The sequence below is a fragment of the Lepisma saccharinum genome, chromosome 13 (assembly GCF_977018435.1).
Source record: "Lepisma saccharinum chromosome 13, izLepSacc3.1, whole genome shotgun sequence".
Lineage (NCBI taxonomy): Eukaryota > Metazoa > Arthropoda > Insecta > Zygentoma > Lepismatidae > Lepisma > Lepisma saccharinum.
The window spans coordinates 19337023-19409111 of record NC_139241.1 but is presented as its reverse complement, the minus strand read 5'-3'; the positions used below and the strand labels follow the sequence as shown (position 1 = coordinate 19409111).

At 39.2% G+C, this 72089-nt stretch overlaps 2 protein-coding genes across 5 annotated transcripts; one reads left to right on the top strand and one right to left on the bottom strand.

The window, feature by feature from the left end:
- The first annotated feature begins 22916 nt into the window (after positions 1–22916).
- Positions 22917–61613, top strand: meso18E (Myb/SANT-like DNA-binding domain-containg protein meso18E). 4 transcript variants are annotated; one of them, XM_083133932.1, is made up of 7 exons: positions 23005–23139; positions 33159–33300; positions 34549–34791; positions 38118–38237; positions 42403–42522; positions 51269–51802; positions 60767–61613. In XM_083133932.1, the coding sequence occupies exons 3-7, from the start codon at positions 34590–34592 to the stop codon at positions 61561–61563; spliced, it is 1773 nt and encodes a 590-aa protein (XP_082990058.1). In that variant the 5' UTR covers positions 23005–23139; positions 33159–33300; positions 34549–34589; the 3' UTR covers positions 61564–61613. The 4 variants fall into 4 exon arrangements, with proteins under 4 accessions (XP_082990057.1, XP_082990058.1, XP_082990059.1 ...); XM_083133933.1 differs by lacking the exon at positions 23005–23139 and adding an exon at positions 23330–23413; XM_083133931.1 differs by lacking the exon at positions 33159–33300 and having other exon boundaries at positions 22917–23139.
- A 1765-nt stretch (positions 61614–63378) lies between these two features.
- On the bottom strand, positions 63379–71219 carry LOC145996715 (uncharacterized). Its single transcript, XM_083133239.1, has 2 exons — positions 69788–71219; positions 63379–63542 (listed from the first exon to the last, which is right to left on the bottom strand). The coding sequence occupies exons 1-2, from the start codon at positions 71217–71219 to the stop codon at positions 63379–63381; spliced, it is 1596 nt and encodes a 531-aa protein (XP_082989365.1).
- Positions 71220–72089: the final 870 nt, after the last annotated feature.

Here is a 72089-nt window from a genome sequence, read left to right as displayed (position 1 = left end):
GTCCAGGCGCAAACGCAATCGCATCATATGCCACTTGAAATCGACGTTCAGTGGGATACTCATAGTAACGTAGACACTCCCAAACTTGCGTTGGAGCCCGAGAAAATATTACGCAAATACGTGTGGACTAAAGAGGGGGAGGAACAATACAAGATAATTATGACCGATGACGTAACAAAAATGTTGCAAGAGCGTTTTAAAACAGCCATCGAGGGAAATAATATACAGGAAGCAGTGGAATTAGGATATCATATTCTCGAAAGGGCCGGAAGTCATATGTTAAAGGGAGAGGGGAAGGGGGGCAAACATGTTAAGGGGGGGTGGTACAACGAGAGATGCAAAATAATGAAGAAAAGGTTGGACCGAGCTTTGAAACTCTACAGAAACACAAATAGCGAAGAGAGCAGAAATAACTACCTCATGGTCAGAAGGGCGTATAACAACATTTTAGAGCAAGAAAAAGAAAAATGGCAAGTTGAAAAATTCGAAGAAATTAGAAAGGCAATCTCGGAGAGGAATATTTCGGCATTATGGGGAGTTCTACGTACATTGAGGGGTCAGAAAAACAACTGGGTGCATATTGAGCCACATATTTGGGAATCTCACTGTCGTTCTTTACTTGGAGGGGAGGGGGAGACATCTCGAACAGAAATTGCACGGGAACGTTACTTCCTAGGGGACTACATACCGATACTTGATGAGGATATACGAGTGGATGAGCTAAGAATGGCGATTGGGAAATTGAAAAAAGGGAAAGCGGCTGGATTGGATAATATTGGAACGGACTTCTTTAAAGCAATTGGGGAAGACATTAATATGTTAGAAAATATCCGTAGACTACTAGATAAGATTTTCAAAGAGGGACATTTCCCGAAGGACTGGGCCACATCAATAATTTGCCCTATATACAAAGGCAAGGGGGATAGGAGCGAAGCGGGCAATTTTAGGGGTATCTCTTTGCTTCCAATATGGAGCAAAATATATACGCATATTTTAAACCGTAGAATACAAAAGTGGTCAGAAATATTTGATAAAATTTCCCCTTTACAAGCAGGATTCAGGAAAGGGCATAGTACCCTAGATAATATATTCATATTGCACACATTACTAGAAAAAAAAAATAGTACTTGAGCGAATTAAAGAGAAACGAAAAAAGTTGTACGCGTGCTTCATTGATTACGAGAAGGCGTTTGACAAAGTTCACAGGGGTATTTTGTGGGGGAAATTGCAAGAAAAAGGAATGTCGGCGCGCATGATAAGGGCGCTACAAGCTATTTATGAAAACGTACAATTTTGTGTGAGATGCGATGGCCACAGAGTATCATCATTACAACCCTCGCATTCCGGGTTAAAACAAGGATGTATCCTGTCGCCAATTTTATTCTCTCTCTTCATTGATTGGGTGGCGAACGAAGTATCATGGGAGCAGGACGCAACCCCATCTATAGGGGAGCAAAAGATACCTGTACTCTTGTATGCGGACGATATAGTCATCATGTCGGAGACAATAGAGGGGCTACAAAGGGGACTAAATAGCATATACGAGGGGTGCCAAAAATACAAAATGACAGTTAACATTAAAAAAACTAAAATCATGGCTTTCAAAAATGGGTATACTTTCAGCAAACAAGAAAAATGGAATTACGGGGGTGAAGTAATTGAGCCTGTCAAGCGTTTCACGTACTTAGGAGTAACATTATCTATGACTGGAAGTTGGACGCAACATATACAGACACGAAAAAGCAAAGCAAAGCTCGCAATAGACCAAGTAATACGTACCATAAGTAAAGTACCGCAAATGCCGTTCTCAGTGATTCAGGGTTTGTACAAGTCAATAATAACAGGAACTTTGTACTATGGAGTTGAACTGTGGGGGGCAAGAGGAGGGAGCACAGTCGCAAGCATTCAAACAGAATACTACAAAAAAGTGTTGTGTGTAAGTAGAAGTACTACCAATTGTGGGGTACTTAAAGAATTAGGTCTAAGCAAAGAGACAGTACAAGCTAGGATGAGAACTTTAAAGTATTGGCTTCAGCTAGCAAGGGAGGGTAACACGACACTTAAGGGTCAATGTCTGATAATGCAAGTAAGAGAAGAAAATACACGGAACTGGGCGAGGGATATAAAAAACATGTTGAACTCTATTGGGATGGGGTGGGTTTGGGAAGCAGGAGGGAGGGTAGATACATCAGGTGAAAATCAAATTAGAGGGAGACTTATGGACATAGACAGGCAAGAAATACTAGCCGACTGTCAGATGAAGACTTCACTAAGAGATCATTTGAAATCAAGGGATTGGGGGAAAGCAAGATACATAAACTTGGTAGGCAAAAAAGAAAGGGGAGGGATAGCATGGTTCAGACTGGGGGGTTGGAAACAAGTAAAAAGTAAGAATGAAGCAGGGGAAACTATATGCTCTTTGTGCGGGGAGGGAGAGACGGGCGAGCATCTGCTCTCTGCATGCCCCTCTACGCGGGATTTACGAGACAAGTGGGTTGAGAACGTAACAGAGAGGGAAATAATGGAAGTGGTAGAAGACAGAAGAGGAATCATAAGTGAGATAGTGCAACGAGTGGGGAGATATTTGTGGGAAGTGAGGGAGCGACGAGGAAAGGCGTTAGCGGTCAGCGACAAGAACGAAGAAACCGCACAAAGTGAACCGAACGTGTAATACGTGTACCGTGGGTCTAGCAGTGTGCAATGTATATGTGTTTTGTTTTGTTCTGTTCTGTTTTGGTTTTTCACATTATTCAACAAAGAAATTCAAATTCAGGAGGCCGAATGAACCGGACACACAACTTTATTTGCATGTGCAATATTTCGATTGTTAAAATACACTAATTATGTTTAATTTTTTTTTTTTCTTTTGTATCTGATCAACGGCTAAGAGCTATTTGTATACTAACGTAAAGAAGGTATAATATTAATACACGACGTTGAGGGAAGAGAAAGTGTGTGTAATGTAAAATTAATGTAGTGCGTACAGCGTACAGCTCGCACAAGGAAAATGTAAATAAATACAAATACAAATACAAAATATACATATATATATATATATAATATACATACACACACATATATATAGTGTGTGTGTGTGCGCGTGCGCGATTTGTAATTAATTAATACACTTACAAGGGAGGTCCAAGTCTCCCCCTCCGATTTCCATGAAACTTGCAGGGCCCAAATGAAGAAAACACGTGTTTTTTTTTGTTTCGGCAAAAAATTTGTTCTAGGGGGCAACCTCCTCTTAAATGTCAAGATGAGGACAAATTGAAGTGGGGATCTGACCCCTGTGTTCCCCTCCGATTTCCATGAAACGTGGCAGGTGTACAGTAGGGATGGCCAGATCCGGATCCTACCGGATCCGAAATCCAGATCCAGAACTTTTTTATTTTAATTTGTAGAACTGTAACTGTAGAACAATTGTATAATTTTTGTATAACATTTCTATCTTGTTATATGTGTTAAAGGTTTCTTTCTGGAATGGAATGTCTCACATTTATGTGTGTTTTCATTTCCCCCCCCCCCCCCTCAAATGTCAAGATGAGGAGAAATTGAAGTGGGGATCTGACCCCGAAACCACGCAAATATGGCATAGGAAGAAACAGGGGACATACGGCCTCTCTATACACCTGTCAAATTTCATGAGAATCGGAGGGGGACACAGGGGTCAGATGATCCTCACGTTAATTTGTCCTCATCGTGACATTTGAGGCGGGTTTTGCCCCCTAAAACAGTTTTTTAGCCGAAACAAAAAAAAAAACACGTATTTCTTCCTTTGGGCCCCTCTATACACCTGCCACGTTTCATGGAAATCGGAGGGGAACACAGGGGTCAGATCCCCACTTCAATTTGTCCTCATCTTGACATTTGAGAGGAGGTTGCCCCCTAGAACAATTTTTTGCCGAAACAAGAAAACACGTATTTCTTCATTTGGGGCCGTTTATACTTACACCTGCCAAGTTTCATGGAAATCGGAGGGGGACACATAAGTCAAATGCCCACTTAAATTTGTCCTCATATTGACATTTGAGCGGGGGGGGGGTTGCCCCCTAAAACAGTTTTTTAGCCGAAACAAAAAAAACACGTATTTCTTCATTTGGGCCCGTTTATACACACACCTGCCAAGTATCATGGAAATCGGAGGGGGACACAGGGGTCAGATCCTCACTTCAATTTGTCCTCATCTTCACATTTGAGGGGGTTTTGCCCCCTAAAACTGTTTTTTAGCTGAAACAAAAAAACACGTATTTCTTCCATTGGGCCCCACTATACACCTGACAAGTTTTATGGAAATCGGAGGGACACAGGGGTCAGATCCTCACTTCAATTTGTCCTCATCTTGACATTTGAGGGGGTTTTGCCCCCTAAAACCGTTTTTTAGCTGAAACAAAAAAAAACACGTATTTCTTCATTTGGGCCCGTTTATACACACACCTGCCAAGTATCATGGAAATCGGAGGGAGACACAGGGGTCAGATCCTCACTTCAATTTGTCCTCATCTTGACATTTGAGGGGGTTTTGCCCCCTAAAACTGTTTTTTAGCTGAAACAAAAACACACGTATTTATTCCATTGGGCCCCACTATACACCTGCCAAGTATCATGGAAATCGGAGGGGAACACAGGGGTCAGATCCTCACTTCAATTTGTCTTCATCTTGACATTTGAGGGGGTTTTGCCCCCTAAAACCGTTTTTTAGCTGAAACAAAAAACACGTAATTCTTCCTTTTCGCCCCACTATACTGCCAAGTTTCATAGAAATCGGAGGGGGATACTTAAATAACCTCCCTTGTTAGTCTTACACTTTGTAATTATTTAACACTGCATATATTATAATGTTTTATTTTAATATGTAGAACTATAACTGTAGAACAATTGTATAATTTTTGTATAACATTTCTAACTTGTTATATGTGTTGAAGGTTTCATCCTGGAATGGAATGTCTCACATTTATGCGTGTTTTCATTTCCAATACATTCGAATGAATACATATTCGTTTCAATGGCATTTACAAAATCACCTCTGACATGTGTGCACGAGTGTGTTAGCCGATGCGTAGCAAAGTATTTTAGGAACAACACTTGAAAAAAATTCTTGTAGGACTAACGAAAATTGCTTTGTAATCGAAGATCATAATACCTTTTAAGGTGTGGTAATATTATAATGGGATTGAGATACGAAACTCTCGGATCCGGATCCGGAAATCTCTGATCCGGATCCGGAAATCTCTGATCCGGATCCAGATCCGAAACTTTCAGACTCGGATCCGGATCCGCGGATCCGAAACTCTCGGATTCGGATCCAGATCCGAAACTTTCAGACCCGGATCCGGAACTCTTGGATCCGGATCCAGATCCGGAACTTTCGGATCCGGATCCAGATCCGGAACTTTCGGATCCGGATCCAGATCCGAAACTTTCAGACCCGGATCCGCGGATCCGGAACTCTCGGATCCGGATCCAGATCCGGAACTTTCGGATCCGGATCCGTTTGGCCATCCCTAGTTTGCATAAGATAAATAATTCATAAGATATGAAATTGATACAAAGGGTACTAGGAAAGTTTTCCAATATGGCGCAACGTCGCACGTTGTGACAAGTTGAAGCGTTTTCAGGAAAATGGAACACCTCGCTACGTCAACAGCATCTTAACAGATTATGAAACCTGACTTTACTATATGACATGCCAGGCCCGTAGCCAGGCAGGGGGGGCTGAGCCCCCCTGGAACTACTGTAAGCCCCCCCTGGCACTGAGGTCAGCCCCCTTGACATTAGGTAAAACTATTTTGTGTAATTTGTTTGCAGTGAAAAATGAAAATGTAGACAGCAGATATTATTTTGCTCACAACTTTGGTGAAGGATAAATTCAGGGAGCATGAACAGCAGCTATTACATTCGTTCATCTTATTTATAAGAAGTCTTAATTAGCGGCAATTATTTAGGAGATTTTTCTTCTCTAGACTTCAGAAAGTTTCCTCACAGGGAGCTTCTTTATCTGTACCTTCGTTGCCCCTTTTGCGACCTCCCATTTAGACAGAAATCTATGACTTTGATGTCATTATGCAAATTCCCTCCGCATCTGCGTCATAGGTTAACAGCTCCCAGGTTTTGGGAACGAAGGGGAGTTTTATTGTATCGGCCGGGGAGTGGAATGTACGGTAGACACTATGATGGAATATTGTCCATCTTTTCCTGTGTAATATACAAGTAAATATCTGTATTATCAAACGTAGTATGGAGAGTGTAGTAAGGGATGATTTCAGTAGCAGCCAATTAACACTTCCAGTGATATTTTAAAAGATACAGAAAAATGTAGTATTTGTGTGACATTTCTTAACTTTATGTAACTTAATGACCCTCCACACATAAAATTTACCTTCATTTAACACTGTTAAACTTTTGAAAAATGGACTTGATTTACAAAGCCCCCCTGATAACCCGTGAGCCCCCCTGGAGATCAATTCTGGCTACGGGCCTGTGACATGCCCACGAAAGCCCAGAAAAAGTCTGGGTGATGAAAACACGCCCGTGTCTGTGCCAAAATCCCGATCGGCTTCTTTACTGTGAGGCGAGTTGTGGAGCGCGTGCTGCTGGAAACACAGAAGACAGTCACCTCGAAGTGGTACACTGAGGAGTGCCTGCCCAGATTAGTTCTAGCTCTTAATGCTTAAGGGTAGACACTTAGTTTTTCCATTATTACAACGCTTCTGCCCACCGCTAGAAAGTTTGCACCAAGGATTTGGCACATACTGGGCTGAAAGTGTTGCAACATCCTTCCTACAGTCCAGACCTCGGTCTATGCAACTTTGCACTGTTCCCTCATGTCAAGAACAGGCTAAAATGTATATGTTTTACAACGAAGAGGCTCTTTTAAGGGCGTGGGATGACGAGTGTGCCCAGCTCCTTGAGGAAATATGGAAGAGTAGATTCGATGACTGGTTTACAAGGATGAAGAAGCGTATCGTGTGTGGAGGAAAGTATTTTCAAAAACAGTGAAAATGATATGTGTTTTGCAAAACTTTCCTAGTGCATTTTCTATTTGCACTCCAAAAGATGCCTAGTGTAACCCGTATCACACCACAATTTTTGTCGCTTTCTAAGAGAAATAATAAATGTCAAGCACTATCACATTTTCGTCATGTTTGATAATTGACTCAGTAATCTGTCATACGTCTTTCACTAGTCGACCTCCATGATGGGATGGTTACACAACACACTGAGACGACAGGGGTCGCTGTGAAGTGTCGCAACCACAGGGGGGCAACCTTCCACGGAAGTCAATTCTAGGGGGGCCAATGGGGAGCAAACATTGACGCCAAATGGCACCTGCAAGGGGGCACAGAGGAGCAATTACCCCCTCGATTTCTAATTTTATGCAAATAAAAATAAATTTCGTAAAATTTTCTTGCTCGCTTCCCTCGCAATACCTGCTTTTGTCAGTTTCGTCAAGTTCAGAGCCGTAGCTAGAGGGTGGCGAGAGTCGGCCATGGATGCCGAATAATCTAAATGGAAAAAAGTTATGAAAGAGTGAATACCTTGGCTCCTCGTGATATTATTTGCGCCCTATTAGAGGCAAATAGGGAGGGCAAACATTGACGGTCAAGGACACCTACAAGGGGTCACAGAGGAGCAATTAAACCCCTCGATTTCTAATTCTATGCATATAAAAATAAATTTCGTAAAATTTTCTTTCTCGCTTCCCTCGCAATACATGCTTCTCTCAATTTCGTCAAGTTCAGAGGGCGGCGGGAGTAGACCATGGATGCCGAGCAATATAAATGAAAAAAGTTTTAAAAGAGAGGATGCCATGGTGTCCAGTGAAATTATTTGCGCCCTATAAAATCAATATTGTTATCAATTGCAAAAATCGGATACAAAAATGTCCATGCTCGCTTCGCTCGAAGTATGGTTGTTTTCTGTGATGTACTGCATTAAAAAATATATCTGTTGTATGTATGTATTCAATAAAACTTGAATACGTATACAATTAAGTGTTAGCCGGACCCCGTGGCTGAGTGGTTAGCACATCGCGCTGCGACGCCAAGGGTCCCGGGTTCGAATCCCGCTCGGGCTTGGTTGTTTGTGAAAGTCCATTTATCAATTTCATCATTTCATCACTCATCCCCATCTTCGCAAATTAGCCAAGAGGCACAAAACGCGAAGTAAAATAAACTAAATCAATAAACAATTAAGTGTCAGCATGTTGCATATGTATTATTCTTATTTTATGTCGCTCCATGTTGCATATGTGTAACACATATCTTGTACACAAGTTATATGTACAAAAATAATTATCTTGGGAATGCATTTATCATTCATTTGCTGCTTTAGCACCGACTTCTACCCCATTTTTGCGTAATTTATGAGGATAATAACGTCTTTGATAATACTACTAATTCTACCACTAGTAATAATAATAGTCATTATTATTGTTATTATTATTATTATTATTATTATTGTTATTGGTACGTTTATCCTGGTACTTGCCCCCCCCCGACAAAAAATTGTGGTTTGGCCTCTGTTGCTGTGCAAACTCCAGCCTGGGCATGGGTGTTGCTTGTGAGTGTCCCTAAATCAATTTCATATCCTCACTCGTTCTCATCGTCGCGATTAACTAGAAGTGGCAGAAAAGCGACGCTAAGTAACAAAAATCAAATATCCATTCTCACTCTCTCTCCCTCTCTCTACTACATGCATCACTGTTACCAAAAGGTAGATGTGAGAAACAAAAATTGAGCATTTCAAAGTTCATAGAAATCCAAGAAAACACATACAAGCACATTACACACCTTTAATAATACAAGACCATTCAGAATTTCCCAACTGTTCTAGATACTGAAAATCTGGAAATCAATTTCAGAAATCTGGATCTGGAGAAGAATGTTTTTCCCAATTCTGGTATTACAGGACAGAATCCAGCATACCTTCCTTAATAAATCACCAAATCAATAAGTATTTGTTGTTATAAGAATAGTGAGAATTACAGATAAGAATGTGTTCTATATTTTCACAGGTTGGCATAGCAGGGTCTCAGGGTGGACAGTTGCCCTCCCTGCCCTCCTCTAGCTACGGGCCTGTGTTGAACGGAATTTCGTGACCGTGGTTTTTCGTTGGTGCAAAAACCAAGTTCATTTAGGCTAGATTTAAAATTGATCTCGTCCATCTGAACTTCGAAATAATCGGCATTGGTGCACGCGGCCATGAGTGCTACAATTAGGGTGATCAGACGTTCTCTTTTATCCGGACATGTCCTCCTTTTTAGGTGTCTGTCCGGCGTCCGGGCAGATTTTTTAGAAATCCGTAAATGTCCTCCTTTTTTGGAAAGAGTATACTGCATCGGAATGTGCTGCACAGAGAATGTATCCATGGATAAGGATCATCATTTGCTATTTTACATCAGAAGCTTGGATGTTTTACATCGCTTAGAGCGCGCTAAATATTCGAGCAATGCTCGCTGAGCATCTGAGAGCTCATCTACCATCACTTTATCCAAACATGTTATCAGTATCATAAGAGGGCATACTGTTAGGCCCGCTTTAGACGAAAGCATTTTCTTTAACATTTTTGCTATCATAAATGCTACGTAAATGCTTCCAAAAATCTTATAGACGGTGTTAAAGGCGGAGCTACTGCGGAGCATGCGCACTCGTCCGGTTCCCCTCGAACATCCGGTTAAGCTGACGGTGCTATGGGCGTTAATATGAAACGGCGTAATGGAGATTCTTTTACAAGGGAAAGGGGTGTCCACTGTGTAGCATATGGTTACACAGTTCGATCGGAAACAAATTTATTGAGCCAAGTATGACTTCGTAGGTTTCCGAAGCACATAGCTAGAATAAACATGTGGATACAAGCGGAACAAGAGAGGGTTGGCCCCCAGGTCAAGACAGTAGTTTGTACGACTTGCATTTTGTTACAAGCATGTGGATCGTGGATCTGTCTGTGGCATTGTTCTGAAAAACACGTCTCTTCTAGAGGTTTCACGCACACTGGGGCTTCACACCGAAGTGACAAGCAGCACATGAGTGGCAGGACCCTTTAGTCTATAAGCAAGCATTCTCCGCGCATGGGTGACCAATAGGCTGACTGAGGCAACACGATGCACGCCATTCCGAGTCTGAGCGACAAATGCATTTTGTTGTGTCGCTTCGGTTCGAAAAAAAATGCATTGATTACTGAGGGTTCGCTTTCAAGCGACACGGAGATTTCACACCGTGAAATTATTCTAAAGCAAACCATTCACCGCACATGCGAGAACAGCAGACCAAAGTTGCACTACAAGTTGCACGTCTCGCTTGTCGCTCGCGTGTCGCTCGGTGGGCCGTTTTATCGGTATCGTGCATCTTCTCCTCTTGATCTGTTGTTTGCGCATGCGTGGTGAATGGTTTGCTTTATATAGAATACTTCTGTGTCGCTTGTCTCTTCGTTGTGAAATCCCCATGTTGCTTGTCGCTTCAGTATGAAAGCTTCCTTAGGGAGAATTCACACCGATTAAGTGACAGGTAGAACGTACCACTTGAGGATTTCACCAATTGAACGCATACTTCTGCGACATCATGACGCTGTGGTGTGAAACGTTGCTGCTGATTGGCTCGTTCGTAAGCGATATGTGTCGGCTGTCGCTTGTCCCATCTGTGTGAATTCTCCCTTACTGTTTGAATTAAATTCGTGCAAGTAAAAGTGGCATGTCTTATCATAGGTTTTCCCTGTTAAATCCCCCCAGGTGCCAAGGCGAAATTGATGGCACATATACGATATAATTACTAGTATTTGAATTACTCATTACTTCTGCATATTTGTTGGTAAAGATTCACTTAGCATAGCCTACATCACAACAATATCACCAGTTTTATACAGTATATATGTAACATTCTTATTCGTACACACGGATTTTCAAAGAAAATGCTTTAATATCTGAAAGGAAATACACTCTTTTGAAATTGTTTCTTTACAATTCAATAACTAATATCATTAGCAGTAGCGTAGCGTTATAGTACGCCCATACGCCCGGCGTTCCCTGATTTAAAATTTCGAAAATGCGTAAATGCTGTAAATATAAAGTAAAACTTGACTAATTTCATATAGCTATGTTTGACCTACATGGCATTATAATAGCTATTTTTCGCGATTCACTTGCTTTGGTGTTTTAAGTCCACTTTATGCACATTAAGGCTAACCGGGACTGGGTCTACAGTTTAAAGTGCGATCCGAACAGCTATGTGTCTCCACCGGGTGTCGAACCCGGGACCCCTTGATTAAAAGGCGACAACGCTACCACTGCGCCATCGGGGAGGCCTGCGATTTGCTTGCAACGGTCCACTAACAACATTCGTTCTAGCATATTTTTTTCAATGCCTTTCCTGACCGGTCGCCGGGCAGGTTTGGCGTAAATTACTTCTATTCCTTGCTGCCTATCTGGAGGGGAAAGATTGGATCTTTACAGCACGCGCGCAATGCTCTCTTGGACGCTGGCGTACGGAGCAGAGATGCGTGATTGGTTCTAGGGCTCACGTGACCCTTCTTTCCTTCAATCGCAGACGACAGAAGCAGAATTCGTACTTGTTTCTTCGGGCTCGTGCTGTGTGCTGCTACAATACGCAATATTGACTGACGTAACTTTACCAAACTCAGCATACCACTTCCTAATGACTACTCAAGGGCGCCGACTTTCCAAAATTTCTGTGGGTGCATATCAATGGCGGTTAGATCTGTAATTATCAAGTATTGTATACTTTAAACAACTTACATGCACAATGATTGCAAGAGGCAATGATATCAACACGTTACTAAAAGAAAATACCACATTCATACAAATTAAAATGAAAAAATCTGCATAAATGCAAATAATTTTAATTATATTGCAGAAATAACGATGCAAGGATTATGTTGTGAACAGAAACTACAAAATGACTAACTTTAATAATCATGACATGTTAACTTTCAATATAAAGTCATTTTTTTTACGTCATTTGCACTTATGAATTTGTTTGCAATTTTGGTAATGTCAATATTTTTAGTCATTTCTTTATGAACATGCAAAATTGCCAAATCATTCAATATTTTTTGGGTCATTGCTGACCGCAATTTGGGTCATTGTTGACCGCAAAATCGTTTTCAATCGTCTAAGTGCTGAAAATGACCGCTCAGAGGTACAAGAAGTAACAGGTATAGTTAAAATCACCCGTACAAACTTCACAAATTCTGTGAGCATTTCACGCATGGAACCACTGTTTTCTCTACTTAAAATATTTGTAATGTCTTACAAGTTGGCCACTTTTTCTTTGTTCGTTCTGCACACATCTAGAAACATGTCCCTGTGCAATGTTAGCTTGTCTTTATCAAAGTCTGTCCCATCTCAATGTTTTAATTGCTTATTATTTTTTGATAATGGCAAGTCAGAAATATTTATTTTATTTTGTTTTTATGAAACTAAAAATCTTGTGGGTGCGCCGCACCCACAAGTTTATTTATGTGGGTGCTCGAGCCCCGGAGCACCCACGTAGTCGGCGCGCATGTGACCACTGCATTGTATAATTTGGACGGGTTAAAGTTACAGTGGTGTAAGTCACTTTGTAAAAAAAAATACTTCAGAAATTCATTCAACTGGTTACAGATGACATTTGACGTTCTAGTGATAAAGGAAACAGCTGTTGTGTTGATCAGCAAAGTGCTGTGAGTCAGACTCTTTGCTTTTTTTACAAAAGTGACTTACACCACTGTAACTTTAACCCGTCAGTTTATCGCACAAACAGCGAAGTTGACACAGTTTTTGTCAAATAAGTTGGTGAAGTCCTCGTGGTAGAAGTTCAGCCTATGGCTGCTATACCACTTAACCCGCAAATCTATTATTTTTTCAATATTATTATTTTTTTCTATATATAACTGCTTAATATTGTGTCAATGGAAATGTTTAGCATTCATTTGAAAACTCTTAAAATCGAATGGTCTCTGGACAAAATTATTTTAAAATGCTTATCAGCATTCTCAAGATGCAATAAACAGTGGTCTGAATTACTAATCGGCACTGTTACGTCAGTAGAGTGTACGATAGTTAGATCATCCACCCACCTCCGTGTCAGAGTGTTTTGCACAGCGCGCCAAGACGACAGAGGTCCCTGGTTCGAATCCCGGCGTGAGCACAAGTGTTCTTTGTGAGTGTCCCTTCATCAATATCATCACTCATATTCATATTCGCAATTAACCGAAAGTGGTAGAAAAGAGAAGTAAAATAAACCAAATGAATCAATAGTTGGATCACCCACAACAATGATGTCTACTGTTGTTCAGAGGCGCTTGTGATTCAGACAGGTTTTTAATGACTTGCGTCATGCAGAAAGGTATAAGGAAAGGTATAAAACACCAGAGTTCAAAACATTTGTGGCATAGTGAGGCATCTAATTTTCTACCTAAAACATGCATGGATGATGTTTTATTGAAAACCCAGCTGACTTCAGGCAAATAAAATACCTGTGGCGACTAATTCCATAAGTAAATTATTAAGCAAAACAGGGCAGACACTTCCTTCGGACTTGACGTTCCCACCCGAAATGCCCATGCTACGCCACTGATCTTTAGGAACATAAAATCTTACCTAAATTCTGTATAACCAATGACAGACAGCACGATGCAAGGATAGCGAGAGCTCCCATATCTTTCCTTCCACTAGGCTGGTACATTTAACGATCAAAGTCCATCTTCCATATAATCAAGTACCAGCATTGTCAGTGTTCACGACAAGCCTCTTAGTGGTGACGTAAACATCATATGAATATACTTTTTACGGCATTTTTACCATGACAAAGCCGAAGCCCTCGTTGAATGTGGTGTCTAACCGTGTGGAAAGCGTGGAGGAGCGACTTCGGGAGTTTGAGAACCGCCTGCGGGACATCGCCGGACAGCAGACACCCCTTGGTAGCGCCGACACCGGAGTCCAGCCGGCGTTGCAAGATCTGAGCGCGGCCTTCCTGGATTTCAAAAATGAGGCCGCAGAAACGCTGAAATCCGTAAAGTTGGACATCGAGGCTCTCAAGAGATCTTCGAACGAGAACGCCCGGAAGATCGACGATCTGGAGATGTACTCCAGGAGAAACTGTCTCCTGCTGCACGGCATTCCGGAAACGACCGGCGAGAACACGGACGAGCTCGTTCTTCAAGTGATCCGGAAGAACCTGAATATGCAGGACATCAGCATCGATGACATTGAACGTTCCCACCGCATCGGTCCCCAGAGGAGAACAGTGGCGGACGCAGTGAAGTCCGGGAAGAGGCCCATCATCTTCCGCCTCTGCAGTTACCGTACGAGAGATTCTATATGGAAGAGAAAGAAAGCTCTGAAGGGATCAAGATTCCTTCTGACAGAATCCCTGACGGCCGCTCGACATCAGGTGCTGCAGAGGGCTAAGGACCAACACGGCCCCAGGAACGTCTGGACCCAGGATGGAAGGATCATTATACTTCGTAGTAACGGGCATAAGATCTCGGTCACGACGATGGAGGACTTGCAAAAAATCGAGTGAACGTGGAGGGGAAAGGACACCCTGAGACATGGACATAAAAAAGCTCAGCGTCCATTTTAAAACTGTGTTGTACATACATTGTGCAAGTTTCTTTTCTACATATATTTGTTATTCTTTTTTGTGTTTCCGTGTTAGTGTATATGTTTATCTGCGTTGTGTGCTTAAGTGTGTTGCAAAGGGTTTTCAGTGTTCTGCAAACATCATCTCTTCTGCCGCCTTGGTAAGTAGACTTATAATTCCTTACATAGCATGCCTTTCCGGATCGTCCAATAAATTGAAATTCAACTCTCTGCGATGGCTGGAACCGGTAATTTGGTCACTGTAAATTTGGCAACGCCCCCATCCAGCCCATTTGCGGAACTCGGAGACTTGTCCCTCTCCCCAGGAAGTGTGACCGACCCCTCCCCACCCCCTTCACGGCAGACGATTGTAAACTTTTTTCCCAAACCCAGGTCAACTTTCGCCGCCGGCAACCTCAATGTAGCGCACATAAATGCCCAGAGCGCCCTCAAACATTTCCTCGAGATCCAAAATATATTTTCCACGCTCGAACATATCGATGCTCTTTTAATCTCCGAAACGTGGCTGCAAGAGTCCCTCTCGAGCGATCTGGTGCATGTGGCGGGATTTAAACTCTTTAGGAGAGACAGGATCGGAAAAAGGGGCGGGGGAGTAGCAATATATCTAAGGGAAGACATTAACGCAAAAGTAATAGGACAATCTCACGGAGAATATAACTATTCTTCCGAATTCCTCATTCTCGAAGTCACCGTAAGACAACAAAAGGTTCTTTTGTCCGTAGTGTACCGACCTCCTTGCACTTCCCTCGTCAACTTGGAAAATGAAATCGGGAATTTCTTGCCCAACTATGAACATTCGATAATTTTGGGAGACTTTAATATCGATCTCTGCTGCACAAAGAAAGAAGTCACGTCGTTCCGGGACACGGTGTCTGCTCTGAACCTTTCCATCTGTCCTCTCGACCCAACTCACCACACTCCAACCTCTGAATCGTGGATCGACTTAATTCTTGTTTCCAGCCCATCACGCGTAGTAAGTCACGGACAAACCCCAGTACCCGGAATCTCTTACCATGACATGATATTTTTATCTTATGAGCTGCGCGTTCCCAAGTACAAAGCCAAACTTGTATGTTACAGAGACATTAAAAACATAAACGATGGGCAATTATCTGCCGACGCCGCCCTTCTCCCATGGCACGTAATCAGCACGTTGCCCACTCTCGACCAACAGGTGAATCTCCTTAACACTTTCATTCTCCAGTTGTACGACAAGCACGCCCCGGTGAAAAAGAAACGCGTCTCTCGCCCCCCTTGTCCGTGGTTGACGGACGACCTGCGGCAGCTCATGGCAGCCAGGGATCGAGCCTACGGCAAACATCGGAGGGACGTAAAGCGCGGTCAGTCGGCAAGTGGCAGTTTCGAAAGTTTCAGAATATTACGAAATCGTTGTAACCAAGAGGTCAGGAAAGCAAAGCGTCGATTCGCGAACGATCTTCTGAATTATGAGAAAAAGTCGGATGTTATTTGGAAAAAACTGAAAACTTTAGGGGTTGGTAAACAAAAAAGGAACGATCAATTAAACTTCTCCATAGAAATGTTGAACGAATATTTCAGCGAAGTTCAAACACTGGACAATAATGTAAGGGAAGAAACAATACGAACGATTTCGACCACCGTTCACAGAACCGCACCAAAATTTTTCTTCTCGCCCATTCGGCCAGAACACGTTCAGTCAGCTCTCAATAAAATAAAATCCACTGCTGTGGGAATAGACGAAATCTCTGTTCTAATGATTAAAAAAATTCTCCCGTACGTTCTCGTTCCTATAACAGGCATTTTTAATTTCTCCCTGTCCTTCGGCATATTCCCGTCGATTTGGAAACTGGCTAAGGTTCGCCCTCTGCCGAAAACAAACAAAGTTCTCAGCCTCGGCGACCACCGGCCGATAAGTATTCTTCCGGCTCTGTCCAAAGCTCTCGAACACGTTGTCAGTAACCAAACGCGTAATTTCTTATCACGAAACAATCTAATGAATCCCCTCCAATCCGGATTCCGGCGCAACCATAGCACCTGCACAGCGCTCATCAACGTGACGGACGACATAAGACACGCCATGGACATTAAAGAAGTAACTATTCTTGTACTTCTGGACTTTAGTAAAGCTTTTCAGACTATTGACCACGACATCCTGCTATCCAAGCTATCCTTCCTGTACAACTTCTCTGACCCAACCGTAGCTTGGTTCCGTTCGTATATTAATGAACGCCAACAATGCGTCTTCAACTCTGGTGAGAAATCGTCGTGGCGATCAATCAGCGCCGGTGTCCCCCAGGGAACCGTCCTCGGTCCACTCCTCTTCTCTCTGTACATTAACCATATTCCTGACGCACTCGAACACTGCAAATATCACATCTATGCAGATGATGTTCAGCTGTATTTGTCATTTCCTCCAAAGAATATTGAAAATTCAATTCGCGATATAAATTATGATCTGAACAAAATCAGTACTTGGTCAGCTAATCATGGGCTACTAATTAATCCTTCTAAAACCCAAACTATTATTATAGGTTCACAAAAAATGCTTTCAGCATTTGAAATTTCTTCCCTCCCGCCCATAATGGTCTTAGGGAAAGCTATTAAATTAAGTAAAACAGCCAAAAATCTGGGCGTAATGTTTAATCAGCATCTCTCATGGTCAGATCACGTAAATTTAACTAGTAAAAGAGCCTTCGCTGCATTACACGCTCTTGTTCGGCTTAAACATTTTCTACCCGTTAGCATTAAAATCAAACTGGTGCAAGCACTTGTTTTTCCACACTTCGATTACTGCGATTCTGTCTATTCCGAATTACCAGATGATCTCGCTCAACGTCTTCAACGAGTACAAAACACCTGCGTCCGCTTTATTTTCGATCTGAAATATAGGGACCATTTATCCGTTTTCTTTACAAAGCTAAATTGGCTCAAATTAATTGATCGGCGAAAGGTACACAACCTCACCCTTCTCTATAGGGCAATCAGTTCAAAGGAACCGGCTTATCTCTCGAGCAGATTCTCAATGCTTTCCGAATCACACAGCCTTGACACCAGATCGCGAGGGAGAACTCAACTACTCATCCCCCTTCATAACTCAAATTTTTATTCAAAATCTTTCACCGTTTCTACTTCTCGTCTTTGGAACTCACTGCCCCTCGAAATCCGAAACTCATCTTCAGTATATGTTTTTAAGACGCAATTAAAACATTTTTTATTGGGCACAAATAGTTAGCACATTATATTTTAGTGATAAGTTGCATACAGTTAAGCGCAGAACAACACTGAAAATCCTTATTCACCTTAATATTTCAAATCCCTGACTACTGTCATGAATATCTGATTGTGTGTGTGTGTGTATGTGTGTGTTTTGTTGTATGTTCGTGTGTATAGGTTAGGATTTTATTCCCATATGTATTTTTTTTTTTTCTTATCATTTTTTTCTGTAATTTTTTCTTTGTAATTTTATATTTCTCTTTTTATATTTTAAAATTTACCTTTCTATGTAATGGTTTAAATGTTGTTGTAAACATGGTTAAGTGGTAGAAAAGGCTACAAAGCCTTAACTTCGCCATGATAAACAAGACGCAATAAAATAAAATAAATAAATAAAATAAATGAAACTGAAAGAGAAACATGCCATTTTTTGTACAACTTTTCTATTCGTACACTTAATAATATAAAAGAAAAAAGTATATTCAGAGCAAATTGACTGACAGTTCTAATACTTTGATGTGTATCCTTTGGCTTTAATTACTGCTTGACACCTGTTCTTCATAGAATTAACCAGTTTCCGACATATTTCAGAGCTTATTTTATTCCACTCGGCTTGCACAACAGTTTTCAACTCTTGTTTGGACTTGACGCCTGCTTCAATAACTCACCTCTTCAAAATTGCCCATAAATGCTAAATGGGATTCATGTCTGGACTTTGAGCTGGTGTTTGTAGTAGTTTTGGCACATTCCATATTAGCCAATTCATGTTAACTTGCGCCTTATGCTTACTGTCAATGCCTTGTTGGAATCTGTAGATAGGCGGCATGTCCATTTTTTGGGCACTCTGCTTTACATTGTTGTTCAATATGTCCAAATAGACATATGCATCCATGATACCATCAATAAACTGGATGGTACCAATACTTTGGACGACATACAGCCCCAAATCATTAATGATCCACCACCGTGTTTAACTTTTGGAACTGTATTAATGAGATCATTGTCTTTATTTGATTTTCTCCAGACCCTATTTATCCCATCTGACCCGTATATATTAATCTTGGAGACTCGTCTGACCATATGACACTATCCCAAAATTCCTGGTCCTTGTGGATGTGCTCTTTCGCGAATGAAAGTCTATTCCTGCGATTCACCTTATTTACATACGGCCTCTTTCGTGGTATTCTGCCATGATATCCATGCTTCCACAAGGCACGTCGGACAGTATGATCGGACATCATCTTGCCAACAACATTTTCTACTAACGGTCGCAACTCAGGAACACTTAGTCGGGGGTTATCTCACACTTTTTTTAAAAAATAAAGCGTTCATCACGTTTATTCAACCGTCTCTCATTTGGTTTTCTCGGCACATTCTGTGTTGAACCTTCCTCTCTAAATTTGTTTACTATGTATTGAACTGTGGAGTGTGATGTATTGAGTGTTTGTCCAATTTTTCTTAACGAATAACCTCTAAGGGCCAAATTTATAATAACATCCTTCAGATCGGAACTAAGTTCCTTCACCTTGCCCATTTCGAACACGCTGATAGATAGACGATAGGCCTATAACAATACCTATGCCAGCATTCCGCTTGACGGGGAGCGCGCCTGCATGTTCATGTTCAAACTTGTTACGAAGTTGCAAACTGCACGAAATCGCCCGAATAGCGGTGGCACTGTATGCGAGGAAAATTGAAACTCTTGCCTGTACGAATAACAATGTTGCATGAAACAGCGTGTTTTTCTGTTTTCACACAAATTAAGCTCTGTTTATACACTTTGAACATACATTTTTATTGACATTTGTTGGTGAAACCTTCATTAACATTAATTTCCAGGTACATATGAAAATGATTATATTTACTAGTAGATATGACATTTTTTTCTCGGAAATTCTATGTGTACGAATAACAATGTTACATACTGTAGCATTCTATATCCCTCACTTTTCCATTTACAAAATAATTGAATATATCTAAACTTTTGTACGTTTTGAGTTCGTTGTGCGTGTACTGCCCGTGGTATTGTACAATTGGTAGCCACAAAGACACGTTCATTTTTAATAATCTGCACTGCAAAGTGCAGTCAATCATCCAAAGGATTCAACAAGTCCACCCCTTCCTGGTGATAAAACTTTAGCAAATGCCTTTCTTGATTATCGTCGCAGAACTGACGAAAAAAAGTGCTCCTTTCATATGCCGCTGTTTCTGTACTGGAAACAACGGGGACTGGCCTAAACCGGAAGTTCCTGTGGAACCGGGAAAGACCATCACCAATATTTATGTTTACATTTTTAACAGGGTCTATAGCAGACGGTACTCTACACGGAACCATTTCATGTAAAATTTAGGTAAGCTTTTGCGATTACAATGTATAACATACACAGCACGAAAGACACGTTGAGTTACACCATCTATGCTGAGTGCAGGGTGTTTACAATTGAAACAACTAAAATATTATTCCATACATACACAATATTTATGGAACGCCATTGTTTTGTACCTAACATTGTTTTAAATGAAACGTTATTCCTCTCGGTTGAATAGTTATCGGCTTTTTAAAATGTGAAGTGATGCATTGTTTACATCTCGCGCGGCCGCCATTATAGCTGCACTCGTGACCTAGAGGTCGCTTCTGATTGGTTATGCTACGGAAATAGGCCGGAAATAGGACGGATCCTATCCTTGAGAAATGCCATGAAATATGTCATGGCATCTGAAATGCCATAAGATTTCTCACTTTACACGGTAGCATTTTGGTAATGGCACAAACATTAAGAGAAATGCTAAGGAAAATGCTTTCGTCTAAAGCAGGCTTTATACAGTCTCTGGATTTCCCTTACGAGGCATACATACGAGATACTGAGGTTTTAAGGACGGGAGAAACAATATGAGGCAGGGTGTAAAGTAGTCAGTCACTTTCCCCTGTTGTACCTAACAGTCACGATTCCAAATGGACATTTTAAGAAGTCATGAATTCTTGATGTTTTCTGCATTGTGTCTGAAACTTCTTGGAATTTATTATTTATTTCAGAAATACAAAAAAAAAAAAAAAAAAAACAAGAAACAATCACTCAATGGAAAATGACGTGTAGAAATCGAGATTTCTGCAGTGTCGGGAAATTTTGAATATTTTCCGTCCTGAAATTGCGATTTTTTCCCGTCCCGAACGCAGGGATTTAAAATCATTTCTCGTGCTGATCGCGTCCCTACCAAAAAATTTCTGTCCGGCACAGCCTATGGTTCAAAATGGAAATTTGCACAAAACGGAACGCTTTACGTTCGTTATCATGCTGCTGTCTGTTTCTTATCCCCGATTACGACAGTGACGAGACGGAACGGGAACGTTCCAGATACTAATGAAACCGGAACGCCGTTCCGGTCAGCTCCGGTCCATTTCGATTCTTAGGTATCTCTCTCTATGTACGTTACATTTATGTCTTTATGAAGATTTGGTGGGTCTGACATAGGGTGACCAGACGTCCTCTTTTATCCGGACATGTCCTCCTTTTTAGCTGTCTGTCCGGCGTCCGGGCGGATTTTTTAGAAATCGGTAAATGTCCTCCTTTTTTTTGGAAAGAGTGTACTGCATCGGCGTGTGCTGCACAGATAATGTATCCATGCATAAGGATCATCCTTTGTTATTTCACATCAAAAGCTTGGATGTTTTAGATCGTTGGAGCGCGTTAAATATTTGAGCAATGTTCGCTGAGCATCTGAGAGCTTATCTACCATCATTTTATCCAATGATGTCATCAGTATCACAAGAGAGCATTTCCGTTACAAACGAGTCACTCATACGCTATACCAAGGTTTTAAGGATGGGAGAGACGAACATGAGGCAGGGTGTAAAGTAGTCAGTCACTTTCCCCTGCTGATGAAAGAGTGCCAGAAATGTTCACAGCAATAAAATTATATTTCTTGTCCCAACCTAAATTACATAAAATATTAATTCAGTTTTGGAAATAGGTTAAACGATCCGTAACAGTCAAGATTCTCAATTGACATTTTATTGATTGATTTGTTTGATTGATTTATTTTACTTCGCGTTTTGTGCCTCTTGGCTAATTTGCGAAGAGTGATGAGTGATGAAATGATGAAATTGATGAATGGACATTCACAAACAACCAAGCCCGAGCGGGATTCGAATCCGGGACCCTGGCGTCGCAGCGCTAAATACCCCCTACACGGAGGTATCAACCACCATTCACACTTTTTCTCACTTTTACACATTTCAATTGTTACAGTTTCTCAGTTTCTTATTATCTGGGCAAACACAAATACCCATGCCTTACCCGGAACTCGAACCCAGAATCCCTGGCGTTGTAGCGCGCTCTGCTCACCACTCCGCCACGGAGGTTGACAACACTCGGCCACAGGGTCCGGCAAATGGACATTTTAAAAAGTAATAAATTCTTGATGTTTTCTTCATTGCATAAGTGTCTGAAACTTCTTGGAATTTATTAGAAACAATCACTCAATGGGAAATGACGTGTAGAAATCCAGATTTCCGCAGTGTCGTGAAATTTTGAATATTTTCCGTCCCGACATTGCGAATTTTTCCCGTTCCCCCCCTTTTCCACCTCCCTCGGGTTACCTAGGGTTAAGAGTAATAATGGCAAATGTGTTGCGATTTTTTTGCGGTATCCTCTTTTTTTCGGCTTTGTCCTCCTTTTTCGCCATGCCCTGTCCTCTTTTTTGAATGTATGTGTCTGGTCACCCTAGTCTGACAGCCCCCTCCCTTTTCCACCTCCCTCGGGTTAGCTAGGGTTAAGAGTAATAATGGCAAATGTGTTGCGATCTTTTGCGGTGTCCTCTTTCTTTGGGCTTTGTCCTCCTTTTTCGCAATGCTCTGTAGGGTGAGGGGGCAATTGTTCCAACGGCACCTAATTGCTGCCACTGGTGGCTAATATCGATCATTATTATGGTGGCAGCAATCGATAAGGCATCATTGGCAGCAGTAGTTGGAGTGGAGTGAAACGAACCGCATGAGAACAATATAAACCATAAATTGGAAGTTGTTATTCAATTAAAATAAAACAATAATATTTAAAAAACGGACAAAAATGTCACATACTACTATTGGTTATCCCCAATGACGTCACGCAAACATTCTCGAACAGTAGCCATCTTTGTTGAATGGTTGATCAACAGCGGCTCCTTTTCAAGTAAAAGAGACAATTTAGAAATTATTTGGAACATGTCAACGGCGAAAAAACATCCAGTGAAGATATTGCATTGTGACGATGAGTGTAAATTTGTGAGTTCGTCCTTTTCTCAACTCCGTAAACACCTAGTGCTGAAGCACAATGCCTCATGGGTCGACAGAAAGTTTGATTCTGTACAAGGTAAATAAAGTGTAGTCAATCTGTTTTGTTCACTATAATATACTGTTGTTGGCGAGAACAATATTTAACAATATTTATTTCACATAGATATTATCTAGAATGAATAATAAATGTTTAAATGGATTATTGATTTTTCTTACATTAATATCAATAACAGATAAAGTGTACATGTAAATAATGAAGGTAATATTATATGTTTAGTAATTGCTCCAACTCAGGCTGCGTTGTGTTTGTTTGAAGGACGCATATATACAGAGAAATGAGAAAATCAAGGGTTTGTTGAAAAATAACCAAATGTGAAAGTCTGTGCATGCAGAATGGTTAATAAATCCGATTCTGCGCTTCTCGCATTCTGCATCCTTGCACTAAAATATTCAGTAGCACCATGATTTTACAATTTCAAAGTTTTTTTTTTTCCCCCTCTGCAGTTCTCTCTTGTGAAGAGTTTATTTATTTTAATATTTTGACAACCATGTTGACCTGTCTCACTCGGTCATATCCATTTCAGTTTAGCATATCCATTGCGTATGAACCAATTTGCCACCAAAATTACGTTAAAGTTGAAATTTAAAAAGTAAATACTTATAAATACAAGATGAAATTGTTTGTGTACAGTATTGGCTTTGAACATGATATGCAGATTTGTACAATGCACTGCATTAAGGACAGTGTGAAAACAATAATGATGGAATCAAGGTAAGACACTACTTTACGTCCTTTTCCTAAGGAATATGTGTCATATCTTGTTGGAAAGCAATTCAACAACGTAAATGGTAAGAATTTACTTTCCTGCGGACACCTATAATTTCTTCGTTTTGCCAATTTTTGACATTCATACTTACCTATCTGCTTTGCGGAACATTCCTTAAGGTGTATTGACGTTTTTTTGATCAAAGTAATTGCAATTCTTCACTATTTTTGTTTGAAATTTTCGAGTAGAAACTTCCCACCTATTCCGGGCTCCGCCCCTGGGGTAATTGACCTACCGGCCCCAACTGCTAACGCGACCCTCCCTCCGCTCTGCTACACTCCGCTCTGGCTCACCAGCTTTTTCTATACACTCCCTTTAAAAGGCATGTTATCAATTGGCTGGAGTCACATGCCCCCAAATGAGCCCCAAACTTTTAAATTTGAAGAAATCCGTTTCCAGAATACGGAAAACTTACCTCAATTTCACCACACATCCACGACACGTACAATGCTACAGGAACTTATTACGGTAAGTAGTTTCTTCTGTAAAAATGAAGAAATCTGTCCGCACAATAGTAAACAAGTACCACGTAAATCCCAAAGCTAGTAAAAATTGCCTGGAGGAGGTAATCGATAAAAACTGATGTTGTCCGGATATGCATAATTGAACGTACTAAGGAAGTTTTTCGTTGATGAAGCACATATTTAGGGGTGAAATGAGTGCTAATGGAACCTAACCTAACCTCGTAGGCATACCTCGTCCCCGTGAATGGTTCGTGGGGCTACCCGTGCATGGTTTTTGGAACTAATGTGAATGGTTTGTGGGGCTGCCCATGCATGGTTTTTACGCAAAGAAGCAATCACCACGCAGAACGCAAACGAGCAAAGCACACACATTCACAATGCGGACACAAAGACGAGCCTGCAGTGTTGTTAACTCCCATCGGTTACCACCAAAAGACAATAAGGACGTAAAGTAGAGTCTAGCCAGAATCAACGTCAATGGTACACCCTAGGAAAAGTTGATTTTATCTTACGTAATTGACAATTTTTTTGTTAATTACATTTATGTAACATTTATTTCAAGATGCAGAGACCACAAATAACCGAGATATTTTAGCCCCAAAGAAGTGTTCATCGAATTCCTTGTATCCTGCCTGGAGCAGTTTCACTATTTTCCTCTGATCAAATGCTGGGTAACGGTTCTGATTGTTTTATGATTTTTTCAAATTCTCCTAGCAGGAAGACTAATTATTGTAGAATTTTGAAAATTATTGTCACACGAAATTTGAACCTTCCTTAAAATCCAAGCACTGCTTGGATTTCAGAAAAAAGTTATTTATGTTGAATAAAACTAAGCGATTTTACTATACCGTTATCTTCCCCAATTTCTTTCATATTTCGCATACTCAATAATTTAGACCTCCTAAGCATGAATCTGCAGTTAAAATTTGGCGGTCACGTGTAGAACTTGCAAAATAATCGGGTCCATGATCACAACGGACACCCTCGATTTCTCAAGAACACCAATGTTTATCGCAAGATTTTATGTTTCGAATACTTAAAGTACGAAATATATATTCCTGATATTACTACAACCCCAAATTTTAACTATGTTAGCCTAACCTAACTGGCCTAACCGTGCATGGTTTGTTGGGTAACCCGTGCATCGTTCTATCAAAAATCATCATGGTAATAAACAAAGTTATTTTACAATTTCTACACATGAGCACCAAATCTTAACTGCAGATATGTCATCAGGACTCCATAATTAGTGAGTATTCGAATTATTAACGAAATTATGACGTTTTCTGGTATTGTAAAATCTTACCAGAAAACAACTTAAAAATTACCTTACGCAAGCATGCACGCTTTCCATGGACAATGTATTTTCCATTGACAAGCGACTGTAAGCATCGTAGACTAGAGGGAATGAATGTAGAAGTAAATTGGAACATTAGTAGAATGCATTTAGGGACTTTATTTTAATTCTAAGAGAACCAAATTTGGCCTGCCTAACCTAACTACGAAAGCATATATTGAACAAAATCTTAAGTAATCACTAAACCTCCGCAGTATGTGTTAACAGAAGTAAATCGAAATTGAACCATGTTAAAATTGCATTCGTAGCATGATGAAATCAAATAAAACAAAAGGAACTTGGTCCAAATGTTGTGTGCATCAGTGCAGGATCTGCAAATTTTGGTCTTTCACAAAATATTACTAAAGGCTCCTCAATGTAAAATACTATATATGTAAAAGGAAATGTAAAAAAGCTTCTGCTGCTGTTCAGTTTTTTTTCAGTGTCTCTGTGTGTGTATTATATATATATATAGAAATTGCAAAATTTATTGCGAACCATTGACATGCGATTAGGTTAGTTTCGGTTAGGTTAAGCAAACATAGTGAAAATTTGGTGTCGTGGTAGTATCAGGAATATACAGGGTGATTCTAAAGGTAGGGTACAAACGAAAACCACAGATTCCTCCCATGAAATAGAGACGATAGTGCCCCTTCCACTTTGCCGAGAGGTGCCTCCGTGAGGAGCTAAACAAAGCCGAAAACGTGTGAAAATTAACTTCACACCGCTGTACAGCCAGTACCAGTGAAGATAGAAAGGTGGAACAAAAGAAGTCAAAAGGAACACCAATGTCGGCCATCCGAAAAACACCAGACGGCAGCTGCGCAACGCATGGGCATGGGGTTCCACAAAGGAAATAGGAGTGTCCCGCAACACAAGTGAAGGGAAAGGGTAGCGATCGACAATGGTAGAGACAAAAGAAGCAATGAAGCATGAAGTAACAATTGCACAGCGGGAAACAAACACCATGACTGAAGCAGTGCAGTCGAGGAAAGTAGTGCGGGGTTGCAGAACCACGGGAGGACGACATAGGGCAAAGAAACACACCGAGAATGCAAGCAAAGTGGTCCGTGACACTCGACAGGCAACAGTCACGTACATGGTTCAGCCATGGTGTTTGTTTGCCGCTGTGCAATTGTTACTTCATGCTTCATTGCTTCTTTTGTCCCTACCGTTGTCGATCGCTACCCTTTCCCTTCACTTGTTGTTGTGGGACACTCCTATTTCCTTTGTGGAACCCCATGCGCATGCGCTGCGCAGCTGCCGCCTGGTGTTTTTCGGATGGGCGACTTTGGTGTTCCTTTTGACTTCTTTTGTTCCGCCTTTCTATCTTCACTGGTACTGGCTGTACAGCGGTGTGAAGTTCATTTTCACACGTTTTTGGCGTTGTCTAGCTCCTCACGGAGGCATCTCTCGGCAAAGTGGAAGGGGCACTTTCGTCTCTATTTCATGGGAGGAATCTGTGGTTTTCGTTTGTACCCTACCTTTAGAATCACCCTGTATATATTTGCTTATGAAACAAAAAATTTTGCGAAAATCGACGGTTCCCATTCCGAAAACTAATGTCTTATTTTCGCGTATTTTGCAATTTCTACGTTTCCGACAACTTTTAACTTCAGATTCGTGATTAGGAGGCCTCAATTAGTGAGTATGCCAAATATGAAGAAAATCAGAGAGGGGTCCGGTCATCTTAAGTGGTTCCGAGCATATATATAAACACACACAACACACCTCTCTGGAAGGATGGTACTCCTGTATCGTAACATGCTGTGCTAACCACGGAGGTTAGTACACCTCTGGAGAGCAGAGTAGAATTGTACTGTACTTCTGAAACTGAAGTTTTGCAAAATCACGTAAAGATGAAACTTTTGCTAGCTGTTTAAAGAGAGAACAATTCAGCTGGGAATGATGGACCAATATCTGTTTTCTAATATTTCTGTAATTGCTCTGCTTTTGGTATCAGTTTGCCATGCGTTGGGTTGGGTATGGTGGTTCTTAGGTTAGCAAATTATTTATGATGGTCTCCAAAGTAAATAGTAACTTCATTCTATTCTCGGGTTTTTCGTCCCTTGCCCTGCCATGTTGGACTTATAGTAAGACCCATTTCAATTATACATACAGTGCATTCTCAACTAGTAGTCCTACAATAAATACATTATTGTTTAGTTTGTGGTATCGAGCATTAAACAATAGTTACTAACCGAAGACTAGTGCATGTTAGCTAACTTAAAATGATTAACAAATCATTTCACCTAACAATATTTAGGTGGTCTTCTCTTCTCTGCTCTCCAGTGCTGGGGAAGTTACTTTGGTTATTGCTTTTACATACACATATTTGAGTTTGTAAAGTGCATGGCAAGGACCCCCTGAATACTTGCTGATCCCTGGGCTCCCTGTACTGCTGGTTTTGCAGTTAAATATGGTGCTGGTGTGCATATTTATAAACACAAAAAACATTCAGAAGTTTTAACAGTATTAATCCTAACACACCTAAACTAACGAAAACAAAAAAAAAATCATATTTTTGCCCTCTTCATTTTTCTCTTGTAAAGAGATTATTTATTTTTAACTTAAAATTTTGACAACCATGTTGACCTATCCCACTAAAACGGCGATATCTATTTCAGTTTAGCATATTTGTTGCATATCAGACAATTTGCAAGCAAAATTAATTTAAAGTTAAAATTATAAAAGTAAATACTTCGAAATAAATACATGTTTTATTTACACACAATTATTGCAGCTTTAAGTTGAACACTGACACTGGATATAACCTGATTGCAAATCGTCCACTAGGAGCCATGGTGGTCTATTGTTTCTTTTTATTATTATTTGTTTGTTTTATTTTACTTTGCTTTTCTGCCACTTTTGGCTAAGATGAGGATGACTGATGATGAAACTGATGAGAGAACGCCCATGTTCAGGCCAGGATTCGAACCTGGGACCACTGGCATGCTAACCACTCTGCCATGAAAGCTGGCCATGTTTCTAAACTTCCAGGCCATAACCCTGGCATGAATTAAACCGTGGTGCGAGAGGTTCTCCTGAAATTTGTAATCTTGTTTGCATGGCCATTTTCATTAAGTAAGGTATAACCTTCCACATAGTCCAATTGTCAACTTCACTTCCACATAGTACACCCTCGACTGCATTTTGCAGACCAACAAGGCTCTGGTGACTGGCCTTATGGCCAGTATAATTCTGTGTGTGTGCTGAGTGCCTCTTAACAGCCTCAGCCATGGGCGTCCGGATGGGGGAGCCATGGCCCCCTCCTGGAAAATGAAAGTCAACCAAAAAATATGTAATTCACAAATAGAATTTCATGTTAGCCACAATAATATGTGTTAATTGGACGTCCATGGCCTCAGCTTTTAACCGGTCAGAAAATGTTGTTATTTTAATATTTTAGTTACGACACAACATTACAGTTATGTTATTTTAGTTATGGTAAGGGGTTGGACCCCGTATAAAGTGGTGGGTGCAAAATTGCCTAAGTGCTGATGCACCCTAAATTTTAAATTCAAATTCGTTAACATATACAGGGTGTATCATAAGTAATAGCGCAAACTGACAGTTGAAAGTACATATTGTGATGTGTGTATTACTCACAGCTAAATAATGAAGAATGTTAAAAAGATCAATTACTTACGTGTGCGAGTACGATTTGTCGATCAAAACATCGTTTCAGAGGTCAAGACTGCCTCCTTCTTCAGGTTAAAGGGTATTCTTAGGCACCAGACAAGAAAGTGTTAGTTGAGGATACAGGTTAAAGGTTATGGTAAAAAAACACTTATTGACGAACCCACATTGTAGCTAAATCTGGTGCCTAAGAATACCCTTTAACCTGAAGAAGGAGGCAGTCTTGACCTCTGAAACGATGTTTTGATCGACAAATCGTACTCGCACACGTAAGTAATTGATCTTGGATCTTTTTAATGTTCTTCATTAGCTCGAAAAACGGCTCGTTTGCAGACCCATGTTTACTGAGACTTTTTTGCTTCTATTATCGTGTATCTTCAACTGTGTCAGTTTGCGCTATTATTTATGATACACCCTGTATACAGGGTGTCATTTTAATAGCACCCACGGACCACGTAAACTTACAGAGAACATCAAAACAAACAACTTTTCTCGGTGCGTAGTATCGGCACTCCAGTCGTTCAAAAAAGCCCGTTTTGCCACCTGTATGCTGGCAACCACACACAATTTGTTTGATTTGTTGTTTTAAGATCACTTTATGCACAGTAAGGCTAATCGGGACTGGACCTACAGTTTAAAGTAGGATCCGAACAACTATGTACCTCCATCAAGTATCGAACCCGGGACTCCTTACCACACACAATATTTGATCGAATCTGTAATGTCATTTCCTGCAGTGAAACAGTGCACAGCAGTGTTTTAAAGGACACACCAATTTTGGGAAAAATGACAAGACTACCAACCATATTTATGATCTGTAAACTAAGATAGGATCGCGCCCAGTAGACCGAACATCTAGGGAAAAACAGCCTACCAGCCAGTCATCCCAGGGGAAGGGGGAAGTGAACCAATGATACGAAAAATGGTAGAAAAACACCGTATTCAAAATGGGAATATTGGATTTTATCTCTTATACTACATGTCAAATATAATCATCATCAACAATAAATGTTATTGGACTTACAGTTTACATCAGGCTGTTTATGTCCAGATACATGTCAAATATTTGCAAATCTCGTTGCAAGATTGATATCTACAGGTTTGTATATCCATGTGTCCTGATACATGCATTGTGGTATTGTGGTGCTGGTAGCGGAAGTTTCCGAGGTTCACGTTGTTACGTCATGGCTAAAACACGCACAAGCACGGGCTTTTAGGTTCTTACAACCTAATCTTGAATCAGCAGGAAATATACTGCCATATTCACAGTAATGTAAACTATTACATGTGTATCCGGTGCATAGATAAACACAGTCGTCAGAGAGCTTACATACTTATATCACTTTATTTTCAACCATTTTTGCCCCTTACCGCATAATGCCATGAATATACATTACATTACATGTTAAATCACCTTTGGAATTTTCTTTCACTTTTATTTTGTCAATTGTTCAGTGTGTCACAGACAACAAGTATCAAGTGCTGATCCCTCCAAAATGGCCAAGAACAAGAGTGTGGGGCATTACCCCCTCTTCCCCTAAATGTGCCTTCATGGCAAGGCACAATGTGCACTAAGAAATTTACCTTACCTTGCCTTTAAATTTTCCACTTGCTCAATTTTTGGTGGTAAATAGTAAATAGTATAGCGTGTCCACTTTATGCACAGAAAGGCTAATCGGTACTGCTCCTACAGTTTAATGTGGGATCCAAACAACTATGTGCCTCCACCAGGTTTCAAACCGGGGATTACAAGGTAACGACGTTACCATTGTGCCATCGGGGAGGCCAGGAATTACTCTTAAATTAAGCATTTTAAGGCAGTTGTTACATGACGAATATGATTATTTGTAGCACCAGATTTCAATTCATTGTCAGCGTATTACAAATCCATAGACCCATGTAAATGAAATTATAGTACAAAATAATATTGTTCAACAGCAGCCTGTTGGATATAGGGAGAGGAGGGGGGACAGGGTACAGCATACTTGCTTCAAAATCACAGCCAAGGTACTGTCACATTTACAAAGTCATGTTTGTAATTATCAGTAGTTTCATTAACATATGGGATTAGTTTAGAGATCGCGGTGGCTCAGTCGGTAATGCATCTGAGTACCATGCTCAAGGTCCCGGGTTCGATCCCCGGCCGGTTCAAATCCGGGAACTTTTCTAACGTAGGAAGCGGCCCCGGTGCCCACCCAGCGTTGAATAACATGGGTACATGGGGGAAACCCTGGGGGGTAAAGGCGGTCAGGGGCATGATGCTGATCACATCACCCCCACTCATGACCGGATCAAGAAAGTGTGGGGCGTTACCCCCACACCCCCTATATGCCTTCATGGTGTGGTGCAAAGCACAGGGGGGCACTTTACCTTTATTTTTTTATGCGATTAGTTTTGTTAACTTGTAGTGAAATGTATACATTGTGCATTCGAATACTGAAAGAGAAGAAGAAAAAAATTCATTTTTGTTCTTATATGGTATTTAGCATGCCCTTGTGCCAACCACAATAGGTCAAAGTGAATGGAAAAAAATATTATTTAGCTATGGTACATTCCTACAACCATGCAAAGTGTTATTGAAAACAGACTGATACTTCTTGGGGGCAAAAATATTAACCATTTATAAGAGCAGCAGTGTTGCAAGCTTATGGAAACAATTTTGAGAATTGTGTGTCTAGCATTGGTCCTATAGACACTGGATGGACCAAATTTGTAGCAAAGGACGAAAATGACCACTCTTTGAGGATATGTAATGCCCATGCCCCAACTTTGAAAAAAGAAAAAAAAAACAATGTAAATTACCGTGTTCAGAAATTTTGCATAATTTCAGAAAATTTCGAAGTTTGGATCTTTGCCCCTGGGTCCGCACTAAACCTGTAATTAGCGCACATTTTCAAAATGTTTGTTCTCATTATTACACGTAAAAGTGAAATATATCAGAATAAAGTGGTTTGAGAAATTTCAGCCCTTTTTATAAAATCTATCCCATAATATAACAGCCTTGTAATCAAGGGGTTCCGGTGGAGGCACATAGTGGTTCAGATTCAACTTTAAACGTAGGTCCAGTCCCAATTAGCCTTGCTGTGCATAAAGTGGACTTAAAAACACCAACTCAATCAAAAACCATAATATAACAGAGGGAAACAAAGGACTTTTTCGAATGCTACTCGTTGAAAATAGCAACAATGGATATTTTGTTTTGTAATTGGAGTGTCATGCCTTCATATGACAAAAAAGACAGAACTGAAATATCATGTATAGTTTGCAAGAAATTCCATGTTAATTTCTATCCACATGGTACTCGGAAAACCTTTTCCCGTTCAATAATACATTTTTTCAATTTCCAACATATGTAATGAATTTTCTGATATTAAATTACTAGGTGCTCTTAATTTTTGACTTTTTGATAGCAGCTTTAACTTCATCAATGTTAGGTTCTGGCACTAAAGTGATATTTATTTCTGATTTGTCTCCACCTTGGACATTTTAACAAATCATCAAATTAATTTTTCAACTGTTTAAGATATCCCTTGTTTAACCAAAAATTCATCATTTTTGCTTTTCGTTGACCTTCTTTGAGGCCATCATCCTTTTCAAAACACATTTACTCATTTGTATGAATATCATGTATTTCCATTGCTGTTTTAGTTTCATTAACTTCGCATTTTCAAATAATGTGGTTAATTTCACATTTTCTTTAGCACAGCCGGTTTTCTTAATCCCATTAGGCTATGAGAATCATTATCAAATCATGATTTACTTTTGTTTTAGTTTATGGTATCCTAGTTATACAGGTGAGTCAAAAGTCACAGGAACCCTTATATTTCAGAAATGGAATGAAAAATGGAATATCTGAGTACCCCATGAAACAAGGTACCAAAGTATGCTACCCTTCAGTATATAACCTCAACATGGCCACCATATTGAAATCTTCCATCTTAGATACAGATCAACTTTTTCAAATGAGAAGGGTGAGCATGTGATAGATGGAATCTAAAAAGTTAGTATTTTGCTTCTGTGTATTTACTGAAACATTTCTTGCTCTCACCCCAGTGATTCTGAGACAGTAATAAATTTTCAGCTAAATGTGCAAAAGAAGAAACGGATTGCTGCAAGTTGGCACACTGAAATCTGTTATGTTTCCACCTAATACACTTGATGGAGTATTCAAGCTCAACATTATGATAACACAGCGGCAGTGTAAAATCAGGCGAAGCAGGCCAGCTTGGTAGCTCAGTGGTAGAGAAATAGCATGGTATGCCAGATACCAGGGTTCAAGTCCTGGTCAAGCCTGCATTTTTCAATGAAAATTCTATGTAGTACATGTCCTGTGTGTGCCTAATTTAATGAATTGATATTTCTACTCTGGGAGGAACCAGGCAATGTTGGCAATGTTTCAAAGGCAACAGATCCCATTGTGGTAGCACTAGCAGAGATGATTTCACGCAGGCAAAACAGTAGCAGCGAAAAATCAGGCAAAGCCAGCCGTCTCGGTGGCTTAATGCTAGAACAATGGCAAGGTATGCTAGAGACCCAGGTTCGATTTCTGGTCGAGACTGCATTTTTACTGAAAATTCTACGTTATGATGACAGTTTTTTTCTTTCTATATATAGAAACAAAAATGCGAAACATGAGGCTGCAATGCCACTAGTGTTCCCATGTTTGAATCCCAACCTTGGCATGGGTGTTCTTTGTGAGTGTCCCTTCATCAATTTCATCATATCATCATTCATCCTCATCTTTGAGATTAGCCAAAAGTGGCAGAAAAGGAAAGTAAGATGAACCAAATCAAACTAACAATCAATGATTGTAGCAGGAAAGTTGTTTTACTTTCACAATCTTGTTTTAAGCCATAACCATCACACCACAAAAGCAAGGTTTACCAGTCTCATATTTCCCAGATAACTGCTGTGGATGTTGAGACTGGTGACGGCAGATCAACGCCTCAGGTAGTGGCCCTGATGGAATTTCGAGAAATACACTTGAACTCAATTTAAAGAAAAGGAAGAAAGTGATTGAAGACTAGGAGAAATATTATTACATATATTTTAGACTAACATGTTTTTTAAACTATTTCAGTGAGTTTTTCCTTACGTATTTATGTACATATTTCACATGTTTTTGCTATATAAGAATCTCAGTCTTTGTTATGAATGTGATCTGCATTGCATGTGTCACTGTCATTATTTTTCATGATGAGTTTTACAATTCATTGTAGATTTCCAGGCATGGAAAGATGAAGAAGAGGACAGCACAAACATGCCATTTTTTATGCTAGGAGGGAAGAAAAAATATGCTACTTTCGTAAAACAAATTTTCCAGTGTAAAGGAGGGAAGAGGCGGTCATCTGAAGACCCATTTGTTGGAAGACTATGCCCTACGGTGATCAATGCAACATTTCATAATGATGGCACAGTGGAAGCTTCATATTTCAAATTTCATATTGGAGTACATATTTTAGGTACATACATTTTAACAATATTATTCATTAATTTATTTTATGTTCTAATGCTGCTTAGTGAAGGTCATTCCATGCCTCCAACTTGATCCTATCTGCATTTTATTCAATTTTATGAGTTGGAGTATGTCAATGGCTATATCCAAAGTGGCAAGTTCACCATTATGTTGTTGGCCATTAGTCAACTGAATTGAAGTGGTGCATTGACGAGCAGCTAGGGACAGCCTTAGCAACTTGAAATACATGCTAACAGCACCCAACCTGATCTGCCTAACCTATCCACATATGCATATTATACCTTGAATAAACAACATTTAAACTGTCTCACCTATTTACAAGGTTATTTTTGCTATTACAGTAAAACCTCATAAATCCAGACACGCAAAGGGGGGGGGGGGAAGCAGAATGCAACAATCACATTCGTCATATTGGTTCCGTAACAGCTAAGAATATGTACATCCAACGTCCATAGGAGAACTTCTCAAAGAAAAGGCAGTCCACCACTGATGAAATTCTGTTTCACGCAGACTTTCGGGCCAAAGCCACATTGACACAGGAATACCCTCGCCATATTCTCGTAAAACTCTGGTCACTATAATACGTGGCCGTACAAACCTATACCCTTTAAATACACCATAATAAACGTGTTTTGTTGTTATAAATGGAGTTTTAATGCACTTTCTACTGTTCTTTTAGGTTACGGTATTTCAGTTAATCCGGACTTTCTTTAAACCAGTCAACTTATCCCCCCATTAGTCTGGATTAACGAGGTTTTACTGTATAAGCATACATGGATAGGTTAGGCAGGTCAGGTTTGGTGCTGTTAACATATATCTTCCAAGGTGCTAATGCTGTCCCTAGCTGCTCATGCTGCATTGCAGTACAGTTGCCACTTTTCCTACCAGGTGTCAGTTTGAACATTACCCAACATGCGCTAGGATGCAAGCACACAGTATGGAAGCAGATGGTAGACACCAACCAAATATCGCTTTGCTTTCCACCTGTTTACTACTCAAATGCAAAATATGTCGTGTGATTTCTAATTTTACATTTTTTTAAAACACAGTGTTATTGATAAAATGTCCATGTAGTACAGAATTTTAGATTGTATATTCAGTAAATGTTGTCTCTAGAAAGTGAAAGTTGCAATATGTCTGCCAAACATAGGGCTACAGCAAGTTGAAATGTGGTCTTGTCATATCTTCCACCTCATCTCCAACTCCCCCTATGCCACATATTTTGATGATAATGGTAGGGGGATTACTCAAGTGGAATGGTACTCTGACAGCAATTGGGTGATTTGGAAATGGTCAAAGTGTAAATTATCACAGCTCTGTGACTGATATGCTTCGAGCGACAGAGTTGCCATCTTCAGAAAAGTGGCTTATTTCAGCATGCAAGCTGAACAAAATACACATAATTTACTTCACATTGTTGACCAGATCATTAAATTAAATACATATTGGAGAAAATCAGATTGAAAAGTATGTAAGCTGTGTGACAGGTTAATTTTGCAGCAGGTGGATGAGGAGTGATACATGAGCATGAGCCTTGTAGTGGTGAATCATCCAGCTTTGTATTCCAAAAACTTCTTCCTGGACATAACATACTTCAAACATAAACTCCTTTGTTTACTGCCTGCTCACATGGAATGAATTCATAGTGCTCAACAGCTTTTTAACCTTCCGGCGCTCACTATTTTCAGTCATACAATTGTAATTCTTCAATGAAGTAACTTCTTTTTTTTTTACTTTCTTATTATTTATTAATGCTTTTTACACTAATTCTATCAATCATGAATAGTAGTAATCATTGAATAAAATAATAAGGTGAAACAAAATATGGGGATGAAATTGAAAAAAGAACACAAGAGTACTCACCAGTTGTAAAAAGTACAAGAGAGACACATTCACTGCTTCATTCTTCTGTTGCAACTAAACGAGTGACTAATAAAACTACATATTTAGCAGTAACTATGAGGAAGGACCAACAAACGAATACATTTGTGGAATCCATTGTTGGTGACCAAGCTTTTCATTTTATACTTTTAAAAATTATACATTGTTGTACTTTTTACAACAGCGCGAGTGTGATCAACTAATTAATGCAGGTCGAGCAGACCTTTTGTTGCTTCTAACAAAAACTTCTGGATCCGAAGCCTTGGCTGGCCATGAGTGGTCTTCTTGAGTGCCTCTTCATCCATTTATGACACCTAGTGCTGGACTGCATTTTGCATGTTAACGAGGCTCTGGCACTTGGACCTACATCCAGGATAGTCCTGTGCAGGTATTTTTTTTGCTAGGTAGTTATGGTGCCATGTAATTTTGGTGCCACCCACTTCAGTGCTTTAAACATTTGGTACCTTTCTCTTAACACACCCTTTCACACCTCTTTCACTTTAAAGAAAACGCCAGAAATTATAAAGTGTACTGGCAGTGCTCTCCATAAAAGCAATGCAAAGTCTGTGTCTGCACTGTGGATGATGAAGTTGTAAAATTTGTAAATGAACATAACATCAGATGTTCGTAGAACACATTTTAATTATTTTTTTTTACAAGACATTAATTTGTTTCTGTACACAAATCAATATTTTTGCTTGCACCAGAATGTCCTAGTGCCTAAGTGTGTGACACCAAAAAGTACTAGCACCAAAATGCTAGCTAGTACTCCCAGTATTGTGTGTTGGTGATTGTCCCTTCATCTATCTCATCATTTCATCATCAATCCTCATCGTCGCAAGTAGCCAAAAGTGGCAGAAAAGCAATGTAAAATAACCTAATTTGATCAGTCAGTCAAGAACCAACCTAAACTTTCAGGCTTGGAATGAAGGAGGAGTGCAAGGGTGGATACAGGGTTGTTGTTTTACCCTCAGTCATAAACCACCCTTCAGCCAGTAAATATCTGATGCCAATTCATATTTCACCAAGAAGGCCAGGAAGACCAGATACATACCCTATTTGTAAACCGTTGAGAATGTTAAGTTTGATAATGCAGAAAAAATAGTCTTCCTTGGTTTTCCTACCCACCAACAAAATTTGAAAAAATTTACTGATAGCTCTGAACTCTCGTTACTTGTAGCATAATCACTGCCAAAAGTAAGAGAAACGCTACATGGAATTATGAAAATACAAATACAGTGTCTTTTGGAAGTTTTGAGATGAGTGTTTTCAGCAGTAGTTGAGTGAACTTTCGTATCTCAAGTAGCGAATGCAGACTGACTTGCTTTCATATTAAATTTATTAAATGTATATTTATTTCTTAAATAGATGAAATACTGTCTGGCATATTGTTATGTTCTAAATTTACAAGTGCATTTTTTAAAATTCCAGATCATTCTTTAAGATCACTGAATACAATAGTCGAGTCCCTAGTTCACGAAGGATATGTTCCAGATGATGGAGCCTATGAAGTTGTTTATGTGACGAGCAATGATGAAACTGGAAATCCAGGTAAATTGTAGTGACTAGATGTACCATTTATGTTAAGAATGAGACAGCAATATATGTCTAGATATACAGTATATAGGTATAATGGGAAAATTGCAGATAATTTCACTGATTCAATATTTCTATAAATAGTCTATGATTGTACAATTCTTGTGTAATTTTTGTTTTATATACTCTGGTGAACAAATCTGGGTCTTCATTGATTTTTGTTACCTAATATGATATCAGTAGAATATCCGGCATCAGTATCAATAAATTGTATATCAGTATCAATTAAAATCAGTAAAGATATGATGAATGGAAATTATGGGAAAAAAATATGGTCATTCAGCAGAAACTTAACTTTTACCTGTTTATGGCCATCCTGCATCAATGAGGTTATGTTGTTTCTTTCCATAAATGGAGTAGTCACAAAGTGGGCATACTACACTTTATTTTTGACATTACGATGGTTGTGGTTGAATGCTTGATATGGACACATACCTGATGGTTTAAGAATCCACAACTTTGGTGTGGAGACTGTCATTTTCATAGCATTATGCAGCATGTTCTGGCAGATGTTTTGCGGAGATATTCAGGTGTGACATGCCTGAAGTCATTTCTCATATCTGTTCTCACCTCTTGTGTTGTGCAATACCGGTTATTTCAGACTGTCATTGATGAATCCCCAGAAGTGAGGTTGGAACTTCTTGGAGGCCAGGCTAAGGGAGCTGGGTAATAATCATATAACAACACTTGCAGTGCAAAGTTTGCTAGAACATGGTGCTACGAAAATGACTTGTCTCCATACTGATCTTCTGGACTCTTTAAACTATTATGTGTCCATATTAAGCATTCAAACATAACTATGGTAGTGTCGAAAATGAAGGGTGGGGGACATACGCTCACCAAAATGCAGAACATGTATTATTTTCAAACAAGTGTTCTCGGGTTATCAGCTAGGTTAAGTAGGTGTTAGCATCCAATGTTTCGAGCACATACATTGCTCTCATCAATGTTATGAATTTATGTTGAATTGGAGACCAGTTCAAAGTTACATATGTGAGTGATGCTAATATCGACTTAACCTGGCTGATATCCTGAGAACACTTGTTTGAATCACGTCTCTAGGAAAGCTACAGTTCTTGTGTAATATTTTATTTAATTCAGTAAGTATAATGAAAATGTTACCTGTATCAACACAACATCATCTGAATCAACACTTGTAGCTTTTCAGCATACATGTTGCATGTGTTGTCCATCCAACACCAAATATTATTCATAGCGACCCTGCAAGTTTGCAAACAATGCCACAATTTTATTAATGCACTGGGCAGCGTTTACATGTGTAGTGAACTTTTGAGCATGAATTCCAGAAATCTCCTTCAACAAAGTGCACTGGGCCTCCTCGATAGCACAGTGTAGCGTCATAGCCTTGTAATCAACACCAGTTTGATAACCGGTGGAGGCACATAGTGATTTGGATCCCACTTTAAACTGTAGGTCCAGTCTCGATTAGCCTTTTTGTGCATAAAGTGGACTTAAACAACAATTCAACCTTTATTCAACTTTCAACAAAGTGCACCGTGTTGAGATAGCGTCCCACCTCAACAGCCACTTCCATATGAGTGGAAATAATGCTTGACATCAAACAGCTTCTCTCGAATGCTCAAGGCCATCGGCCTCCCCGATGGCGCAGTGGTAGCATCGTCGCCTTATAATCTAAGAGTCCCAGGTTCGATACCAGGTGGAGGCCCTTGGCACAGTGGTTCGGATCCCACTTTAAACCGTAGGTCCAGTCCCGATTAGCCTTACTGTGCATAAAGTGGACTTAAAACACCAACTCATCCATCCATCCATTCAAGGCCATCGGGAATCGCCTATCACTACAGCTGTTCTCTGTAAGAACCATTATCGCACTGCAGCGGCACTTCCTCGCTTCCCACACAATACCAACGATGTACAGTGTTTCCAACTTTTGGTATACGTATTTACACGTGTATAATGCATGTGTGTGTATAATGCACACCCTGGTTTTTGATTGGGAAAAGCAACAAACAGTTGTATCTTGTATATAATGTGCAGTGCAATTCAGCTTCAAGAAATGGCTTTCTTAGTTGTAGGTTGCATGCTCGAATTCTGCCAAAACCGCACTGCGCCACTTTTCTCAGTGTCGCAAAACGTTCCGTTACAAATTGAAAAATCATGGGAATAGCCATTTCACTTTTATAGTGTTTTTTTTTTAATATTAATATTAAGGAAATACAACCTGATAATTTGTACTTGCGCCTGTTGATATATATTTATAAGCAGTGGCATAGTGAAAACATGTGTGGTTTTAATGTTGGCTATCCGAATTATTCCATGCATATATGCACCACAGTTTTTGGAGTCAAAAAATATTGGAAAAAAGTGTGCATTATACATGACTAAATACTAGGGATGGGACAGATTAATCGGTTCTCTATCGGTAGGGACACAAATTTATGGTAAATAAATAAAAATGTTAGATCAGCGGTATATACCAGCGGTGAAAAAAAAAATTGCACACACTTTTTCATTATGAGAGGAAACAACATACAAAAGAGCTATAAATTGATAAACTACTTCATTTTTATATACTGTACACATGCGCAAGTACTTAGCTGTCCAACCAAAAAATTACATCAACACAAAATCACTTCATTTCTAAATTGCATATCTCAAGTGATTTATTCATTGTATGTATTTAAAGGATATCCTTGCTGTCCAACAAATAAAATAATCACTACTGCATATACACAAACACATGTTAAAAATCACATGATGATAAACAAAATTCATTCATGACTGAACACCAATGACACCCTTGTTTCCCTTGATGTGCGGGAACAGACTAATCTTATTGCTGCTACAGCTAGCAAGTTCAATGAAACTGGAAGTTGTGTAGACATTCGGGAGAAGAAAGGAATGCAGCTTGACAGGGAACAAAGTTTTCGAACTGAGATTATGTGCATTGGAAATCCCAATTTGCAGCATCTTCCTGATGTGATCAAAGATAAAACGTTATTCAGCTGCTAGTGGTAGGAAACTTTAGGCAAACGTTTCGTTACAAATCGACAGTTTGCACGCGCAACCTTGATTGCCGGTTTTTGCGTGTTTTCTACTTAATTTGATGATATTTCACGGTTATTTCGCGAAAAAGCGTTCATTTCGTGGAAAAGCACACATTTCGCATTACTTCACGAATAAAACTCATGCATATTTCATCATTGGGGGTGTAGTTACGTGCAGAATGTTCAAAATTGCATCTTTTTTTCACATTTCGCGATTTCGTGCATCGCGATAATTCAATGTCCCTATCTATCGATATTTGCCGATATAGGCATATTGTTGTATCGGTTTATCGGTAAAATTACCGATTATTTTACCGATCCGATATATCGATAAATATCTTATAATTTAGTGCAAAATTCTGCCATTTTGTTGTATTTTTTATGGATAATCTTGATGCCCTACTTTCTAGAAAAGTAATTGTCTAAATATTCAACTTCTTTTGCACTGCAGTCACCTCAAAACACACATTTGTTAAGTAGATCAATGAACATTTCAGGTTCTTCAAGAACCACATCTAATTTTATATCGGATCGGTTGAATATCGGTTATCGGTATCGGTAAATTTTATATCGGTACTTTATCAGTATCAGCCAAAATTTCATATCGGCCCATCCCTACTAAATACAGTACTTTATTTCTTTTTTATTTGATTTGATTTATTGTTTTAAGTCCACTTTATGAACAGTAAGGCTAATCGGGACTGGACCTACAGTTTAAAGTGGGATCCGAACCACTTGTGCCTCCAGCTGGTATCGAACCTGGGACCCTTTGATTACAAGGCAGTACTTTATTTCTGGCCACAATGTATTTTGTAAGTGCTTTCAGGTGGAAAATGTTCCAATGTATTATCTCCAAAATGTCCTTGATTTGATTCCATGTAGTCAAAGGAGAAGGAAGAGTCCCAATTTAAAATACCATCCTTATACTGTAGCATAATTTCATGCTAAACAAAGCTATGACTTTGCAAGCACACAGTATTTAGCAGTGATTGTTAATGTATAATGGAGATGTGTAACAGTATTGATGTTTTGCTTTTAGAAAGATAAAATAAATTTTAAACTTGGAATACATTCTTCTTTTCTTTTTTCTGTAGAAATGTTGGAGACAGTTTGTGAAATTCAAGACACAGAAGAAATTGTGAAAACTGTTGATGATGCTCCCAGTATTGAAGTTAATTCAGAACAACAAGAGACTGAGGAGAGTGAATATATAGGTAAATTTTTGTTGCCTAATGTGACATGTTAATCTTTATGTGTGATCGAATTCTTAAATCTGTTTGTTACTATACAGTTGGAAGTATAGTAATTTCAAAGTAGCTGAGAATACTGCCTTAAGCTAATGAGTTAGGTTTGGTGAAGTTTTACACCTAATCTATTCTCACTAGATTATCCGGGTGTCATATAGTTGCCTGATAAAATTAACTCACATGAAATCTCAAGTTTGTTCAGGATGCTTTTGTTTGCTGCGATGTGGAATTGCCCAAATACAAGCATTCAGTTTGGTGGAAATATGATGTTTCTAGTTGGAAATAGATGTTGGTTAACAGATGTTCTGGAGCCTGTACTATTTTGATTTGTGGAGAATCTCTACCTCACTAACCTTCTGCAGTTGGTGCTTTACTGTGACTGATAAAGAATGTCACAGAATCGCTACTTCAAGTCTTTTAGCTATTAAATGTCAATGTGGGACAATGGGGTGCCATGAGTTGAGGTAATGCAATATGTGATTTTGGGAACAGACTGTTCTTGGGATACATGTTTTGATTGTTATGTGAGCTTTAAAGTATGTCTTAACTAATTTGATTTTTGTTTTGGCTCTTTGATGAACAGCATGTGTGTTTTTCATGAGCAGAATGTTGTAGTCTGTTCTATACAAAACTACATGTGAAGTCGGCCAAACTCTGTAGGAGTGCTGACCATATGGTTGCAATGTAATCTGTGTAGTCTTATTTCACATAAAAATACATAATTTTACCTTTAGAACATAAAACACATGTTTTAAGGGAAAAAAACATAAAATTTTAGACATTCCAGACAAAATAAAGTTTCAGAATTCTTTGTGTAAAAGCATATTTTGGAGTCGATGCATAAAATAGACTAAACACACTGACAATTCCAGCCCCTCCCGAAGAAAAAAAAAATCCTGTGTGTGCCAGTGCTCCTACGGAAAAGGGGCTGGCACCTGAATTCTAACCCTGTAGGTAAATGTAATATAGAATGAAGTATTTCCACATTTCAGTAATCAAGTTTTCTCCTCATTGTTTTACTTTACAAGTATTGGTAAAAAAGTCACCCTTAACGAAATTTTGTTTCCTTTAAATTTGTTGTGTTAGGACAATCAACATTTCACAACCAAGAGTCAGTCTATTTTTAGTAGTGAGCTCTGTGATTTGTTCTTATGTAAATAGGTGGTCAATGAACCAGCTTTTGCAAAGTGCACATCGAATGGACATTAAAAATAGATAGACGGAAGCATCATTCATATGATGTAGCACTTAAACATAAAGTTATTTTGTGTGTTGAGAAATTTGGAAACTGTGAATCCGGTCAACATTTTACGGTAGGAGACGTCAACGACAGCAATCTGTCATCATCAGCCTCTCTCTTTTACATGTGAAGAAGTGGTACAGTCTCCTGCAGTCGAGGCTGTAAGTCCATTCTTCCTTACACTCCTAGATGATATGGGAGTTAGTTCTGCAATAGTAGGGGCATATATGCGAATTACTCTCTTCTTGGCCTGGCCTTCCTTGCATCAGTACATGGCAGCTCTGTGTTTGATTATTTTTTCAATAGGCCATAACCCATAATTATCAACTGACAAATCACTGGTGATGATGTTCGAAACTGTCATTCTAAACTGTCATAAACTTTTGTCTTCTTGTTTAATATCTAAGAAACTAAAAGTTAAAATATATAAAACAGTAATTTTGTCTGTAGTATTATATGGATGCGAAACTTGGTCCCTCACATTGAAAGAGGAACATAAATCGAGAGTATTTGAAAATAAGATCCTTAGGAAAATCATTGGACCTAAAAGGGATGAGGAGACAGGTGAGTGGAGAAGGTTACATAATTTAGAACTACATAATTTGTATTCATGTCCAGATATTATTAGAATGATTAAATCAAGAAGACTTAGGTGGGCAGACCATGTGGCACGAATGGGAGAGGAAAGAGGAGTTTACAGGATTCTCGTTGGGAAACCTGATGGTAAGAGACCTGTAGGAAGGCCAAGACGAAGATGGAGGGACAACATTGAGATGGTCCTAAGGGAAATCAGCAGGGATGGAAAAGAGTATATAGAACTTGCTCAAGATAGGGAAAGATGGAAGGCCTGTGTTGCTGCAGCCATGAACCTTCGGGTTTAAGAAGGCTAGAAAGTTAGTAAGTCATTCTAATGATCATCTTCATTTGTGATGATGTTATTTTTGTTACATATGTTGTATATTTTAGGTAGTCTACTCAGATTGGTCTGTCGAGAGAAGCAATCTCGTTGTAGATTTTGAATATGTATGGGTTTAATCGACATAGGGAATATGAATGTGTTCAAAGCTATTGCAACCAATTGTTTTATTACAGGCTCAGCTTTTGAAGTTACGTAATCAATGTCATCGTTACATTTCTAGTAATTTCACGCCTAGATATTTAGCTTCCTTTACTCTTCTAAGAATTTTCTCCTTGTTTTATCTGTGGGTGTTTAATAGCATTCAGCTTACCCTTTAGCATTATAAAGTGGGTCTTCTGCATGGCAATCGTCAATTTCGCTGTATAACATAAGACCTCGAGAGAGTTTATCTCAATCCTGGACTTTCTTTCCAACTCCATTCTTGAATTACCTTTTATTTCAATTATTATGTCATCTGCATAATCTACTGTGTTTTTGATCTCCAAAATATTTCCCAATTTTTCGAGAGTTAGCTCCAAGTTTAGATTCCACAATTCTGGACCTGGAATGGATCTTGTGCTGTTGATTTTGAGACTGTGAAGTTAGACATCAGATATGCTTTCCTGTCAGTGCAATAGTTCTCCATAATTCTATCGATGTACGTCTCAGGTTCTGAAAAGATGCACCCAACTAGCGTCGTTACGAGTAGATGTCAGTTCAAAGCCTCACAACGCCGTCAACGTCTCTACGATCTGTGAGAGCCTCTTTTTTTTCAGTTGGAAGAGGGACGCAAGGCTATTTGTACCTTACAGCCTTGCTCCGGAGAACCAACTGCAATGGACTTTATATATTAATTGCAAATACACTCGATATAAATGTCGATTGCATCTGTGTATAACAAGATCTCACTTTCATGTCCAAAGCGATCTCTTATAATACACCTTTCTTCCTTTTGAGTCTACAAATACTGACTTGTTTAAATCTAAGGTAATAAAAGTTGCACAAAGCACTTGAAATACCTATCACTCAACCTAACCTACAAGCTTAAGGAATTACTTTGCAGACCCAAAAGGAAGAACCGTTAGTGGTCTTACATTACGTACCTACTATCTGCATACCTACACACTGACTATCAAGACTTACTTCATTACACATCTACATTTCCTGAAGTGACATGCGAAAATCTCAGGGATTACTGTTATTACTGTAATTGTACTATGGCAAGCTGGTCTAGTTCACCCCAGCATAACAACAGTGGATGCTGAGCAAACGTAGGACCTTCCCGACCCAGCAGTATTCCAGAGCTGACAAATTTGTACAACTCGGAAATTTCATGTACTAATTTAATTTTTTAATTTAAAAAAAAATCTGCGTTGGTTAGCAACTATAGTGTGTTTAATATGGAAACAAGGCATAATCGTGTTACAGGAAGAATCCAAGTTACTTCATTAAAATCCTGTGCACAAAATATAACACACAGGATATAACTAGTAGATAAAATAGCAGATAAAGAGAATATCTAGCATCCATTCTACAATCTAATCTATCAAGCTGTATACAGCAGCGGTGATGGGATTCTCTGAGTTCACTAGGTGCCATCTAACTGAAATTTGGTTGGCAAGCTTCGGCACTCTAAGACCTCTTTGCCACAGGGTCTGTGTATGTTACAGACAAACACTTTTGAATATATATAGCATTAATACGGGTCCCTGGTTCGAATGCCGGCCTGGGAATGGGTGTTCTTTGTGACTGTCCCATCATCTTCATCTTTGCGAGTAGCCAAAATTGGCAGAAAAGCTAAGTAAAATAAGCCTAATCAATGTAGCATTAATATCATAAACACACCCATTCGGTGACCGACTGTGTTAAGTGGCAGACTTTCGATCTTGCCACAGGAGTTCCTGAGTTCGAATCTCGATCTGGGCATGGGTGTCCTTGTAAGTGTTCTTTCATTAATTTAATCACATCATCACTAAATTCGCATCATCGCTATTAGCCAGAAATTACAGAAAAACAACTGAAAAAAATAAAATTCAAAAACTTACGTACTATCATGCAGCTGCCAGCATCTCTCCACTTTTGAGTGGAAATCAGATGTTGAAGCTTTAGTACAATATAATTCCTTCCTTCCTTCTTCTTTGGTTGGCACACACCGCCTATGAGCAATTTCTTGCCAGGGGTCCTACTTGATTTGTTATGAGAAAGTTTGTTTACATTCCAATTGTCTGTCTGTTTATGTTACAATGTTGTGTTTTCGTGCAAAGCTGTACAGTATCCACATGACATCAGACCGTGGTTCGTGGAGTAGAGTCGAAAGGGACATCGGAAATGGGATACCCACACGTTGTAACTGTTTGTATAGAGTATTGCGATGTTGTTGTCGAATTGGGCATTGAAAAAACAAATGTGTGGTTGATTGTATAGGTTCTCCACACTGACAGGAAGTTGCAGGCACGGTATATGAACTGGGATGTATAACAACGTGACCTGTACGCATTCGCATTGTAAACACTAAAACTGCACGGGGTAGGTTAATGTGTTGAAACCAAGGACGTTTATTGCCGACTTGTGCATGCCATCTATATGTATTAGTGTTGAGGAGTTGCTGGGTGCACCAATCGTCCCATTGTTGTTCTACTTTGATTTTTACCCGTGGGAGGAGGTCAGTGTACGGCAGGCGCATCGGGGTAACAGTTTCTTTCGTTCTTGCTTGTTTAGCCATTACATCAACGTGATCTTGATATTTATTGAGGTCACTGTGGGCGCGAATATATGTGAAGGTCGCTGACAGACCCTGCTGTTGAAGGTCTAGCATGATTCGGAGAATAAGATAGGGAAATACCGTTAATTTATATGCTGCCCGACCTGTTCGTGCTAATGTTTGAAGTACGCTCAATGCGTCCGTAAGAATTAAAGAATGAGCGAGTCGTAACTGCAGGGCGAATTGTAATGCTTTATAGATAGCATAACATTCCGCCGAGAAGATCGACACATCGGGTGGGAGGGAAAATTGTCGAGTGATGTTATGAGATGGTACGTAAAAGGCGCATCCCACACCGTCTGCAGACTTCGATCCGTCAGTATAAATAAAGGTTGATGTGGGCCACAATTCTGTATAATTTTCATGTCTGCCATGATCTTCATATTGTATCTCTACTCGGGGTTCTGTGGGAATATTTAGTTGATATAAAAGCGGGTCCGGATGGGTAAAAGTGTGGTGGTAAGCTTCAGGGTCAATATTAATTCTTATGTGTGTCTGGTCGTCAGTTTTTTTTTGGGTGTAGTTTCATAGCTACTGTAACGAGCTTCAACAATGAACAATAATTGTTGTATGTTAAACATTGTTGTGCTGTTTTGTGTTAGGTCACATTCACTTACCAAATAATCTAGAATGTAAAAGAAGTAGTTTCGAACGTAAAGAAAGTAAATTTTGAAACTGAACGTGAAGTTAGTAAATCTCTAGACTTAGCTAATATTACCTGTATCAGTTCATTTTGAAGTTCAGAACTTGGATAATTATTGTGAATCTCATTTTATTGTGTACATCTGAAATGTTCTTGTGGTAATTGGTCATATTTCGAAAGAATTTCACCAAATCTGTGAAGTTTCCTGAATTTTCTGTCGTTTCTGCTTTGTATAATGTTTCTCTATGTTCTCGAGCTGCTAAATTATGAGACGCCAAAATTTGTGTTTATGGTTATCAACCTTTGGAAGAGAACGTTTCATTGTTGTTCTTGGCTTCCTGAATATTCTAAAATCAGACTGATACCACCCGGTTTATTGAAAATACTAAATAGTTGACGTATTCATTCAAACTGTAGTGTTTCACTAGAATTTATAACCAGTTAAAAACATAATGTTGTAGTTTTATTGCCCACAAAAATGAGCCCTTTCCATCTATTTTTCTCACCTCTATTTATTACATTTTTTTCAAAAATAATAAGCCCATGGGAGGCGAGGTGCCAGGTGCTCGCCAACTTCGCTCATCCTTTGCTACGCCTTTTTAATCATAATTGCTCCCATTATCATGGTGAACTGAAGGTCAGATATGAGGAGTAAAAATAATAAACAAAAGAAATAACACTTTCTCTGCATTGGTCTTGGGTCCGATTCCCTTTTAAGGTACCTTGTAGACTCTTTCTGATCCTAATTTAAACTGTAGGTCCAATTCTGATTAGCCTAGCATGAGCATGCAGTGGACTTCTCAAGCCTGTTAATCATAGTGATAAAAATACAGAACATATTTCTTGAATATTATTAAGCATAATAATATATCGAAAACATGGCAGTTGGGAGGGACGATCACCCCTTTTCCCCTCCCCGTGGATCCGTGCCTGAACCTACCCTAACCTGACCTAACCTAATCTAAATCTACCATTACTCCTGATCCCATTGGCATTTCAAAGTTTTGTACACTTGCTGACTAATAATGTATGTATACAATATATTTTAAAAAAGAAATGAGACCCATTTTTTAGAAAACCGCTACCAAAATTTTCATACGCCACCTTCATTTGCTTTCCCCCCCCCCCCCCCCCGGCATTGGCATGTAAAATGTCATGTGAAAGAACCGTTCATGACCTTTCCAGTGCCGTCCAAATCACTTCTACAGGTGCCCTGATTGCTGAAATATTGGAATTTAAGTTAACAAGATGTTTAAAAATATAGTCAAAATCGCACATTTTGCACGCCCTGTAATTTCAGAAATACAAAAGATATGGACCTGAAACTTTGCATATTTTGCTACCTCAGGTGGCCCTTCCAGGATGCCAAATTTCAAATGAATCAAAAATGTAAGGTTGAGGACCTTGTTGATTTGACATGGTATGTCCCATATTACATTCATGTTGTTTTTTTCCAGAAGTACAAGCACAAATATATTGCTGTTGCACATTACTTTCTGCAATTGAAGTGTGTGTGTGTTCATACTTAACCTTTAGCTGATAGAAGCCCCATGCGAGGGTAAACCCTCTCGAGATGGAACTTTTTCAAGAGCATACTTTTTAAACGTGCCACGATGTAAAAGAATGTAGCTCAAGATCTAGTTGGTGTAGAGAGATGAAATCTGTTTTGTTTTCTTTTGGGAAGAGTGTTTTTAATGGTTGTGAAATTTATACATCAAAATAAAATAAAAATGTAATCATTTTATTAAAAAATTAGCCATTTCCATCTATTTTTCTCACCTCTATTTATTACATTTAAAAAAAATAATAAGCCCATGGGACATGAGGCACTCACGCACTTCACCCACCCTTTGCTATGCCTTTGTTGTTATCATAATTCCTCCCATGGTCACGGTAAACTGAAGGTCAGACCAAAATGAAGGAAGAAATGTAGTAGTATGTGGCTTTGGTACATTCCTACAACCATGCAAAGTTTCATTTAAAAATAGGCTGATACTTCTTTGGGAAAGAAATAACATGAATGTAGAAGAGTGGCAGTGTTGCCTGCTTATGGAAACAATTTCCAGAATTTCACTTCTAGCGTCTCCCCTATGAATGCTGGATGCATCAAAATTGTGTGAATGTGAATTATATCAGCAAAAAGGAGTTGTTAAGGAGTTACAGACAATTGTATAAGATATATCCCATAATACTCACAGGCCTCCCCGATGGCGCAGTGGTAGCGTCCTCGCCTTGTAATCAAGGGGTCCCGGGTTCGATACCCGGTGGAGGCACATAGTGGTTCGGATCCCACTTTAAACTGTAGGGCCAGTCCCAATTAGCCTTACTGTGCATAAAGTGGACTTAAAACACCAAATCAATCAATCAATCAAACCATAATACTCGCAGGGAAAGAACAGACTTTTCAAACTTTGCGTTTTAATAATAGTATGAGTGGAGATATTTGATTATGTCATACATACCTTCATAGATGTGCAAATGTACAAAGAAGACAGAACTGAAATATAATATTCAAAGCCCAACCGGCGAAAGAATAAAATTCAAGAAACCCAAACCTTTAGCCTCCAGTTGTGGGAGTTTCAAGGGGAAAAAGTGGTGTTTGTTACATGCCTGATTTTTGTCCAGTCTTACATGACACATTTTTCTGTCAACAAGCACCCTTCGCTTGCATTTCAGGGAGAGGCAAGGAATCTGCGACTCGTTCATTTGCTACACAGCAACTATTAGGCTTCGTTCTGCTTGGCTTTGTTGAGTGTGCCACTTATTTAAAAAAATGTCTCGAAACAAAAAAATTGCAGCGCAGAATACCACAAAAATTTCCTCTCGCCATGGCAACTGGACCAAGCTGATTGGTTCAGCGGTTCATCTGACCCTCCCTGACTTTCGACGGAGAAGACAAAATTATAAATTTTAAGTTTATTCTTTCACCAAACAGGCTTTAGTTTTGAAGAAATGGCACGTTAATTGTTGCCATGTGCTGATTGGCAATATACTGCACAGCCATCGGTAGTGCAAGACATGTTTTGGCCAGTCATCTGATAAAAGTTATACTACGTGGGTAATCTACAGGTAAGAACCACCAGGTTGTAACAACTTACAGATGATAATGAATATCTTTGCCCTGAAGTGTGTGAGTACAGTACTGATCATTTGTTCTTCTTCCCCCACCAGAATCTCAAACATCAATCCTCGAAGCTTTCTGGAAGAGGATGCTTAGGAGCGGGCAAACACCTACGCAGGTTTTGATAGACGTTGTTAAGCAGGAAAAGATTCAGAACTTGCTCGGAAGTAAGAGGATAATGAAGAGCAAAGTGTGGGGGCTGGTTGTGGACGAATTGTCACGAAGAAGTGCAGCGCTCCCTGTTTCATCCAAGAAGGATGCAATAGTAAAATGCCACCAGAAATGGAGGAACTTGGAATATTCTTATCTGCAGTTCATACGAAACTTTGAATCTGGTGAGAGGAGAAAAAGAAAAAAGCCTCTGTATTTTGATGAGTTGACTGACGTGATGGCCAAGAAGCACAAAGTGGACCCCATTTTGTTGATTGAAACGTTTGAAGCAACAGACTCCTCATCTCAGGAAACAACAAAGTCAGTGTGTAACCAAAATGTGGAATCTCCGGCAGTTGTAGAAGTTTCAAATGGCAACATTGAGACGGTTACTGAAGTTGTCATATTTCCAGAGTGTAAAGCAGCGCTCACCAGTAAGTTCAAATTGTTTCTTTATAAATATATACAAGATGTCCAGAAAATACTGTACCATTTTGAAACATTTAATCACAACCCCATGATGTGGTATGAGCATGGTTTCTAAGTTTTGTTAACATACATTACAAGTTTAAACATTTACTTTCAGCCTATCTCTGTGTCATAGTGGTTATCCCTGGATGTTCACATTGAAGACTTAGCAAAATGGTTTGTCTAGTTCAGTGAATGCCTGCACAAGCTGCACCTTATAAGCCTCCAGTTGCAAACTGTTATAGACATATCCCACACCATAGAGTGGGGTCATTTCCAACTCTCAGCTTGTTATTTGAACTGAGTTGCTGGAAGGCTTACTGTACTCTGTCCACTGCCTCCACCAAACATGATGAGTGACCAGTGCTTTTTATCTTTGCACAGGTAACCTTTCTCCAGGAATTGCATTTACCAATGTTTAATGGAGTTCTTATCAGGTGGATCAAACACCAGTTGGCATGGAACTGTGACCACATCCTTTTCGCATATTCTACAACCCAAAACCCTTTCTGTTGATTGGTCAGCACCATTTTGCACAACAGTTTGCATGTTCATAGTGCATATTTCAAGTGAAACTTTTGTAGTCAACCAGGGGTCCCAGGTTCAAATCCCGGCCTGGACATGGATATTTGTGAGTGTCCATTCATCAATTTCATCACATCATCACTCATCTCCATCTTCGCAAATTAGTCAAAAGTGGCACAAAAAGCAAAGTAAAATAAAGCAAAGCAATTTTGTAGTCTAGTTCTTAGTCTAGAAGAAATAGGTACGATCTCCTCTGGACACCGTGCCTATAATTTCAGTTTTTATATACTCAGTCATACATGTGTAGAGGTGTGACTCCCTATCATTGGAAAATAAGCACGTGTTGCAATGCAGGGATTAACAGGTGTTAAAATCTGTTCTAAGGTGTGGGCATTTATTTCAAGTTATCACAAGGTGCATTCAATATATAACCAGAATTTTGTAATAGCGTCACTCACTGTTGAACAGAGTTGCTACTTTCATGTTATTGTTCTAAGTAGTCCCCTTCTCTATCGATGCACTTCTGTCAACGGGCCACCAGCAAGTTAATGCCCTTGTAGAAAAAATTATTTAGTTAACCTGTGAACCAGGAATGTGTGGCCCATTGAACTTCTTGATCAGATGCAAAGTGTTTCCCGGAAAGAGCTTCCTTGAGAGGTCCAAAGAGCCAATAATCACTGGGTGCTAAGTTCGGTGAATAAGGGGGATGTGCTATAACTTCCATACATAAGTCCTCAATGGTTTTAACAGTCACAGCAGCAGTATGTGGACGAGCATTGTTGTGTTGCAAGCAAGTCCTGGATGTTTTCGTCTTATTGGTGGCTTGAAACAATCCTGCAGTAAAGCACTATATGATTCACTGTTCACTGTCATACCTTTGGTAAGGTAATCTTCAAGAATGACACCATTCCTGTCCCAAAAAAACAGTCAACATAACTTTTCCAGCAGACTGCTGCGATCTCAGTATTAGTGGATCTCGATGGATGGTGGTATTCCATTCTGGCTCTCTTGCTTTCAGGGTGAAAGAAATGGATCCAAGACTCATCCCCAGTAACTATCCAACCAATGAAGTCACCCCCCTCAGCTCTGTAGCGTTCCAGGCATCCAAACATCTGTTTTTCAAATCTTGCGTCAGATGACGTGGGACCCATCTTGCAGAGACTTTTCTGAATCCCAGTCTGTCAAGGATGATGATGTGTACTGATCCAACTCTAATCTCCATTGCTCTTGCTATGTCGGCTACGGTGATGCGGCGATCATAACAAATAACTGCTTCAACGGCGTTCCGCATGCCTTCAGTCGTAACTGAGACTGATCGGCCAACACGTGGTTTGACTGTCACACTGCTTTTGAACTTATTCACCCACTCGTACACTTGGCATTTAGCCAAACACTTATCACAGTAAATTATAGTCATTCGTCGATAAATTTTAGCCAGGTTTACACCTTCAAAATGCAGAAAAGTGTCACTGATCTCATCTCCACTTTCGTACACACTGACGGACACCTTGATGCCAATCTACGGGGCTTCCACAGTTAAGGCAGGGATTTTGCATCATGTGATATGGGGCTTCCACAGTTAATACAAGGGTACTTTCTAGAAGAATCGTATGAAGTTTCGTGATTGTAGACCTATTACAGGAGATTTTATTGCAAAATTCTGGTTATATATTGAATGCTCCTTGTATTTTGTCCAATTCATAAATTTATTAATTTTCCTTGTAATTGCAAATAAAATTCTTTGCAATTTTCCATGTTATCCCCTCTTTCCTAATGCAAAGTGTGATCATTGCACAGTAAGGCTAATCAGAACTTGAACTACAGTTTAAAGTGGGATCCGAACAACTGTGCGTTCACTGGGTATCGAACCCGGGACCCCTTGATTACTAGGCAACGACGCAACCACTGTGCCATCGGGGAAGCCTGTAAACAATCAAATTGCTAGCATGTTGAAAATTAATACTTTGATGTAGCATACTGTAAACTAAAATTTATTATTAATTTTCCAGTGGCAAATGTTGAATAAAGTCAATATCACCTCCCGTAAAAGGAAAGTTTGCAAAAAAATGTTTGAAACTTCTTAAAGTGTTCAGGGTATTAAGTGTATGTTGATTACTTCACTGATAATGTGATGAATTACACAGTGAACCAAGAGTTGCATAAACCTCACCTGTGTCCCACTTGCTGCTTTGATTTGGTTTGGTTTATTTTACTTTGCTTTTCTGCCACTTTTGGCTAATTGCGAAGATGGAGATGAGTGATGAAATTGATGAATGAACACTCACAAACACCAGGCCAGGATTTAAATCTGGGACCCTTGGTATCTTAGCATGATGTTATAACTACTCTGCCACAGAGGCTGGCTGACCCACTTGGTACTTGGCACAACATGCCACACTGCCAACCCCAGCATGACTGAATTCAGTCCTTTTCAGTGACCATGCCATTTTGAACAAACTTGGCCACCGTGGTTTGCCAGATTTTACACCCATAGATTACTTCCTGTGGGGCTATCCGAAAGTATGAATGTACACTATCAAATTCATCGATGCACTGAAAGAAAATATCTTTAAATAAATTCAACATGTGCTTCAGGATATGCTTGGCTGGACTTTCCAAAATCTGGGACATTCTGTTCAGGACTGTCTGGAGGTGAATGGTGGCAATTTCCAGCACATATTGTGGTCACTGCCTTTCTCACAGTCCAAGGTACGGTAAACATTTTGTTGCTGGGTAAAGTAGTGAGTGGGATACCCTATATATTATACGTACCATGTGAAATAAGATTGTGAGGCTTCTTAAAATCTTATGATGAATTCTGAATTTCTCTAGTTCATATTTTCTATGCAATGCCATATGTGCAATTTTGGATCATTATTAGCAATATGTTTTCTATTCAAATTGTAACAGAATTATCCGTATCTTATTACAATCTGATGTTTCAAAAACTTAATGGAATCCAATGGTCATGTCCAATATATATTACCCAATATGGTAAAAAAACATAATAATTAGCAATGATTTCTGGAATTAAAAGGACTTTGTCACTCTCATTCAAATTCAAATGACAGGTTCGAGAATTCAAAAATTTGGTTACACAACCTTCCCCATGAGGTAATTACACTGCATCATGTAAATATTGCTTATACATGGTAGTAAACATCCAAATCAAAATTGCAACATGATCAAAAAATATACAGAATATGGGGCAAACATTTAGAGAAAAGTTGAAAAAGTACAGAGAAAACATTTAAATGTGAACCAAATATTGACATGAGTAATTGCTGGTTATTACGTATCCATTCATGTGACAATTTCTGTTCTACTTTTTTTGCAATAATGTGTTACCATGTCCTGTCTGGTTCAATCATGCAAGATATTCAGCAGATGGTGTATTAATTGATTGGTTATACAAAGTTGTCACTAGTCTACACCCACCACAGCAGGGTCTGGCTACTATGGATTGAATGATTTTGTTTATTTTACTTCGTTTTTCTGTCACTTTTGTCTAATGGCAAAGATGGGAATGAGTGATGGCACAATGAAATTAATCAAGGGACACTCACAAAGAACACCCTTACCCAGGCCAGGATTTGAACCCAGGACCCCTGGCATTGTACCATGCTGTGCTAACCACTCTTCCATGGCAGTTGGCGGTTTCCAAGAAGACTGAAGGGTATTTTGAATATGTAAAGAAATATTTTGTATTTTACAAGGCATCTGTTTATAACCCTTATCCTACACTTGCTCTTATTCCACCACACACTTCCTTGTGGGAAGAAACTGCTCATTCCGAAGATAATATTGTATTGTATTTATTTCATACCAAGCTGAACTCGGAGTCATTAGCACAGTGTGCTAAGATGCCAGAGGTCCCAGGTTTGAATCCCAGCCTGAATATGGGTGTTTCTGAGAATGTCCCTTCATCCATTCCATACCGTCACTCATCCTCATTGTCATGATTAGCCAAAACTTGCAGAAAAGTGACACTAAATAACAAAACTCAAATTAAATCATTTCACATTATTTTTCTACACCTAATTTTTCTTGTATGTGCACATTGCTTGCATTGTAGAATAATTTATCTTGTGGTCTACGGTTGTTGCAAGCACAAAAACACAGTTTTTTGTTGTGTCGTTGCAGGAGAACACATGTTCCCTTCATCAGACGTTTATTTTTAGATTGATTAAAGTAACAGTTATAACAATGGCTAAAAATTTTTAACAAAAAGTCAGTTATACAATGGATCTTCTCAATGTTACATTGTTGTAACTGGGGATGTGCCGAAGCCGATTACAGATGTATGAAAATCGGCAGAAATTGACATATCGGCATCGGTATTCGGCAAAAATCCGATATTTAAACTGGTACAGATAATACTAGAGTTTTACCTTCTAATAAGTTTTATATTTTAGTTTTGTAAGATTTGTTGAAAATTAGTTTATGATTCTTCATCATTGTAGAGTTTTTGTAATAAAATTATTGCAAACTATCATTCAGAGGATCAACCTAACTCAAAATCAGAAATAAAACAGTACATTGCTGAACCAACTAGTCCATGTGACCAGGATATGCTGTTGTGTTGGAAATTCAAAAATTAGTATTCAAACTTGAAGCAAGTGCTGAGAAAATACTTGGACCTACCTGCTCCATCATTATTCAGTGAATGAGAGTTCAGTGTTGCTGAACAGATTTGCGATAAGAAGTAGGTTACTTCCAGAAGTGCTTCCAAAACTTGTGTTTCTGAAGTTGAATCTGGCAGCAGTAAATTTCCAACATTAAGAACAGGAATATTTTGCATTTCAAAGAACTGCTTGTGTACTAATGTTAAATCTCTTGAGAATCTGTGTTGTTCTTAAAGGTTCACATAACCACATACATTATGATATGCAATAGAAATGTACATAGCAATTATTTTTTTTGTCATGCTGAAAATAACATCCCATTTCTGTTTAATAATCTTATGTATCGGAATCAGTTAAATTTCGGCATCAGTATCTGTTCCAAAAATTATCGGTGAGTACATCGGCATCGGTAAATTTTCAGCTTCGTCATATCCCTAGTTGTACGAGGGTGAATCAAATATGAATGAACCTTGATTGGCTAAGCGTCGGAATGGGTAGCAGGGTGTGATTGGGCATGTGCGGCCGGTAGGTGGTGCTGTCGTGAATCAGGAACCAGAACAGCCGGCATGTCGCATGCTTTGTTTAGTAGCTCTCACGATGAGTGAGCAGAGTGTGCCAGTGTCTGTTGCACAACGCATAATCATCAAGTTCCTCACCCAGGAAAACGTCAAACCGGCCGAAATTTACTGGAGACTGCAGGCCCAGTTTGGGAATGGTACCCTCTCGTAGGCAAGAGTGAAGGTGTGGTGTAAGGAATTCCAGCAAGGCCGTGAACGTGTTGCAAATGAAGTACACCCCCGTCGTCCTCACACCAGTGTGACAAATGAGAACATGGCTCGTGTTCGTGCGCTTGTCGAACAGGATCGCCGAGTCACTGTGAAGCAAATTGCGGCAGAACTTGGTGTGAGCTATGGAAGTGTCCAATCAATCATCACAAAGCACTTGGGCTTCTGCAAAATCACAGCTCGGTGGGTTCCCAAGATGCTGAATGTTGCTCAAAAAGATGACCGAGTTCGCATTGTCACACTAGTTTTGACATGGAAGGGGAAGCGTTTTTGCATCACATCGTTACCCGTGACGAGACATGGGTGCATCATTACACCCCAGCATCCAAGCGTGCCAGCATGGAGTGGAGGAGGAAAGGCGAAGGAAACCCCATGAAGGCCAAAGTTCGGTTGTCTGCGGGGAAGGTGTTGGCCATGGTGTTTTGGGACTGGAGGGGGATACTACTGGTGGATTTCTTACACGAACGTCGAGCCATCAACTCACCCTACTACTGCAGCCTCCTGGATCAAGTTAAGGTGCAGTATCGATGCAAACGACGAGGCTGTCCCATCTGCCGGGTCTTGTTCCTCCACGACAACGCCAGACCCCATACAGCAGGTGTTACGCGGTAGAAACTGGTGGAAATGCACTGGGAACCACTTCCGCATCCACAGTACAGCCCAGACCTTTCACCATGTGATTTTCACCTGTTCGGACCCCTCAAAGAAGCACTTGGGGGCGAGCGATTTGCGACCAACGATCAGGTGGACCTTTGTGCGCAACTCGTTGGCTACCCGCCCAGCTTCATTCTATGAGAACGGCATCAAGAACCTACCACAACGTTGGGAAAAATGTATCACTAAGGGTGGAGACTATGTAGAAAAATAGGATGTGGCAATGTCTGTTTCCTTCAATAAATTTTGTTTTTCCGCACAAGGCTCATTCATATTTGATTCACCCTCGTAACATAGCAACTTACCTGTGAAGCAAGCAGTCTGTTTTATATAAATTATGGATCCCAAATAACATCAATCAATTCCAAATCATCATCATTTTTACAAAGATTCTTGATGTCTTAAAATTTAAAGATGGTGGCTTACTCCACATGTGAAAAAGAAAACTCTACTCGACTATGTTGCTATTCTCATTTTTTAATTTCTTCCAATTTTCTTCTGCAATGAATGAAGCTTCCCAGACATTTAAATCTATGTTTCCCATCGTGGGAATCTGCATTCATTGCAGAAGAACATTGGAAGAAATTAAATAATGAGAATAGCAACGTAGTCGAGTGTAGTTTTTTTTTTCACATGTGGGGTATGCCACCATCTTTAAATTTTAAGACATCCAAAATCTTTGTAAAAATGATGATGATTTTGAATTGCCTGATGTTATTTGGGATCCATAATTTATATTAAAACAGACTGCTTGCTTCACAGGTAAGTTATGTTACAACAATGTAATATTGACAAGATCCATTGTATAACTGATTCTTTTTTGTTAAAATATTTAGCCATCCTTATAACTGTTACTTTAATCAAACTAAAAATAAACGTCTGATGAAGGGAGCATGTGCTCTCCTGAAGCATCACAACAAAAAACTGTGTTTTTATGCTTGTAAGAACCATAGACTACAAGATAAATATTTTTCTACAGCTTTGGCAATTTTGTTTTTTAACACTGCAGGATGCTTAGGGAAAATATTATTACAAGTTGTGATCAAATGAAACCCATTTGGGCTGGTTTATACATTTATTGTTAAAGGAACATGAAACAGGATGATTAGAGGTTGAGCACTGTTTAAGGTTACAGGAATGCAGGTTTTCTCAGAAGTCTCTGTAGGTATTCAGACAGGCATTCCAAGTGTTGGATACTGTTGGCAAAAAAATACTTTGGTAGCTACTTGAACCATTTCTGCTCCACGGCCTTCGCTTCGTCATTATGTAGAACTTTTGAACTTCCTTTAAGGATCTGCTTGGTGAAACATGGGGACATTTGCGGGATTTTTTACAGAGGGGGGAAAGGAAGATAATTTTTCCAGATAGTAGGGGACAAATGAGGCACATTTACCCTCTGACAGCACTGCCCCTTCAGTTTGAAGTTATCATGTTCATGCAACACCCTTCTAATAATTAACATAAATTACTGTGACTGAAATGTAATTATATGTGTAAAATATATAATTCGAAGTTGACATTTATTTTCCAGGGAGGGAGGAGGGAGTCATGCACACCTATTCAATGCATCCATGGTGACAAATCAGGGCTGTATGCTGGGTGTTCAGAACCATCTGCATTTTCCTTGGCAATGAATTCTCAACATTTTAGGCAAAAGCTGACAGTTAAAGAATAAACACTAGTCAAAATAAATGCAGCTTGTCAATGGTCTGCATATTTAATTGGGCACTGATATGCACCACTTTTGATCTTAACATTGAGATGGACCTAAAGGAAATCAGTAGGGATGAAAAAGAGCATATAGATCTTGGTCAGGATAGGGACAGATGGAAGGCCTGTGTTGCTGCAGCCATGAAGGTTAGAGAGTTAGTTAGTTATGCACCACTTTAAAACTCCAGCAACAAAGACCTTTCATTGTAAAAAAAAAATGATTGTGTCACACCAAGTCGATCATCATGTTACATACAAGGCAGGAGACCACTTGTGGCAAAGGATGCACAGGGGCAGTGGCCAAAGATATTTAAAACAAACAAAACATCATAAAAAACGAAAGTAAGAATATTAGCTTTCCTGGTGATGTGATTTCAATAAGTGTTCTCAGGTTACCAGCCAGGTTAATTCAACATTTGCATCAGCGATGACATCGTTCCCTGATGATGAGAGCAATGTATGTGCATAAAAAGTTGGATACGAATGTCAAGTTAACCTGGCTTTTAACCTGAGATTGTATCATAAAAAAACACTTTAACAAGTGAATTATTCATTTCAGTATATTAATTTCCCACCACATCTCTCTTTACTCTCCAAAATAAATAACATTATAATATTCTTTAACTTGCAGATGGAACAGAGAAGAGCCCACTAAAAGATTCAGCCCGTGAAAATTTCTGGCAATCTCAAGTTGGCAATGACCAGGATGCTACAGAACTCTTAATAGACATTATTAGTGTGGATAGATATCAGACACTACTGAAAAATAAAACGGTGTTGAAAACTAAAGTGTGGGAAATGATTGCGGAAGAGATGGAGCAAAGAGGTGTACCAGTTCCTGCCACGTCTTTGAAGGAAGCTGCACAGTGCTGCCACCAGAAGTGGAGAAACTTGGAACACATGTACACGAAGTACCAGCAGCACAGGCTAAACCCCGGGGAGAGGAGAAAGAAGCATCCCAAATACTACGATAAACTTCATGTGCTGCTGGCGAAGAAGTACAGAGTGTCGTTGGAAGACACTCATGAAGCGCCACCCTCCTCAGGAATTACTGTAGAAGAAAATAGTGCTACGGATACAGTGCCTGAAACGTTAGAATCCAACATCCAGACTTCGTCCCCTAACGTACCGACGGAAGAGACTGAAGTGCGAATGCCAAGCAAACCTAAAAAGCAGTTCACAGAGTTCATGTCTTTCCTAAGAACTACACACCGCGAAGACATGGAGAAAAGCGAAAGGCGACACAATGAACTCAAGTCATTAATAGAAGCTCAGAACGTTCAGTTGCAAATTCAGAACTCCTTGCTGGAAGTTCAAAACAAACAGCGTCAAGATCTGATTGACATTTTCAAAATGTGGATGACAAATAGCAAGTCAGGGAACAGTGACAGTGATTCGAGTGGTTGTGACGAAATGGCCAGTGTGTGATTTTTGTACCTGTATATGTGTATAGGCTACATAAAGGCTTATGCAAAGTCTGATAGCATGTTATTGCCACACACAATGCTACTACTGCAGAACCCCGATTTTCCATTTTCCTGTATTATGCATTCAATTCTCATGGGCTCCAACATAGCAAAATGTTACAAAATTTTCACAGATTTTACATTTATCCGCAGTTTTATGTTTTTTTCAGTTTGGTCCCCTGCAAGCATAAAAATCAAGATTCCAGTGCAAATATATGTTAGTTTTGTATTATGATGGTGAAATTGATCTGATAACTACGAATCTGTTTTCATGGTGTGGCACAGTAAATGAAAATCTGTCTTGCTTGCTAGAAGAAATATGGCAGACAGATGTCTCCCTCAGTGAAACTGTATTAAAGGATCCCGTGTAGCCAAACAGTTTGTACACTCCTCTTTGAAGTGAGCTTTTCTGAGTTTGATTCCTGGTGGGTGCTCCCATAATTTCAGTGTTGACCAAGCATTGTGAGGACAATTGGGGAACTACTTGAAAATAAGTAGTAACAGGCTCCAGTCTTGAAACATATAAAACAGCAGCGATGTGACTCGTCTGGTAGACCACATATTGTCCAATGAAAAGCTGCGTGGCAGGTGCCGACTCTCAAGATAGCTATTGAGCCATGAAAAGTTATGAAAATCATGACTCAATCCAAGATTGAACCTGGGTCCATTGCATTCTATGCAACCCTCAACCACCGAGCTGTGAGACTCCAATTGTGTACTATATTTTTGACACATGGTGCTCAAAATACAGGGAAAAGCAGGGATCAGAAATGCAATGAAAGAAGAGCTGGCCTCCATCGCAGAGTGGTTAGCACAGCACGTTACAACATCAGAGACCCAGGTTCGAATCCCAGGCTGACATGGGTGTTATTTGTGACTGTCACTTCATCAATTTCATCATCATCACTCATCCTCATCTTCATGATTAGCCAAAAGTGGCAGAAAAGTGAAGTAAAAAAAGCAATGAAAGAACAGGGTTTTATGATATACAGCTCCAATCAGTTTAACTTTCAAGGGTCCGATGTTACCCTGCAAGTTCTTCATATACAGTACCTTAACCCAGCAGTATGTGCTTTCTCCACTAGGATGCACATTGGGTAAATTTGACCCCTCAAGCAAAATTGCTTCGTAAATTTGAATTATATATTTTTAAGACGTAAATAAAAATACCTTCATTAATTAAAGTAATTTTATTAGGTTTGAACATTTCATTGTATGACACAATTGATAAGATGAATAAAAAGAGATGGTAAGAGGAGCACTCTCAACCAGATTGCAAGGATGCAAGCTGGGTAAATTTTACCTGGAAGAAAAATTTCCTCACTCAAAGTAATTGTTTTAAAACATTTAAATAACTTTACCTCTATTGATTAAACTAATTATATTAATTTTGAAAATCGTTATTGTATGTATTACACAATTGACAAAAATGAGGGGAAAAAACATGCTGATGTACAATGAGCACATATTGGGTGAAATTTACACAGGCAGTGTTTCTATGGTCCTGAGAACTGAAGTAATGAAGTCTCACAGTTGATTTAAGGTCCTGACACCCAGAAGGGTTCACTAAAAGGTACTGAGAAGAATGCCCTTCGAGACACAATGGAAATGACCAAAAAATATATTTTAAAATTGCCTGGGTAATTTTTACTCATACACGTTACAGGTTAAAGTCTGTGTTATGGATATTGACTTGAAGCACAGAAAGATGACTTCAGGTTACTTGTGGGAATATGATTGTGCCCAATAACCTATTACACACTACTTCAGCAAATATTCAAAGCTGAAAGTTCTGGTCACTCTGCACAGGCTGGGAAGATAATCCAGTGGCATCTATCCAGTGCAACCAGTCTATTACATGGACACAGGCATATGAAAATACCAGATAACTGGTGTAGGCTTTCTTTGAATTGACCCTTATTACCTGATCATCTTGCCATACTGAAATCTGAAGTCATCTTTATGTAGTAATGTGCATTATGACTATCTGACATTACTCACATCCTTTCTTCTCCCCACTGTTCTTATTATAACTATCTTTCCACGACTACTATTCAGCATGCATTTGTAGGGGCACCATCATTAGTGTAGGTGACACCATTTACATTGTCAGTTACTGTGGCAAATTGTTTTGCATGATGCACCACAGAGCCAGGGGTCTTAGATTTGAATCATTCATAAAATTTGTGTAGGTATTGATATGTCTGATAAATTTACAGTTGGTGATGGCCTAAAACAGGAAGATGCATTATCTCCATTGCTCTTTAATTTGGTCTCGAAAATATGCTGTTAGGAAGGTAAAAGAAACAATGAAGGACTAAAATGGTATGACTCAGTTGTTAGCATATGCATATGATGTAGACTTACTAAGGGATTTTAATACAATTGTGAATAATTCTAAAGTATTTTTAAAAGCAACTTAAGAGCTGGGTTTGGAAGTTAGCAAAGAGAAAACTAAATACAGTAAAAACTGCATATCCCAGAACCTCTATAAGAAGGAAACCTGTAAATACGGAAAAAAAAAGTCCCCGGAACGGACCGATTTTATACCTGAAAATGACCTGCTTAAGGCAGAAACCTCCTTAACGCAGAAACAGAACACCATTTAAAGACCTACAAGATGTTTTTATTCTCAAGATGGAAATTTCTTCCTTTATTTTTTTCGCTCGCAAGAAAACAATGCAATACTGTAAGTGGAACATGCCTCTGTTGCCACTCGCTTATCGGTAACATTGTTGATATGAACGAATGTGCTACAATAATCATACAATTCAGTTTCTTTCTTTCATCTCTTACCCTCTTCCTCCACCTTTCTTTGTCTATTTCTCCTCTGTTCTTTCATCTTCTTTCTATTTTTCTTGTTATCTCTCTGTTTCTTTATTTTTTCTTCACTTTTATCTCAATCTTTCTTCACCTCTCTTATTCCATCTTTCAATCTTTCTCTTTCCCTCTATGCACATTGCGCTACGATGCCAGGGGTCCCGGGTTCGAAAAGATACATAAGTACGTACTGTACATTCTTACAGTACTGTAAAAAGTGTACCAACATGTTGTGTAGTTACATAATTGTAATCTCTGCTATGCTCATTGCGACTATTGCATTTTTATTCATGTACGTATATGCATTAGTACTCTACATCATAAGTAATGCGAAATGTAAATCTGTCTTTCCATTATTTCCTGCAGCACTTTGTACTGTATTTAAAGTCAACCCTGTATAAGAAGGAAAATTTTGCTCGAAACCATCATGTTCCGGGATAGACAGGTTTTACTGTATATGCTTAGAGGCTGAAACAAAGTGTTTGGTAATAATCAAAATTTTATTATTGATGACAACTCATTTGAATCAGTTTCCAAATTCAAGTACTTAGGAGTAATACTAACAAATGAAAATGATATTAAAGAAGAAATAAAAAGCAGACTTAATTCAGCAAATGTGTGTTACTTTGCTCTTCATAAACTTTTATCTTCTTGTATAATATCTAAGAAACTAAAAGTTAAAATACACAAAACAGTAATTTTTCCTGTAGTGTTATATGGATATGAAACTTGCTCCATTACATTAAGAGTATTTAATCCTTAAATCCTTAGAAAAATATTTGGAACATACACACATGTGGCACAATTGGGAGAGGAAAGAGGAGTTTTCAGGATTCTTGTTGGAGCCTGATGGTAAGACACATGTAGGAAGGCCAAGACAAAGATGCAGGGTTAACGTTGTGATGTACCTAAGGAAATCTGTAAGGATTGAAATGATCTTACCCGGGATATGAATAGATGGAAAGCCTGTGTTGCTGCAGCCATAAACCTTCGGGTTTAAGAATGCAAGAGAGAGTGAGTAAATAAGAAGCTCTTAAAAAATATAGTGATATTCATTTTAATCTTAAAGTTAATGGTGTTTAAATACAGCTCCTTGTTAATGTTTGCTAAGAAATTACTGTTTGATTTTATTAAATAATCATTCATAAAAATACATTGCGGGCCTCAGAAAAAAAATCATCTGCTTCACCTTTTCATCCCTCATAGCCTGTTGCCACTAAGTGAGAGAATAGCTTCAGTTTTGCATCAGAAAGCTGCCCTTCCATTTATATACTGTACTTCTTCCCTGCATAATCATCACAGATTTTGTGTTTTTCTCTCTCTATCTCTCTCTTTCTCTCCCTCAAAAAAGTAAAAGTAGGGTTCGACCATTGCACAGTGATCCAGATTGCCAAAAAAGTCTGCAAGAATAGAAATTTTTAGTTTTCGGTAAGAGGATAAAATATGAATAGTTCTCTAAACAATTAAATGGGGCATGAAACTGCCAGAGAAATTTCTCTCCAGATCGATTATTTGTTGTTGTTGTTTTCGGGCCGGAAAATGCCGCTTCGTGAATATTGAATTTTCATACCAAATTTTGTAATTATTTTCTTGCCGGGCAATATTATTGTGCTAGGTAGGATCACAACTTTTCACTAATGCACAAGAAGAGATCATACATTTCAATTAAAATAAAATATAAGGTTTTTATTTTTGACTTGCTTGCAGATATAAAAGTTGTTATCTTGACTTAACATAGCTTTCGCCAATATTTCCTGCGACAATTTCTAAAGCAAGGTGTACTATAAAGTATTGCAAAATCAGTACAGAAGAAAAGTTTTCTTACTTTGGACAAATTTAGCTTATTTGTGAATGTGTGCTCTGCTGTTAATGGGTCAGCTGGCAACCCTGAATCAAACATTTTTACATGTGCATGTGCTGTGGAATGACTTTAATCTGCACCCTCCCTATAATATTTCCCACAGATCCAAGTTCTGATCATTTTGGCTATAAATGGAACCTTGCAACCTCTTAAATACAAACTTACACCACCCAAATGTAATGCAACTCAAATTTTGGAGTGTAAGTATTTAAACCAACAGGACACCCACTCTTCAATAGGATGCAAGGACTCTCACTGTGTAAATATTACCCAAAAGCAAAATTACTTTGTAAATCCAAATTATAATTGCATTAAATCATTTGACGAGGGCAATCAGGTGATTCCACCAAGAAAAAGAGGCGTGGGATGTTGACACGTGGACAATGTTACCAGGACAATGTACCTGTCCACACCCTAACATGGAAAGAACGGCAATAGGGTTTCATTTTTTTTTTTTTTTTTTTTTTTTTTTTGTCGTCGTCGTCGTCGTCGTCGTCTCAACATACTCCCCTGCAACTCCAATGCACTTCTCCCACCAGTGCTCCAACGCCTGGATACCTTGCAAAAGAAATCTTCCGACTGGTCCTCCAACCATGAGTCCACAGCCCTTATCACCTCAGAATCATCAGAAAATGTTTACCCACGAATGTCATTCTTCAAATGTTTGAACAAATGGTGTGGACAGGTACATTGTCCTAGTGAAGGAGCACACCACGTGTCAACATCCCACGCCTCTTTTTCTTGATGGAATCACGTAATTTCTGAATTAGGTCACTGTAGTATGTGCCAGTGATGGTTTGGCCTCTTTGTAGATAGTCCACAAGAAGGACACCCTTGCAGTCCCAGAAAATTGAGGCCATCACCTTCTTGGCTGACGTTTGCACCTTGAACTTCTTCGTTGGTGGAGAATGTGGGTGTTTCCACTCCATGCTTTGTGATTTTGTTTCTGGGTCAAAGTGATGGACCCATGTTTCATCCATAGTTACAAATCGGGCAAGGAAATAGTCTATATCAGCACGAAACTTGTCAAGAAGTTCTTGACTTATGAGCACTCAGGTGCACTTCTGATCTGGGGTGAGGTTTCAAGGGACCCATCTTGCAGCATTTTTTTTCATTTGCAATTCCTGGGTAATTATGTTTTAGACAGTGCCATATGACAGGCCACACATCTCGGCAACATGATGGATAGTGACTCGACGATCCTTCAGCATGATATCATGGACTTTGTTAATGTTTTCGGTCATCATGACAGTTTTTGGTGCTCCACCTGCATGTTCATCCTCGCACGACTCTCTCCCACAATTAAACTCACGACACCATCTGTTCACCATACTGTATGGAGGAGCAGTGTCCCCTAGCGTATCCACCACATCCTCATGAATTTTGGATACCGTCCACCTGTTCTTCACAAAATATTTGATCACCGCTCTCACCTCAGTTTTCTCTATTCTGGCACATTGACACAACTTCACTCAGTTAAACCCCTGTAAAAAGAAAACTGTACGTTACTCAGACTTGCAATTCAGAATGAAAGCATATAAAAGATCACTAAATAATAACAAAATAAAAAATCAATCGTAACGTCATTCCTTCTATGTTAGGGTCGGAGCAACCTGATCGCCCCTCATATTAACAATACCTTTATTTGTTGCAGTAAGAAAGAACAACATATTGAAATACCAAACCGAAATGTAGGAGCGCGAGTGTGAGTGAAATTTACCCAGACAGTGTTTCTACGGTCCTGTGACTGGAACTTGCAAAGCCTCACACCTGACTTAAGGTCACAACATTCGGAAGGACTCACTGTAAAAGTGCTGAGAAGGGTGACCTCGGGCACTCGTAAATTATTAAAAAATATATTTGAAAATCTCCTGGGTAATTTTTACCCATACGCACGTCCTTACGAGTTAACGGTGATGTGTTGTGGAAATCCACAAAATGTTCTTCGTAAAAATTCTGGTGAAGATAGGAATGTTCAAATTAAGCATTTGTTTCATCCATGTTAGATTCTATAAATTTTGACAATATCTCTGAAGATTGTGTTAGAAGATTAGTGTTGTGTCACGGTTCTGCTTCAAAGTTTTTTTAAAGATATGAAAATTGCCACCGAATACATGATAAATTTCTTTAAAAATAATTTCAGTTAAAGAAGGGATGTGTTTGTAGTTATTTTTTCTTCTACTCTATACATTCTGAAAAGCAGAGTGTTGGTTTTGAAGGAAGTAGCGAGAGAAGTAAAAAGTAATAAACTGAAAAACTAGGCTTGGAAAATACCTCCAACAACTCAAATTTGCAATTAAAGTACATACATTTAAAGGATGAAGCAAAAGGAAAGGCATTGGAGCTAGTGAATAAATAATATTTAATGCCTTAGAAGACATTAATTTCACTTGAAAGTCATTTCATAGGAAGTCTGTTTTCCTGGCATTAAACATTTATTATACTTACTTACTTACTGGTCGGCGCTACAGTCCATGTAGGTCCTTGGCCTTCCTGACTACCTCCCTCCATTCGTCTCGATCCTCTGCTTTTCTTCTCCATCCCTTGACTCCTAATCTTCTTAAGTCCTCCTCCATGTCCTCTATCCATCTTTTCCTGGGCCTACCTCTTCTCCTTCTCCCTTCCAGTTTTCCATTGAATATTTTCTTGACAACCCGTGCTTCTTCCATCCTCTGAACATGCCCAGCCCATCGTATTCTACCCTGTTTGATCTTCACTACAATATCTGGCTGGTTAAATAATTCCTGTACTTCCATATTTGTTCTCATTCTCCATCCCTCTTTATCTCTTACCGCTCCAAATATCCTTCTCAGTATTTTCCTTTCCCACCTTAACAACCAATCTTCCTCTCTTACCGACATCACCCAACTTTCTGAACCATACATTACTATGGGTCTTAATATTGTTGTATATATTTTAATTTTTGTGTTCCTACTAACATTCTTAGATTTAAACACGTTTTGCAAAGAAAAGTAGCATCGATTTCCACTTGTTATCCTTTCCTGTATTTCTGTAGCTGTCTTGTTATCTGCTGTTATTATTGAGCCTAAATATTTAAAGGCTTCCACCCTTTCATATTCTTTTCCATTTATTATTATGTAAGGTTCTCTTCTGCCTGTTTCTGGATTTCCCATCTTCATATATTTTGTTTTATTTGTGTTCACTTCCAGTCCTAGTTCTTGAGCTTTCTCTTCTAATACTTGATAACTCTCTTCCATAGCTTGCTTATTCCTTGCTATTAAAGCTACATCATCTGCATATGCTACTATTTGTGTTAGCCTATTTAATATTGTTCCTCCAGGGTTGATTGGTAGTTGTCGGATTACTTTTTCCAATGCTAAATTAAATAATATTGTAGAAAGTAAATCTCCCTGTCTCAGTCCTTTCTCTACTTTAAACATGTTTGTCATTTCCTGTTCTACTCTGACTTTACATTCCGTTGTCTTCATTGTCATTTTTGTCAGTCTTATCAATTTCCTTGGGATCCCAAACTCTTTCATTATACTGTAGATCTTATTTCTTTCCAAGCTGTCGTATGCTTGTTTAAAATCGACATATAGTTGGTGAAGTTCTTTTTTGTACTCATAGAACTTCTCCAACACTTGACGCAGTAAAAATATCTGGTCCATCGTGGAGCGATTTTTTCTAAATCCTGCTTGGTAATCTCCCATGATTCTTTCCATCCAATCTTCCAATCGTGTTGCTAAAATTTTACCAAATACTTTATAAGTTCCATCCAGTAGTGTTATTCCACGGTAGTTTTCACACTTAGCTTTATCCCCTTTCTTATGTATCGGGCATATTATTCCTACTGTCCAGTCTCTGGGCATTTCTTCTTTTATCCAAACTTCTTCTATCACTTCATATATGGCCTTCTTCACTCCTTCTCCACCATATTTCAACAGCTCCGATTCTATGCCATCTTCTCCTGGCGCTTTATTATTCTTTAGAGACTTTATTGCATCTTTTACTTCCTTTAAAGTTGGTATTATCTCTTCCTCCTCTTCCTCACTTATTTCTTCCTCTTCATCACTTTTCCCCTCTTCTTTATCCTCCTCATTGGTTCCGTTAAGTAGTTCACAGAAATACTCCTGCCATCTTTCCATCATCTTTCTTTTGTCTCCAATGAGGTTTCCTTCTTTATCCTTGTAGAAAACCGCTCTGGGTTGGTATCCTTTCTTCAGATCTCTTGTTCTCTCATAAAACTTTCGTATCTCATTTCTATCTTTCATTTCATCTAACTCTTCTATTTTATTTCTCTCAAACTGTCTTTTCTTAGCTCTACATGTCTTATCTGCTTCTCTCCTCTTTTCTCTATATTCTTCCACTACTTGTCTTGTTCTCCGTTGAAGCATCCTTTTTCTGGCATCGTTTCTCTCCTGTATTAATATTGAGCATTCTTCATCAAACCACTGTTCTCTCTTCTTGTTTTGTTTCTTTCCCAATGTATCCTCTGCTGCCTTACCTATTACTGTTTTTAGTATTTCCCACTTGCATTCTAGTTCTCCTTTCTCCCATGTATCCTTTTTGGTTTCTAGTGCCTCCATAAGTTTTTCTTGGTATTCCTCTCTTACTCTGGCATTCCTGAGTTCCTCTATATTATGTTTCATGTTCTTATTTTCCTTTTTTGATCTTTTCACGTCAATTTTCTGTCTATACTTGATTCTCACTAGATGGTGGTCTGAGTCACCATCAGCACCTCTACAACTACTGATCTCCATAATATCTGTGGCATGTCTCCTGTCTATTATAACATGATCTATTTGGTTCTTCGTGCGGCCGTCTGGAGACACCCAGGTCTCCTTTTTTATGTCTTTTCGTGGAAGCCAAGTACTTTTAATTACCATTTCCTTACTGCTTGCAAAGTCTATCAATCTCATTCCGTTATCATTGCTTACTTCATGCAGGCTTTCTTTGCCAATTATGCTTCTGTACATCTCTTCTCTTCCTATTTTGGCGTTTAAGTCCCCTAATATGATTTTTACATCGTGTCTTTGTACATGATTTATTTCTTCTTCTAATTTTGAGTAAAAAGCATCTTTCTCCTCCTCCTCTGCTTCTTCTGTGGGGGCATACACACAAAACATTGTGATATTGAAGAATTTTGCTCTAACTCTGACTGAGCACATCCTATCATTAATTGCTTTAAAGTTAATAATACTTGGTTTAATAGACTTTTGGATTAGGAAACCTGTACCATTATTACCAGTTTCTCCTCCACTATACATCAGTATATGTTTTCCAGACGTTATCATTCCTTGTCCTTTCCAGCATGTTTCTTGTAATGCTAACACTTTCACTCCATATTTTTCTATTTCTTCTCTTATTTCTCTCAGCTTTCCTGGTCTCTTCAATGTTCTTACATTCCAGGTTGCGAGCATTATATCTGTTTTCCTTCTCATTAACCTTTTCTTTCGCCGGGTCGTCAACAAATTATCCAATCTCCTCCGAGGCAATCTTGTGGTATCCGTAACAAGTTCTTTTGACGGGGTAGGGGAGTTAACCCTACGCCCAACCCCCAACCTGGAGGACCAGGATTTATTTAGGGTTTACTCCCCTAGGTAGGTTGGTGTTGCTTTGCCTTCGGAGCCCTTCCTACCCCTTGGTTTTCTGTCAGGGTATCCTTCCCTTAGCCTTTGGGGATCCCTCCCCTCCCTGCAAGGCAGCATTTATTATGCCTAAATTAATTTTAACGATACTTTTTTGCAATTATGAATATTATAATCATTCATAATTGGGAAAAGAGAAACGCGGTAGTAGATAAATATGGAGAAACTAGTACTCACTTTATCTGCGAAACTGTTTTT

Bases quoted from the DNA above. Each gene is read 5' to 3' on its own strand.
- meso18E (XM_083133931.1), top strand. From the start codon at position 22,992: ATGTCAACGGCGAAAAAACATCCAGTGAAGATATTGCATTGTGACGAT. The intron at 42,523-51,268 runs GTAAATTTTTGT...TTCCCCCACCAG, and splicing joins TGAGGAGAGTGAATATATAG to AATCTCAAACATCAATCCTC. The intron at 51,803-60,766 runs GTAAGTTCAAAT...TTTAACTTGCAG, and splicing joins GTGTAAAGCAGCGCTCACCA to ATGGAACAGAGAAGAGCCCA.
- LOC145996715 (XM_083133239.1), bottom strand. From the start codon at position 71,219: ATGTACAGAAGCATAATTGGCAAAGAAAGCCTGCATGAAGTAAGCAAT. The intron at 63,543-69,787 runs GTATAATGAAAG...TTCAGATTTCAG, and splicing joins GGAAAGAAATAAGATCTACA to TATGGCAAGATGATCAGGTA.